Source organism: Ammodytes marinus (genome assembly GCF_949987685.1).
Source record: "Ammodytes marinus genome assembly, chromosome: 24".
In the NCBI taxonomy this organism is placed as follows: domain Eukaryota; kingdom Metazoa; phylum Chordata; class Actinopteri; order Uranoscopiformes; family Ammodytidae; genus Ammodytes; species Ammodytes marinus.
Window position 1 is genome coordinate 8,145,721 of NC_137228.1, and position 72,089 is coordinate 8,217,809.

Below are 72,089 nucleotides of genomic sequence, written 5' to 3' on the forward strand. Positions count from 1 at the left end.
TGGATCCTAATAGTCTTTTTACAGCCGCCGGGCTAATGTTGCCGTGGGGGAATGTAACGGGGGGCATAACGAGACAATCCCATCCCATATGCAGAAGACAAGAGGGGGAATCTGTCTGCTTCAGCGGTGACAGGAGCAATCTGTACTGTGGGGCAGTTTCCAATGAAGAGGCCATCGGAGGAAAAGAAAGAAGAAAAAAAAAACTTCAGTGTATTCAGGATTATGGTTTAGGAGCCCATTGAAAATCTAATGGACTAGTCACATCAAATAGACTTGGTTGGAGAGCATGCTCAAATGAATGCATGTATGCCACCACGCGCACAAGAAGCCATTACCACCAGGGGTTGGGCCATTACTCTCTGTCCAGTGTGTGTGTGTGTGTGTGTGTGTGTGTGTGTCTGAGGAGTGGCCATGATGTTCCCAGTCCCGGAGGAGTCTCAATACAGTACGGCCCCTCCTTAATAATTACCACAGGCCTCTTTATATACGAACAGGGAAAGGCAGTAAAGAGACTTGCGATATTGCATTGTGTATTCTATACGCTGGCATAAAGAGTGTTAACAGCAACGCTTGCAAATACGTCGGCTGGAAATGTTCATATAGGCCTGCAATGAAAACAGCACTTTCAGTTGAGTGTTGCTAGTACCACGTTATCGTATGCTAAGTCTTGTCTTTTGGATGAAAATCTTTAGGCTCTTTGAAAGCAAAAGATGCTCTCATGTTTACGTTATTACTCCAAAGAGAGAGGGGTGTTTGGCCATTCAGGCTTTAAGATAAGGTAAGATAGACCTTTATTTATCCCCCGATAGGGAAGGTTGGTTGTTGCAGAAGCACAAGGGAAGAATCAAGTACAGATAAAGAAAAAGAATGTTAAAGAAGATCAACATTAAAGGGAGAAGTATTGCTTTGTTCAAAGTCTCAAGTCCATCTCTTTAGAGCAGTGGTTTCCAACCTGGGTATTTCTCGAGAGTCCAAGAAAAGATGAAGGCAAGACGTAACCTTAAAGTCCAAAACACATCTTAATTAGATGTTCTTAATTTTCCAAGCTCTATCAAGAAATCGTCAGCCACTAAAACTTCAGATTCATACCATCTCACTTTCTTGGAGAACTGCCCAGCTGCCAATACCAGATGTTCACACACCCACCTCATTTGCAAACAAATATATATCTGGGTGGAAACGTGACTTTTTTTTCTCCATTTAACAGGTGTGCTACATTAGGGGAGGATTACAACCATGCTGCTGAAGCATTGCACATATTTCCAACCAACATTGATGATTCAATTTTAAGATATTGTCCTCACGTATTTACTTCTAGCCAGGTAAAAGAAAAGTTTTTCAGACTCTCAGTTGAGCAGTGGGTGGATGTTATTTGGGAGCACATGTCCTAAAACATTCTTGGAGTTGGTTTGAACACATTTATCACTGCCAAATCCCCGGGTGGCGCTTTGGGGGAGGAGAGAGAGAGATCCGTGCCTGCCCATGTGGTGTGGCACTTGGGCTGCTGTCTGTTGCAACTGATCCCCCCCCCTCCCACCACCACCACCAGTCATAATCTGCGTAAGTCATCCTTGATTAACCCCTTCTGAATGACTCTAATTAGAGCCAATTTGCCCGGGCAGAGCGAGACACTCTCCATGCAGATGAACGCCATTGGAGAGGTGGAGGGAGGATGGAGGGATGGGTGATGGATGGAGGGATGGATGGAGGGTGGAAGCGGAGGTGTGGAGAGCTAGCAGGGGATGATTGAGGAACAGAGGTGCCCGGGGCGTGGAGAAGCAGGAGGGTTGAGAGAGAAATAATGAGGGGGGATGAAATAGAAGATGGCTGGTCCAATCTAAAGAAGCCAGGGCCCTGTTTGGAGGGCTATCACACCCGTACAGCTATACTCAGGAATAGGCAATTGGAGGGGGCTGATTTAACACGGTTGAAGTGTTTCTTTTTGGTTGCATATGAAACATTAGTTAACCACATTCCAAACATGAATGGTAGAGCTATGCGGGAAAACAAAATATGTTTTGCTGTTTTAACATAAAACTGGCACAATGTTTTGTGTTCTTTGCCAAAGTTTTATTTTCTATAACATCATTCAGTAGAAACTAGTCAAAGCTACCTTACATATCAGAGTTGAGTTCTACTCACCTTTTCCCTATTATTTAATGAATGTTTTTTCTTTCGTTTTTCTCTGTACTCTTTAACCTCCATGTGTATCCATGCAGTATGCCAGCCAGCCAGCCGGGCTCTCATAGACCTATACCTACTACATCCCGCGTGCCATGCCTCCCCCGGTCCTCCCCTGCTATCAACCAGCAGCAGGGGTGGAGAGGCCAGACTGAAGAGCCCACTCAGCCTGCCCAGTGATTGCCTCAGTCTATCATCAGCCACAAGATTTCTATTATTGCGGATGGATGATTGGTCTGGCTAGCTGCCGGCCTGGCAAAGCAAGCTCATTTCGGGGAAGTTTTTTTGAAGTGCGAGCCCTCGCTGTACTGAGGCAAACGGGAAGGGGGCCGGGGTGGTGGTGGTGGTGGGGGGGAGGGCGGACAAATCTGGAGAAGAAAAGGGGTTTGGATTTAGTGATTTGGTGTTGAAATAATGGAGCCGGAATGGCCGTAATGACAAGGCACGCTGGCGCCCGGGAGCATTATGCACAGAGGACGAGGTTGTTAATGTGGACTGCCTCTATTTCCGACAGCAATTTCCAACGCTAATGGGGAGAGCGCTTTCCTGCTAAACAAATAGACGCCCCGCTCTTTAGAACAAGGGGTTTGTTTACTGTTTGTACGCCCGATGCTGGATCAAACCCGAAATGGAAAAAAAGACCCATGACGAATCCATGGCCTCCGTGTGTGAGCGTGATGCCTTCCTCGTTATTCCAGTGAGACATCAAAACAGTTTGCTCACAGGACGACAGGTGCTGAAATTAATCATGCGGTCGCTGGAATGGGCCCCAAGCAAGAAGACAAACACACACTTTGGGCCCTTTGTGTCCATCCTGTTTGAGAAAAACATCCTTTTCCCCCACCAAAACACCCAAAATGCATCATTCACCCCCCTCCCCCGCTCTTAGCTACATCGCACAAAAGAGACATAGTATTCACCGCCTGCAAAACAGCCAAAGGGTTATAATTCCAACGCACCCTCGCCATCATATGACTATCATATGGCCTCTCCGCTCTCCCCTCTCTTACTTGTTGTTGTTCTGCCCCGCAAATCAAATCAACCACCATTACATTTCCACCATGAATAGGACTATTTAAAGCACTTCACGCTCCAACTCAGAGGCATTGGCTTTACCTCTTTTTTTTCTTCTTTTTTTTACCGCCCTTACCCGAGATCAGTGTGTGCTCTGTTTGCCAAAACGCCGGACTCTGCGACCTGCAGCCCCCCGAATCGATTGACTTAAAGGGAATTTAAAGTATCCGGCTACACGGCCTCTGCACTCGGGGAGATACGAGAAGCACAGAGGAAATGCAACCTTACATGCAGCCTCTTTTTTTAAATATACAGTATTGATGTCTCTATCCAGAGCTTTAAGATACAGTGTTGCAACATAGCAGTAAATGGGTGATGCTCCTTTATAAGCGCTCCTCTGAAGCTGGAAAGGCTTTGACATATACAGTATAGGCACAATTTCAAACATTGTGTGAATGTAAAATTCCAAAGAATCCTAAAAATCCTCTCCGAGCAAACTTTTACTTTGCTCTTTGCTTCCCCCCACCCCTCCCCCATCTCCCATCTCCCTGACTTTCTACCGTCTCATCTGTTTACATAGCTAAGACGCTTTGAACCTGCAGTGCATGGCTGTCACCTGCTAATGTCAGCAGTAACGATGTCAGGCAGTTTTCTTTCCCTTCTTTCTTTCTCCTTGGATAAGGCCTTGCAGGGGCCAAGGACTCAATCATTTCATTTAAGCAACAAAAAAAAGCAAGTGCCACAGCGACAACCATGAAACCAGTCAGGGAAGCGGCTGCTTTTTAAAAAAAAATGTCATCTTCGAATCGTTCTCACTAACACCTTTTGAAGTGATGACACGCCTCTGGAAAATGCACCCAAGACGCTCTCCCCGGTTCGGTTCGCCGCATGAAAGAGGAGTCGGCTTCTCCTCAACTTTTGACCTCCGTACGGGAGAGATCAGGTGGGGTTTGAGCCAGCTGCTGTTCCAGACGCTGCTGTGCTGTTTGATAAACGCCACTGAGAGTTATCCTTTTCCTTTTACCCTATTGAATTGAGTTCAACTGCAAAAGTAAACTGAGTTCAAATAAACTTAAAGCCCCTGTAAAATCCACAAAATGATAATGTCATTTGGGGCGTTAGTTGCATGATAGTAAAGCATATGAAAACAGTAAGGCATATGTATCAATCCAAATGAAATAGATTGTCTTGTAAGTTTGATTAACTTCACAGAAGGTAAGGTCGGTTCTTATGACACAATGAGTATTTTTGAACCAATCAATGACTGCAGTGCTCTGCAAGAACGCTCTGTAAAAACAATGACTGTTGTTGGCATGGAGACAGTTTGATACAGCCATGCCCACACTGTCCTTTCAGGTGGTATGAACATTTATGAACATTTATTCACAATCATATTTTTGTTAAAGCTTATAGAGACACCAAACTTTGATATAATATATTGATTTTTACTATTTTAAACCAGCTTTCCAGGGAATTAAAACATTTACTGAATAGAAATCAAACTCAGAGAGAAGTGAATCACACAGGGACAAAAGCCCATTCATCAGGGGAATACCTTCTACATCTCTCCTGGGTCACAGGTGTTAGCAATCGGGGAAAAGGGTTTGTCTTGCTCAAGGACACTTCAGCAAAGAGGATTAAGGCTACAAGAAGCCAGCTAAGGACAGTTGACCCTGTGTGTTTATCCTTGAAGTGACCTCACACTGGTTAACCCCTCACAGCTGTCCACAGTGGCCAGTGCGGACTGCGGCTCAACTGAACTCTATTGAAGTGCAGGGGTCAAGACGTGACAGAGCGCTAAGCTGAAAATCTATGACGAACGTTATCAACCCACAAGCATATCCACTATTCTCACTTTTAAAAAAAAGTGGGAATTGGTCTAGTAAAGGCCAGGACGGAATTAAATTTTTTTTTTTTTTTTTTTAAACGCTGCCATAGCACCGAGCGCACAGACAGGTAGCGGATCATGACATGAAGAGATAACTGTATCCATGAATTTTGACAAATAAAATGATTTGACAACAAGCACACTCCAGAATCGCTGACTCCATTCATAATGTTTTTAAGATTTCTTCTGGCAAAGTAAATTTAATTTGTAGCATGTCAGAGGAGAAGTCAAACACCTGGCTGCAGACCATGCTCTCTCTCTCTCTCTCTCTCTCTCTCTCTCTCTCTCTCTCTCTCTCTCTCTCTCTCTCTCTCTCTCACACACACACACCTCAAGCTACATGCACCCATACACTCCTGGCATCACTGTTATTATTGGTTCCACGCTTTTATCGATTTTTTTACCACAGTCTGAGTTTGGCCGTATACAACCTTTTAACGGTTACGTTTGTGCGAGCTTCCCATTTTGTTGGAAGAGGGAATATTAAAGCATTAGATAACTCATAAATCTAGAATTGTAGAATGTGTCAGGCCAACTGTGGCTGACTATCGCCATGCACTATCGCCATGTTCTGGTGCAGAAGAACCATGTTAAAGCCAGTGTTAAGGCTCATACGTGGCTTGCGAAATCAAGAATCTTTAAATGGATTTTGGCTTATTCTCCATAACCCACTTGTGCCAGTGTCGACACCTGGACTGATTCTGGGTCTGTTTTGCATCAATAGAATCGAGCAGATGTGTGTGTACGTCCACAAAACCAAGTGGGACAGTTGCTGGGAACTTAAACTAAATCAATGAGAATTCAATAGAAAAGTGCCCACACTGCAATCACATCTCCTTTTAGCTTTTATAGGCAAACAACACACAGGTGTTTAGTGGCTATTGTCCTTACCTTTTAAATGTAATATACATTGAAAATACTAGGCATTTAGATCTACTGCCATGCAAACTGAGTCCTATTATTAAAAGCAGTTGGACATTGACTCCACTATGGCAACACCACCCAGCGTTAAATCACAACTCTTGACACACTAAGAGCAACATTTAGCATTTGCATAGATTGCCCGTGAGGATTGTTTCTCCAACACGCCAATGTCCCTCCCCTCCTCATTGAATTCGGCTTGGAAAACCTGTGAATCTGGTGTGCACTAAGCCCTAACACTGATCGCTGATGCGGTGGGCGTGCTGTCAATATTGGCCCATTCACTGTGAGTGAGCAAATCTCCCCTTGACATGACCAGCCATGCGAGTAATAGCTAGGATTAAGATAGGAAGGTACACACATGAATATACAAAACCACAGTATGGCGCAGGGTGGGGTGGGCAGCCGGGGGAGAATTACTGAGGCATCAGATGTGAGGCGTGCATTGAAAACCAGATTGACTGGGACCACGGACATGAAAAGACTCATTTATTTTTCGGTGATCAGAAGTGGCGCCTTTTACATTGGAAGCCGTTGTGAATCTATCAGGGTAATTCTGGAGTGTTGTAGTACAGCTTCATATGAACAAAGTATTGAGAATCATGGTGCCTAATTAATGTGCTTCCATGACACAGGGTGACGTGAATTCTAATAATGTAAATGTCTCCCAAGAGAGTGTGGAAGTGCCGACCGAAAACACTGACCCCCGTGGGAGCTTTATACATGCAGACACTGACAGATAGCAGCACACAAAAAAAACATGCACACATTTTATTCACACACACACACACACACACACACACACACACACACACACACACACACACACACACACACACACACACACACACACACACACACACACACACACACACACACACACACACACACACACACACACACACACACACACACACGAACAGACACACACACTGTAGAAGACTGGATTTGATGCTTGTCCTTTCAAAAGCTAATTTATGACTGGACAAAAAAAAAAGCTCCCATAACCAAAGTGGCTCCATTTGCCCTCATTCTACCTTATAATTTTTCTGTGTCACGGACCAAATACGTGAGAGAATTTGGCTCACTAATTGGACGCCTGACAAGGGGCATTGTCCTTTGGCACAATGTGACAAGCTCTTACAAAACGTCGCTTTCAGTGGCCTTCAGAAGAGGTCGGGACGGGGCCACACGGAGACAGCGAATCATAAAGCGGCATTTTCAGCCGACACTGATGTGACGTTTACCCAGCATGCAGTGGGAAGGGAGGGTTGGAGATAGAAGGACATAATTAGACAGAGGTGTTAAGGGGACCTGGAAACCATATGTGAGTACGAGTAGAGATACCTACCAGAAGAATTACTCTGTTACAAGTTACAAGTCACCAATTACAATACCACTAAAAGCTCAAAAGTATCTAATGTTTAAAGGGTTTAAGTAACCTATGTTACTAATTTAAGTACAATCAGGAAAATGTACAGTTTGGCATACAGTATGTACATTCAAAATGACTCATCAATGTAGTCAATAGTCAATCAATCTTTGTTGGGTAAATAGCCTACAATATTGTAAACTCTTGATACGTTTGGTGTGCAAACATCTCAATTGGTCAAGTAACTAGTAACTTAAGCTATCAGATAACTGAGTGGAGTAAAGTATTTTCCATTGAATAGTAGTGGACTAAAAGTATAATGTAGCATGGATAGAAACGACTCGAGCAAAGTACAAGTGCCTCAAACGTGTACTTAAGTACACACTACTTGAGTAAATGTAGTTACGTCACACCTCTGGAAGTAGAGTGACTCCCGTAAAAGAAAGTGACAGGGATTATAGGGCCCTATTTGTTTCACTCTTTGGGTTATATACGCCTGCACCGAGTCTGTGTTGAGCAAAATGGGTATTTCCGTCTTCCCACTCATCACCGCCTTAATTGGCACTTAACAGCTGCCCCTCATGGCCTGCTTAGCTGGCTGTGTTTCCGCTATAGTCTTTTTTTCCTAGCGTATAGGAAGCGGTTAGCGGCGTCGCTTCAAAACACTAACCCGCTGATAGGGCACTTTCCCCTGCACCCTTTCACTCCCATGCCAACCCTCCCCTGCTTTCAGCTATCTCATGCGGGGAAAAGCAGTTTGTGAACCCCAGACAGCCCCGAGCGCTCATTATCGCTTCTCTCGGTCTGAGGCCTGTCGCTCTGAAATCCAACCCCCCCCCCCCATCTCCTCCTCCTCTACTACTTCCATATTCTTCCCATCGGCTCTTCCCCTAAGGAAAGGGTTTGCATGATCAAGACGTCAGGAAATCAGGATATTGGAAGATATTCTGCAATCCAGGCTCCCAGCCAGAAAGGGGGAAAGGGCATACGCAATAGGGGCAGTTATATGGCCATGTTTTTTTCAAAGTCTTATCTTTATTTAACCAGTGGCCCCATCAATCATGAGTAAATTTACCTTTTCTGTGCCAAGAACCAGGGCCTTAAAAAGCATAATCACAAGGGGGTGAGCTCGAATAGTCGACTATTCAACGATTCGATTATGAAGGAGCCCGAATCGACTGACAATCTCACAGTCGGATGGTCGCAAAATATATGAAACAAAGATTATTCTATTCTGGCTATATGGGGGTGCTGAATGTCTGATTGTACATGGAATTGCTTGGTTTCTCCCAATTTATCATGAGACATCACCTATTGTGGTATAAATATCTATGTACTATGACTATGTACATCCTTAGTCGGGGCCTTACAGCCACAAGGCAGATGTTCAAGCAATATTTGTACATTCTAATTTTCTTTAAGCCTAAAAGTTATCGTAATAGCAATTAAAACTCTTAGCAAAGGAGCCATGTTTGTGGAAATGATATGTTCAAACACATCGGGGCATGTGGATGTCATATTACACCGAACAAGGCAAAATGTAGCAAAGCAAATCATCCTCAAGGTCTCTGGGTTGCAGTGAACTAATGGGCAGGGAGGCGAGCTTGGCCGTTACATCCGGCGCTATACTTTCAATGCAAATCGACTTGTTTTTGGCCACTCAGTTCTACTACGTTAGTGTAGAAATGTCTCGTCGAAAACGGGTGAAAATATTCCCATTTTTACAAAGACTCAAAAAGCTTTTAAATCTCAGCGTTAAGTGACTATTTTCTGGTTCTTGCAGCTGTTCAAATCGGGGGGGGGGGGGGGGGGGGGGGGGGGCGGGGGGATTGCTGATAAAGTCCCAGAGTGCTCGACAGAAGTTCCAAGGAAAAATAGGAAAGTTTCAGCAAAGTGAATAGTACAATAAAAAAAATGCAGCTTCCAAGTTTTAACCCTGCCAATGTCAGCTAACCATATTAGCATTCCCACATGGGGGAAAGGCTGTGAGTCGGAATAGAAATGGGCTGGTTCAGTGAGCAGAGGAGGGGGGGAGACGAGGTCCCCATTCGTCTTGTCCTGTTTAAATACACTGGTTAACTCCTGCCAACAGGGAAGCCATTCAGCAAAAGGCCAAGGGCATCTGTCATGTGTTCAGCACATTGATATTGTCCCCTTTCCAACCCACCCCTCTTTCTCACTCTCTTTTCCTCTCTCTTTGTTTATCTCGTCTCCGGGCCGACCCACTCTCGCGCTCTTTCCCTCCGTCTCTCTCTCTCTCTCTCTCCTCCTCTTCTGATGAAAGGAGTGAATATGCAGGGAACTGACATGATTAGCAGCCTCATATCCCAGTGATGGATGGCGCCTGCTCCATTATTAATATAGTAAAAGCACCAACTGCCAGGTAAGAGCAATGTCAGCATCCACAATATAACGCTGTGTGCCCACGGATAATGGCGAGCACTTATTTTTATCTATGATATGCACGAGCTTTGGGCCGAAGCAGAGGAGGAAGCGGATGTGGTGTAGGGGGGAAATAGGTACAAAGCTGAGACTGGGCACTAAAATGAGCCTTTAATTTGAGCTAAGTCGCCCATGATGACGTCGTCGTGGGAAAACAAATCAAAAAATAAACAATTCAAAGAGTGAAAACAAAGTGTGTAACAACTGCTTTTCTTCCACTGCAGATACGGATGCCAGCTTTAAAGCAAAAGTGCGTAACTTCTTTTGCCCCCATGAGGAATTCTTAGTCATTACAACATCACTGTTGGCACATCTACAGTAAGCTTTCAGTGATCACGCATGACTTTCATACCTTCCACCTACCTTTTTAAAAGTTAGGCACTATAGCTTTAAGGCACACAATTGAAATAAAAGCGTCCACGAAACAGCAACATAGGAACATAAATAGTGTCATAAACCTCAGGAATAAAGTTCCTTGCGACCTTAATAGTATTAAGTGCTGTATAGTCACATTTTATAGTTGCTATCTCTTGAACAGTATTCCTTTTAATTAGACGGTGTATGATTTATATGGTTCTGCTGTGACATTTGCAAGCTCCCACCAACATATAAATAATAATTATGTTTCATGATGCAGATAATAGAGATTTATATGTGGGGAAACGCAGGGATGTTTAAGACTGTAACGTTTCATTTTCTGTATGGTGGACTGAAAAAAAAGAGAGAAAATATACTCGACATTATTGATCTTTACTCACCCACGATTTGGCTCTGGGAGGTGAATGCAGAGCCACACAAACAATGCATTAATACAATTAACAAAACAGGATCTATCTGTTAAATAGTGTAACCTTCAGTCAGCCATGTTGTATAGATTGGCTAAACACAACACAGCCATGCTGATTCGTCGGTGTGTCTTCTTGTTCCAAAACGCACGTGACAACCATTGACGTTTGCATTTGTGTCTCCGTCATGTGATTAGTATACTGTGAGGCTGCCCATCCACTCCTGCCTGGAACATGAAATAGTGAAATACAGAGCATGGAAGAGAGGAAGAGTTTCAGAGAGAGAGGGAGAGAGGGAGGATGAAGCAAGGAAAAGGAAAGAGAGACAGAGTGAGTCGTGTCAAAAGGATAAATGTCAGCGGGAGCTCCATCGTTCGTCTGAGCTGAGCTCTTCTTCCCAAAATGCCGTGTGTAAATCGCGTAGCCGGGGCCCTCTCAAGAAGCCATCCTTCCCCTAGCACTGTAATGAGATTACAGACCTCTACAACACTCTGTGTGTGTGTGTGTTTGTGAGACAGAGAGAGAGAGAGAGAGAGAGGGGGTACTGTCGAGCCTGCGTGGAAGTGTACAATTTCGATGGCTTACATGGGGGCAAGTGTATAAGAGGCATTACTCACACCACGAAACAAGACGTATTAAGGATGATTTATTTATCGTTCACACACACACACACACACACACACACACACACACACACACACACACACACACACACACACACACACACACACACACACACACACACACACACACACACACACACACTGTGGACTTTTTTGCACCCCTCTTTTCTAACAGCACATGGGCTGCCTAGACGTTCATTGGGGTTATTTTTTTTATCATTTTTTATAAGTCTCTTTTTGCCCTTTAAATACCCCCATATGCCCAACTACAACAGGTCCTAATTTTCAGTGTGGAAATCAGCATGCTTTTTTAGGCGATTCTGACCCACAATCCACTGCAGCTGAAGTTACAGTACATTGACTGAGCCTCCAAGTAAAAACAAGCAGCATATATACTGTATAAGCATGAGGCAAGTTCAAGGTGCAATGTTATGACGTTATAAAAAAGTAAAATAATGCCTACTGCATGCAAACTAAGTACTTTTATCATCAGCTATGGTATAGTATAGTATAGTAAAAAAAAAAGACAGAGTAAGCAATTTGGAGCGCAGGGTCTCTGTGACAGTAAAAATATATAATAAAGACACTATATCTTCATTACGGATATGATATTTAATAACACAGTCTCCACAGGAACACTGCAGCAGCATTATGGTGATATTGCAGGAGATAAAAATGTCATTAAGTATGATAACTTCCCTATAAACTTATTATTAAAACATAGTACGAGTCCCCATACAGGGATATATGCTTCCTTACACGCTCTAATGCCTCATCCTGCATCTCATTATAATTAAATATTGACACAGTGGAACAATACAGCAGCCTATTAACACCTGATTCCAGCAGCTCCTAAGTTTTGTCAAGCACATGATGTTTACACCACGGCTTCTCAGCACAGACTGGCCTGTTAGACCTTCTTCCTAAATCTAATATACCCATCCATAAATAGCTCACCTATCGAGCCCATATGCGGGAGTGAGTGGCGTGGCAAAATAGCCAGTCACCGTCAGAACCAAATCTGCCCAACCCCGCCTCCCATACAAACTAACACACACACACACACACACACACACATACACACACACACACACACACGCACATACACACACACACACATGCACACACACACACACACACACACACACACACACACACACACACACACACACACACACACACACACACACACACACACACACACACCACCGCCCCCCACTCGCCATACATGGAGGAGGAGGAGGGGGGGGGGGCTGATTGTCAAAACCCAGCGACGCCCCTTCATTTACCAAGCCACTCCCCCCTTTCCTTGGCTCCCGTATCAGTGTGTTTGGTTTGGCAACACGGATACGCATGGAGCCTCCATCACCTCCTCCGCCAGTCTCTTTTACGCACGGACTCGTCCGATAATGCGAGAGCAGGTACAGGGACCTAAAAACCTACACACATTTTTCTAGACGGACACACCAAACCCAGTTAATATCCTCATGGACTAATATGAAAGAAGTGGATGTAGAGGTCTGACACGGGCAGCCCAAGAACGGAGGCATATATTTCTCGTGGATCGTTCTAGTTCTTGGTTTTTTCCGGATTTTTTTTTGTTTTGTTTTTTTTTCCATCAAACGCGAGCGTCAGCAGCAGCATGGATGTCTTGGCGAACCACAGTATCTTTCAGGAACTTCAGCTCGTCCACGACACCGGCTACTTCTCCGCCTTGCCTTCGCTGGAGGAGAACTGGCAGCAGGTAAACGTCTCTCAAGTTTCGATTGCAAGCCGGCGTGCATCCTTCTTCACTACGGAGCTGGTGTACCCCCCTCCCCCGTACACACACTCACACACACACACACACACACACACACTTACGCACAGTCTGTCCGCACGCGCTCGAGATGCAGGCGTCAACTTTTCCCCCCTTCCGAAGCGTGGTTGTGTGTAGTAGCTACAGAGGATGAAATGCTCTCCATCACTCAAATACCACTCAGCCGAGGGCAGGGTTTCATACTGTGTATGGAATGTAAAGCCCACTGAGGCAAATGTCTATTTGTGATATTCGGCTATACAAATACAACTGATTTGATACGATTTGATTTGATTTGATACGTCTTACAATCTTTCCGAAGAGAAGGCAAAGTGAATACGATGCGAGGATACGCCACCGCCGGCCACGTAATAAAGCTGTCAAATGCGATTTGGGGGAAGATGAAGACCCCGGATCCCCGTAATAGGGACCGAAATTGGTCGTGAATAATACAGCTGCATGCCTCTCATCATTATTGAGTTGTGTGAACCCCCCCCCCCTCCCCTCCATAATTTTTGCATGGAGCGAAGTCCCCTCTCTTATCCATAATAGATAGCCTAACATGTCTGGCTTTGTACCATCTTTTTAAAATGCAGTGGTGAAGGAGATGTGCACAGGGGGAGAGAGAAAGAGTGAGAGAGAGAGAGAGAGAGAGAGAGAGAAAGAGAGAGAGAGAGAGAGAGAGACATTTGTTATCTGCATGTTTCGCGTGCACCGAGCCACACACGCACACACACACACACACACACACACACACACACACACACACACACACACACACACACACACACACACACATCATCATCACACACGCTTCACAAGTTCAGTGGATGAATATGGAGAGATGAGCGCCACATGGTGATGGATGCGTGCGTGTGGGGGAGACGCGCTGGCCACTTAACCCGGCCATTACTGCTCTTATATACCTCACACATCCCCCCCCACCTCTATACTCGCAAAAATTCCACAGTTGGAAGTGGATTCTTGTGCATGTGAATGCGTTAAAGTGCTGTAACTAAATGCCACAGATACTTCCAGAAAGATGTACGGTAAATGTGCTGCTGCTTTTTTCTCTCAATGTAGTTGCACCCTGCTGTCATGCACACGAGTACCGTTATTTGCTTTTCACTGTGTACAAGCCCAAATAAAAGGGCCATGTAGCCAACCACCTTCACCGTGTGTAGACGTGTGTATTTCTCCATGCTGCACTTGACTGACTGACCAAAAAAATCATTGCATGGACATTTGATGCCGGTATTGTTCATGCAATAGGATCTCCAGCTTTTTACCCCACTTCTCTGCTCCCCATGCGTAAGAGGGGAAAGGAGGAAGGGACGAGAGAGAGAGAGAGAGAGAGAGAGAGAGAGAGAGAGAGAGAGAGAGAGAGAGAGAGAGAGAGAGAGAGAGAGAGAGAGAGAGACCGGTGCGTGACCGCGGATCCATTCGTTGTGGCCATAGCAGCCTAATTGGCATCCTACTGTTAGCCACCGACGCATCTTTTCATAAGAAGTCTCCCAACTCCCTGCCTCCTCCACTCTACTGTCAGTGGATTTTTAAATTGCCTGGGCCTACGCGTACCATATGCAGTGCATGTCTCTCTCCGTGTATAGCCTATGTCTCTCACCCCGCAGCCCCCTGCACATCAAAATCGATACCTAATGCAAATGGAAGGGGGAGAGAGAGGGAGGGATAGAGGGAGAGAGAGAGAGTGTGTGTGTGTGTGTGTGTGTGTGTGTGTGTGTGTAAAGTGCAGGCACAAGGCATGGGAAGGCTCTTAGCTGTGGAGACTGGAAATGTCAGTTTTCCTTTGACTGTCTGCGGCTTATTCCACCCATTCGCTGTCTCTTAAAACGTTGAGGGTTTACTGTCATTTCAGCTCTCATTTAGCAGCTGCAGAGTGTGTGTTATTCTCAATGAGGGAAAAAAAATGTCTTATTTTTTTGTGGGATATCTGACTCTTTCCATGGGACCTGGCATCTGTGTGTGGTGATAAACCACGTCGACCTTCCTTTCCAGAAATGAAATGTCACAGGTTTTCCTTTCCTCGATATAATCTGTATAGACCTTATACATCCCCGGAGATGTAATCTGACACTTTTGCTATTTCAAAAATGTTCTGGATTTCAATTTTTTCTTATTCTTCATCACCACAATCCTGATTGAAAATATGGAGTAGTGTCTCCATATGAATCATTGAAATGAATCTTAAAAATAAGTTTAATTTGGAAAGCAACCCCTCATTTACTAGAAGATTGTGAGGACAAGTGTTGTGACCCACACTTCAATCTCTCCCCCCCCCCCACCCCACCCCCACCCCACACACACAGTGATGTTGTTGGCACTGCAAAAACCTTGTGTTCATTGTAGCAGACATGAAGATGCCACCGAGCCCTTCTCCTGAATGCATGAATTATGAGTTGTGGCTCCCCTTTTAAAAAGCTCTGTCTTCAGCCCGATAAACCCGCTCTCCTGTTTTGAAGCAATCCCCCCTCTGTATTCCGGGCACAATTTAGAATCTGATGCTTTTATGGTGGGTCTGATGGTGAGATAGGAGGCCGTTGTAAGTCGCCCCCCACCCCCCTAAATGGTTCCCTGAGATGCGATGGCAAGAGTGATGACTGTGTCCCCTGTTGGCGTCTGTAAGGCATGATTCAGGCAGTTTATAGTGGTGCGGGGAGTAGAGAAAAAGAGAGGGAAAGTGTATCGGTTGTCTTACATTTTGAGGCAGCTATTTGTTCCACTATTGAATTAAATGGTGCCAAGCTGAACTGTCACGTTTCCAAAAAAATCTCCCCCCCCACCTCCCCAAGTACAGTCGCTTGTTCAGAGTTGGAACAAACATTATAGGGCTGAGCTTTTTGGATTTTGAACAAGCAGGGCTGGTCATTATGTGTAGAACCCAGTCCCCCCCCCCCCCCCCCCCCCCCCCGCTCAAAACACCTGCTCTATTCTAACCCAACACACACAGCAAAAATAGCTTTTTATACTGCTGCAATTTTAATAGTGCTTGTTATGCCCATTTTGATAAAACCTAATTTGGCTTTGCTTTTTGAATTTATTTTAAACTTTTTAATTCAGCAAGAAGAGACGTAACCGTGTAAACAAGACGAGGCAGAAGACAGAGGGCAACACACGGGGAGATACAATAGGGAATGGCATCAGACGTGAGAGTATACAAAAGAAACAACAATAAAATATTACATATTATCATTTTGGCTTTGCTGTCAAACATTTCTCAGCATCCTTCGAGTGTTCTACTGCTAAAATATAGAAGACCAAACATCTGGGTTAGGTTTCAGGCTTATCTGAGGCCTTCAAGTTCCTCTTTGATGACTAGCCCCCCCCCCCACCCTCCCATCCACAGCACTTGACCCTGATGGGTAGGACGTAACAGGACACCGCAAATGGCTGTCTGCCATTGACCTCAGGACACACTCCATACCCTCCCCAACACATATATTATCTGTTATGGGGTTCGACACACACACACACACACACACACACACACACACACACACACACACACACACACACACACACACACACACACACACACACACACAGACGCATGTAGACTTGAGTGCCTGATGCCTACCCAAGCGAAATGTCTGCATGTTGTTGCCTCACGGTGCATTACGGGCCCAGCGTTCTATATATGTAGGACGTGGACAGATTGCACATGGCTTCTATGTTTCTAAATGTGGAAGGAGCAAGGGGAGGGGGCTTTTGGCGCGACCTCCGTATGTAGTATGGATGCTAGCAGCCCCCCCCCCCCACATGCTCACAGATGCATTCACTTACACTTACCCACACCGACTCCATAACACGCTCAGTCTCCACAGTCTGGCTGAAGTTGCAGAGCATTGCACTTTTCTCCCCGCCGCAAGGTTTCGCATTTCACAGTCCGGTGGGCTCCAACCCCTCCCCCCCCCCCACACACACACCCCCATGAGGGACAAACACATGCTAAAAGACGGTCAGAGAAAGTCTGTTATTCTCTGATTTTATTTAGTATCCCCGTTAGTTATTAGTGTAGTAACATCTATTCTTCCTAAGGTCCATACAAAAGATAAAAACAAAACATTCAAAATGACCAAAATACTTCCACATTGTCAATCAAACAAAGCAATAGGTTATATATCATTCATCTTACCACTGTAGTGTTCACATTTCCTTCCAAGCAAACATTTGAGACAAGCGAATAAGGGACAGCTTGTAGTGTACATCAATGTCCCTACTTTGGTAAACACCACCAATGAAATCCATACTCACATACTGACTGTCATATGCAGCTATTTTGATTATGATTTTTTTTTTACCTGATGTCACTTGTAATCTATGGTAAATGCAGTGGTAGTATAGTATGTTCCAATTTGACATTGCCCTAGATATTACAGTGATCTATATGGCATTCATTTTATGTAAAGGTTGTGCGAAGCGTCCCATAAAAATGCATGTCTACTAGTGCTGTAATAGTGCCTATTATGTGTGTGTGTGTGTGTGTGTGTATGTGTGTGTGTGTGTGTGTGTGTGTGTGTGTGTGTGTGTGTGTGTGTGTGTGTGTGTGTGTGTGTGTGTGTGTGTGTGTGTGTGTGTGTGTGTGTGTGTGTGTGTGTGTGTGTGTGTGTGTGTGTGTGTGTGTTAGCTTTGAGTATAAATCCGTAGGGATGATAAATGCAGCTACGTTGTATTTTTGCTGAGGGGCAGAAGTTGACCCCATATCAACCTATAGAGAGACCATGTTGAGAATAGAAAGAAAGAAAGAAAGAAAGATAGAAAGAAAGAAAGAAAGAAAGAAAGAAAGAAAGAAAGAAAGAAAGAAAGAAAGAAAGAAAGAAAGAAAGAAAGAAAGAAAGAGTAAAAAAGAATGAGAGAAAGTAAGTAAGAGAACCTGCAGCCGAACCGTGATCGCCCATATGAATCCATAAGCTGCCGTGTGTGTGTGTGTGTGTTTGTGTGTGCATAGCATACGTACGTGCACGCCCGCCGCGTATGTGTCTCAGTATGTTATGTAATCCTCAGCGGGCCACAGCTGCTTTCTCACACACAGCAGGCACGCTGGGGAACGCAGCCAACCGGCCCCCTCCTTCCTGTCTATCCTCCATTCCCTCTATCTCTCTCTCTCTCTCTCTCTCTGTCTGTCTGTCTGTCTCTCTCTCTCTTTCTCTCCCCCACCTTTGCTTTCCTCTTATAGAATTAACACTGTATGGATTGTTGATCTCTGCAGCGCTGTTGTGTAAGCGTATGTGTGTTTTTCAACCACGCTCAGTTTTGTGTGTGCAAATTTGATGACAGGTGACCATGTGTGTGTGTGTGTGTGTGTGTGTGTGTGTGTCCAAGTCAATGTTATTTCCTTTTCTTTGCATAGTTTAGATGTCTGTATAGGCCTATAGTGCATTTTCTGACCAAATAATCAAAATGAAACCGAACCAATTGGGAAAAACACTCACCTCCCATCTTCTCCGTGACCTTTTCCTTTTCGCTGCCATTTCATGTAATTTTATGCAAATTTAAATGAAATCAATCCTGTAAACAGTGCAGTATTCTGCGAGCAGCGGGGAGGAAGGACAAACCAGGGACTTAATCTTATTTGTCTCCAACGAGCTCCCGCTAGTGTTTTGGTTCCGCGCCTGTGGCTTTATTAAAATGTCACATCATCTGGCAAGTATGAGACGTGCAATTTCTTCCAAATCAACTTTGGACCCTTTCCAAAAAGACAACCATTGGCTAATTCTCTTTTTTAGTTTAACTGACGTTTGGGTCCCTCCTCTTCGTTCCGTTGCATTTCGGAATAGTTCATTGTATGTGTATAATAGTCAAGTCCTTTGTAGATGCACTTCATTTTTCAAAACCAGCCTGTGATTTCCGCAATATGAAATTGATTTTTCTCGCAGCGTTTGTTTCGCTCACCCTTACTAACACCGATAGCAGTCAGAAGATGCTGAAGATGGATGCCAAGTGGAATCCATTTGACACGGACCCCGGAACCGTGACGCGCCCAGGCATGAAAGGAAGCCATTGTACGCCCACTGCACAAGGCACCATCTCTGCTGGTTTCTCATCCACATGGTTATTACTTAATGCATCCATTCTTAGTATATGTCTGTTTACACTGTCCATCTTAACCAAGTATATTGGTGTAATACCTGGTCTAAATATCCTATGACACTGAATATAAGACACAATCAACTAACAAGCAACATTGCAGGAAGATATAGGGACTTGTAAATTCAATACGCTTGAATTGAAAAGTAGGATTACAAGAAGGCTTGCTTAGTATGACACACAAGCTTCTTCCTACTGTAACAGTAATAGGAACTCCTAATGCAAGTCAAATATTCCTCAACTAAGTGTTCCCAGCTCATTTCATGATCTTACCATGGTGCATTGAAAAACAGGTGCACAGGTGTGTGTGTGTGTGTGTGTGTGTGTGTGTGTGTGTGTGTGTGTGTGTGTGTTGTGCATTGGGATGTGCAGTGGCGACCCCCTGACCCAGTAACATCCATTCTGCCATAAGGAACGCTCAGTGAACTCTTGCCACCGCCTGTCTCATCACTCTTTGCAGCCGGCGAGGTGATTGCCATCGAAAGGTGCCTGCTACTGCTGCATGGGCGTTGATGAAAAGGTTGGGGAAGCGCTGATGAAAGAGCGCGCGCGGATGGAGGTATTCATTTGTCTGACGCGCGGCTGACTGGGCCCTGTCAGAGATAGAGAGAGAGAGAGAGAGAGGGGGGGATGAGACGCAGAGCAGGAGATAGGGGAAGAAGAAGAAGAAGAGTAAAAAAAATGGGGGAGGGAAAGAGGGAGAGGTAACATGTAGAACAAGCACATCTTTATGTATGGCTTCCGTCTTCCAAAAAAAAAAAAAAAAAAAACACCGGTTCTGTCTGCCACCCCGGAGTTTGATTAACAGTGGGAAGAGTGAATTTTTTTCTTTCTTTCTCGCCTCACACCAGCGCACATGGCTTGGCAATGACTCTCACTTCATTTGAGGCAAAATCGGGAAGCCGTTACAGCACCTTACAGTGATCCGACATGCTCCGCCACTGCCATCCGGCTTGGCAACTGGCAGGGGAGCGTTGGAGGAAAAGGGAAGAGAAGTCTTATAGGCACTCGTTTTACGCCTCGGAATCTCCCACCAACTCTCTCTCTCTCTCTCTCTCTCTCTCACTCTCTCTCTCTTTCTGTCATTATCTCATGACTCTCTCTCTTTCTCTCAAATTCAGAGAAGACAGAGTCAAAAGCCGCTCCGCTTGATTTACCCTTCTCTACCCCCCACCCCCTCTCACCCCATTTAAAGTCAGTCTCTCTGCGAAAAGATGAACTCGGGAGACTTATGCAATCAAAATCCGCCACAATGCTGAACAAAGTCTTGTTTTTTTTGTATATGCAAAGCAAAGACACAAGTGAACGCTCAGAGGCCTCTGGTGCACGCATTGCATCCAAAAATATTTTCACTTTTACCACAACATTCTCCTTTAGCTTTTTCAAGAGACATTCTAATAGCAGCTGTGTCTACTGTATGTCATGTGCCGGCGGACAGGAGGGAGTCAGAGGGATATGCATGGATGAATCTAGTCTGCAGTCATAGAAATCCACACGGACTCAAAGTGTGGCAGAACAAAAGTTAGTTTGACACTTGCAGAGAGTTAGATGAGAGGACCGATACCATTCACTCATATGTCCATTAAAGGGGTCACGGGTAGCTTAGCTTAGCATAAACAGGGGAAAACAGTTCAAAAGGTAAACATATCCACGTTTAATAACCCCTACATTGCACTAGTTTGTTTAATTGACGCAACATATAATGGAAAGGGGCTTGTGTATGGGACTATCCTTGGTGCAGTGATTTCCTGAGTTCTCTTTTCCTGAAGGCTTCAAGCGATAGTCGGCTCCCTTAGTTCCCCCCCCCCCCCTCATAACTTCCTCAATTGATCACAGTCTGTTAAATCTTCCAGCCTGCTGCTCACATATTAGGAAATCCATTGGCTTCCATAATGGCCATCACACATTCAAACTATGTCCAGGCATTTTGTATATAGCCACCACTGGCTTTGACATAATGGAGCGTGAACATCTCCCAGGCGAATGCCTACCTGTTGCTAGGCAGCCTTGGCAAGCGAGGTATAGAGCGGCTCTGGCCCTATTTGTTTGTTTAGCTGTCAGTCTGTGGAGGCTAATCCTGCCCCGAGGGACTCCTATAGCCATCCACTAAAACCAGAGATCCAGCCATGTGGGCCATCTCTATCTCCCTCTCTCTCTCTCTCTCTCTCTCCCTCTCTCTCTCTCTCCAAAGATTGAGCCCTGAGAGAGAGACAGGAAGGTGGAGAGAGACAAGGGCAATTTGCCCTGAGTAAACACCGCTGCTTGTTGTTGTCATCAGTAGCCAGTCATCAATCACGGCCCCCTAAGCTTTAGGTGGTGACAGCCGCAAGGACGCGGCGTGCTCCGACACACCCGCTTGGATAGTTTGTAAAGCAAAGAGAGTCATCGGGCGAAGATCACAGCTATGAGTCGCCAAGAGCTGACCTCGCTGAAGTTTAAGGAGTGTGTGTGCTTTCGTGAAGGTCTTTCTAAGGATGTTATCTTGGATAGAGGTTGCATTCATGTCCGGTCCAATGTGTGTGTGTGTGTCCTTGTGAGTGTCTATGCAGTTACAAGTGTGTGTGTGTGTGTGTGTGTGTGTGTGCTTTGCATGCCGGACTCAAGCCGTGGCCGCAGTTGCCCCGACATGCAAAGCAACTGGTGTTTTTCCACCTGCCATAGCCTCACTACTCCAAAGCTCCCTGGTCTCCAAGTTAGGCCAGTATGTCTGTACATTTTTCATCCATCCATCTATCACTCCATACATCCATCCATCCATCCCTACATCCATCCATCCATCCATCCATCCATCCATCCATCCATCCATCCATCCATCCATCCATCCATCCCTACATCCATCCATCCATCCATCCATCCATTCATCCCTACATCCATCCATCCATCCATCCATCCATCCATCCATCCATCCATCCATCCATCCATCCATCCATCCATCCATCCATCCATCCATCCATCCATCCATCCATCCATCCAATCTCAAAGCTGCATCCCATTGTTAACTTGGAATATACAGTTGCGTTGTGTCGATTTTGGCGCCTCCAAACCAGGGTTGAAGGCTCACATGATTGGTCAGAAACAGACAAAAGATGTTTGTCGATGTCAGCGGGCTGATGCTAAAACTCACTGGTAGATTAAACTGCGTCCCATATTACCCATAAGACACTGCTGCTCTCTCCAGCTGACAGGGCACGTCATGCAGTTTCAGTCAATCCAAGCCCCCGCAGGGATAAGTTGTCTGAATACGATACGTCTCGTTACCCTCAAAAAATGAGACTGATTCAGCTTATATCGGGATTAGCCAAAATGTCAATGCCTGAAAGCACAATTCTTCAATGAGAAAGTATATTATTTTGACATGCAGCCTTGTGGAAATAAAAAGGCTGTATATAACTGTCACGATAGACAGACAGAGTGGCTTCGGAAGATGTTTGCCGACCTGCTTAACTCTCGCAACGGCCCGGGAAGTGCCCCCTTCTGCCATTTAATGAGAGCAGTGGGAAGAGGCATTTATCAACGTGACAGCGTACCTCTGTTTCCCCCATTGTTCTGCTCTGGTATGTGAGAGCAGCACTGTGTGTTTTAGCCTTAATGATTGGGCTGGCAACCCTTTGATTAGATGAATCTCCTGCTGCTAGTTAAGATCTGAGGCTGGCTGCCCAAAGACATCTGTGTTTATGCCTCCCTCCCTCTCTCTTCCCCCTGTATGTACAGTATTTGCAGTTGTGTGTGTGTGTGTGTGTGTGTGTGTGTGTGTGTGTGTGTGTGTGTGCGTGTGTGAAAGCAGGTCAAAACTAGTTTTGGTACTATCGTGTTAGGCGTACGTTGCTAGGACATGGGCAAAGATAGTGAGCCAATTTCAAAACGACGCTGGATTCAGAAAAATCCCTGTTTTTTTTTCTTGAAAAGGGAATTTTGTACAGTTAGTGTTACAGTGTTGTATAGTCAATAGATGATAAGCATTAAATCTACCAGTGAACTCTACATATTTTACTCTTTTTCCCAGAGAAATCAACCGCAATTAGCTTCAAAGTGGAGGTCCCTGTGGTGTTTTTATAAAAGAAATAAGGCACAGAATAAGCGGTCGTTTTATTTGCTAAAAGCTTAGCACAGCAGGGGAATATACATGTTTCCATTGGTTTTGTATGTTATCAAGTGCCAGGAATTCTATTATTCAACGCTATACATCAATACAAGGAACTATCCAGTGGGGAAAATAAGAGGCAAAATACCAGCTTGTGACTTCAAAATATTGAAAAAAAAAATTCCCCCACTATCTTTTAACTAAACTGATGTTGTCACATGAATGTCTCACCAGCCAATTCCCCCTTGACTGTTTTCAGGGAAAAGCATCGGATAACTTATGCTAAAGAAAAAAGCAAAAAAAAGAAGGCATCCCCGTCCCTACCCACAACCCCTCTCTTCCTCAGTTTACTGCCACGCGTTCTTCACTCTCTTTTTTTGCCCCAGATATTATTTCACTGTAAAATGACGGCAATTAGTAAAGCCAGTCGCCGGTGGCACATGTGGTCTGGCTCCTTTTTTCGCCGACGTTCCGGCGGGGAAAGTTATTTGGGTCGGCAGCTATTTTCAGCCTGTGATGTTGCCAGGAATACGTTGGGGAGCAGCCACTGTTTTATAAGAGAGCACATCAATAATTTTCATTGGTGTGTATGTGTGTGTGAAAGATGCAAGGAAGAACGAGAGAGAGAGACAGAGAGAGAGAGAGAGAGACAGAGAGAGCTTCACAGACAGAGTTTATTGGGTTTATCTGTCTGTGAGTGTTTTTTACCTGTTTGTGTGTGCATCAAGAAGAAAAGTGTTTGTTTTTCTCGAATATTTAGCTGAGCAGCTGGTGTGTGTGTGTGTGTGTGTGTGTGTGTGTGTGTGTGTGTGTGTGTGTGTGTGCCTTTAAACTATAACTGCAAACTTTACCCTTTGCCCTTTGCAATCACCCGCTTCTTCCAACAAATTGCTCTACTTGTGGGGACGGCATCTCAACACACACACACACACACACACACACACACACACACCCACACACACACACACACACACACACACACACACACACACACACACACACACACACACACAGCTAAAAGCCATAGCCACCGAGTTCCCCGACACCCTTTCTTAGCGCATCCGACCACTGAACCTTTGTCCGCCGAGCAGCCGTATATTGTCAGGATGAAATTGGGGTGAAAAGTCCTCGCACTCCGCTTATGCTCCCCGCTGGAAAGCCATCCACTCTGCACAGGGAGGGGTGAACGGGTTCAGCATGCACCTATCCTCATCCAACCTAAACTCACATACCCCCCTCCCCCACACACACACACACACACACACACACACACACACACTATCTCTCTCGCTCTCTCTACACTATCTCTTGGATGAGAGCCCACAGCAGCAGCAGCATCAGCGGTGGCAGTGGTGAGGAGAGGAGACGTCTTTCAATATTTTAAGCGGCTTGGGGCCTAATCTTTGTTGCTCAGGTTTGTTTTGAAAGCATTGCGCTGGGAATAAAAAGACGGAGCGACATGCGGCGCCCCATGCACATAAAGTGGCCGACACGCTCTTCTTGCGTAACCCGGCACAGCTTCCCCTGCAAGACAAATACACAATGAAAGAAGCAATATGCTCCAACACGTCTGCGACCCTCAAGCTAATCCACCTTGGCCTTGCCAGACTGTGCCACTGACCTGCTTTGGCTGCTAGAACTCATTTTCTTGCCACTTGCACATGCACTTGATCTTACACACACGCACACGCACACAATCTTTGCTTCACAGCTTTACCCGAGGTTTGGTTGTTGTGACGAGTGAAGAGTGTTACACGACACCTGCAAGGCAAAGCACAGGGCTTAACACAGGCAAGGCAATTGGCTAAAGACAAGAGGTGACTTCTTATTTCTCACTCAGCCCGCTGAGACCGCGTGTAAGAATGAACCATTTTGGCTCTTATCGGGTTTGGGGCACGGTGCCGCGGTCGCACTTGACGGGTTTTGCGGACGTGATTGGGGTTCCGAAAAGGCCCCCTCTCTCTCTTGACTGGCACTGTATGAGGTGGAAGCAGAGTTTTTCCGCTTCACTGTTCCCTTTATCTCTACTCTCTCTCTCTCTCTCTCTCTCTCTCTCTCTCTCTCTCTGTCTCTCTCTCTGTCTCTCTTTTCGCTGCTCTTTTGTTTTTCTCTGTGCCTTTTTCCAGCCAAGGCCCCATTCTCTTGCCCCAGTATTGTGTGCGGTAATGAAGATTAGCCAGGCTGCCGCACACAATGGGGGTCCCCCCCCCACATCCGGGGAGCACAGACCCCCCCCCCCCCCCCCCACGCGCCCCCAAATCCTGACACAAGCTGCTAACCCCAGTGTAAAAACCACTGTTGTCGCCGACCTCACACCCACCCACACACACACACACACACAGCAACAAGCATCATATTCATCCTCTTCTCTCATCCATAACAAGCACACATGCACGCCGACATGTCCAATATGCACTTTGCACTCCGAAAAGCAAAACGGCTGAAATGCCTTCTGATTAGATTAGGATGGTTTTGACAGCCCAGAGCGACTTTGTGCGCCCGATAAACAGCGGCTCACCCAAATCCAGTTAAAGAAAGACAGAGTTCTCCTCCCCGGCGAGCCCAACACTGCTCCAGTGCTTGGGATTATCCCTCCACGTGCCCCCCCACCCATGCCATTCTCTCCTCTTCCCTGCAATCTCTCCATCCTCTCCATCATTCATCTCTCTCTCTCTCTCTCTCAGTCTCAAGATGCTCCCTCTTTTCTCGATCCTATTTCACCGTCACCTCTCACCCAGCTCCCCAGACTTAATGCCAGAACAAAGGGCGTTCTCCACACTTTGTCACGAGCTATTTCAGATGGCGCGGCAGACGTCTTTATACACTTGTTGTATGCCGAGCCCTCACTAAGACCTCTTAATAACGTGCTGGATCACTCTCTCAAGGTCGGGGGCGCTGTGTTTACTTGTGAGAGCCACTTCCAGCATTTAGACAGATCCATGTTTTGCTATTGTCAGTGCAGGGAGATGGATTATCCCAATGTGCAAACAGCATTTTTTTTCTTTTGTGAAGCTGAAAACAGCGGGGCGAATGTGTGCACTATTGGGAACACACATTGTGGTACCGTATTTCAACTTGCCACATACTGTGCACATTTTTTGGAGGATGTAAACTCTTAACTACTCAATTCCTCATTGGGGCCACAGCGGTTATGCACTATAGCTTTAAAATGAGTTGGAATAGTTCAAGCATGAATATATCGACACATTTCCATTGTTTTGGACCTTGGGATGATTGTCTCCATATATCCCTACATACCAATTTGTTTGCTAATCACCTGAGCTCCAACATTGTCTTAAACCTTATTTGCACAGGAGTTCCTTACCTTGTCATCCGCACAGTGTAATGTATGTGGGGGAGACAGAGAAGGGGAGGTCCCTGGTATTGGGAATGCTTTGTATAGATGTGTGTTCTCTGTTGTGTCTGCTCCGGGGGAGAAAGCAATGGGAAATGTCTTTCTGCTCCATTAGGCAGAGGTCACCAGGTTTTTTTTGTGCTCTTGAGTGCTCCATCATTGTTGCTTTCCCGCTAGATGAAAGGTGCTTTGAAGATCCCCCCCCCCCATTTCACACACACACACACACACACACACACACAAACACACATCCACGAGTCGCGTCAACTTCCAGCAACCGATGAGGTTTAGCGGGGACATGCTCCTAAGAAAAAAAGTACAGGTTCAGTTCTAATGTCCTTTGAGCAATGCACTCAAAACTGCAAACAGTGACTTAAAATGACTGGTGGCAATGACGTAAATCTAAGCATTAGGTCCAACAAAACTAAATTGACTTTGATGCTTGAACCGTCGGCTGTAAGAGGCATACAAATGTAAGAATCTGGTAAGTCGACTGTTAGATGAATTATTTTGTGTTAAGGAGTGTCAGGTTTTATAACCAAATGTGCATTATTCCCTCAAACCTCCCGTCAGCAAATCGTGGATTTAACAACTGGCGGTGTCTGTTATCAGCTTGAAGCCTGCACTGTGTTAAAAAAAAAAGAAAAAAAAAACTGCGTTGCCAGGCTTTAGACAGAGGGGCTGACGCCGGGGCCCTGATTGTTACTGTGAGGCTAATGTCGTCTGATAAGGGCGTGTGCGTGTGTGTGTAATTAAGCTGTTTCCGTGGCGCGTTATCTGGAGCTGTATAGGTGAGGCACCGGCTGCTTGGAGAGATGGAGCTGTTAGTCAATGAGGAAGAGGAGGAGGAGGAAGAAAAGGAGGAGGCTGTCTGCTGTCTAGGGCTTTTTTTCAACCTTCACATTTCTCTTTCTTTTCTTCCTCAAAGTATTATTTTCTTTTATTTGCTTTCTTTAGGTCAGCACACCCTGGCACTGTGAGTTTTCAAACTCTTAACATGTACTATAGTGGTCTAGTCAAAATAAATCACGACACTTAATAAAAGAAACATGGCTACACTTCAGTGATACACAGGGACTTGTAAGTTCTTGAATTGAAAATACGGATTACAAAGCTGTGGCCTATTACTAATAGCAAATGCTCAAAATGAGTATTTTCTCCAGTGTCAGCCTCATCCTTATTCAGCTTGTTAAGAGGTCTGTTTCTTCATCTGTCACCTGTCTGGAAGGCAGGTCAATTAGCTTTGTCTCTCACCATCTATCTCTGGGTTCTATCTCCCAGCCCTCCAGCTCCTCTTCTCTTTGTGTCTCCACTGCCTCCGTCTCTGCTTTGCTTATGTCGGGGGCCTCCGGAGGGTCCCAATAAGAAGCACCCCACATCCCTTCTGGCCAAACGCATCACCCCCCCCCCTCTCCCTCCCCCCCCCCCCCCCCTCCCCCCCCACACACACACACATGCCAGCCATCCCCGTTGAGAATACACCAGGGCCAAAGCCAGGGCGCTCTGCTATTTACATGTCTCTATAGGACAAAAAATCAAGTGCCACCTCCCCACCCTTTCTGCTTCCTCCTTGGCCCTGTAGGCATAGCAGTTTCCCCTCTCTCTCAACTCTCTACTCTCCAAGGAGTCTGAAATCTGCGGTCCAGAGTTATTAGAGTTATTATCCAGTAAAGGGAAGGATTTGAAACCCTAAAGGGCAGACACTGCAGGGTGATATTTTTTTCTATATAGAGATCCTCGTGAAGCTTTGCCAGTTGATGTCTCACATTCAAACCATTAAGTTTTGTATTACATTTTGTTTACGGAAATGTTTGAATACATATGCAAATGTCGCAATGTCTCATTAATTTTCCGTACATTTGCATATGTTTAATATACAAAAAATCTAGAGGTTGGATAATAAATGGTTTCATGAATCAGACAGTGAACAAATCCTTCTGTAATGACCTTCGGATTAGTGCTAAGAACGAAAGAACGTTTAGTCGATGTAAGTGCTAGGAGTTGAGATTGTTTTGGTTAAGAGTATTGAAAAAAACTAATGCTGACACAATGGCCGTTAAAGATGGTTGTATAGGAGATAGGCACTAACAAGACAAGGTTTAGTGAAATGAACACCCACATTTGCATTTCGGAACTTTTTCATTTAAAGTAGTATGAAAGCTGACATGTTATTGAAGGAAAGAAGACAAACATCTCAGAATTGACCAGTGCTTTCATACACTAAAAATGTTTGCCTGCTGTGTCTCAACTAAATAGGGGAGTGAGTGCTTTTTCAGAGATTTTGTGAGTGTGTGTGTGTGTGTGTGTGTGTGTGTGGTGTAAGTATTGCTCAGTGAAGCTATAGATTACCGTCTCTGTCAGCTGCGACGGCCACCGCTGATGAGCTCCTGCGCCGGGTATCATTTGGTATCGATTAGGCAGCGCCAACGCAAACACACAAAGGGCTGTCGGGCTAAGATGGGCCACTGCCTAGGGCTACTGGTCATTTAGCTGTCACCTCAAAGTGATGGCTTGGCCCGACTCACCGAATCAATGGGAGACACAGGCCCCAGCACGCAACGGCAGGGGAGAAGACATGTGCATAGACACACTCACATACACACACACAGTCACTTGCACACCGTGTGAAAGAGTACCCCTCTGGATTAAGTGCCATGCCCAAACTTTTTCCCTTCGATTAAAAACTATCAAGTGTGTTGCGGAATTACAAATGGCAATGAACAAGGATTGGCCGTAAACACAGACAGTAAAGTAAAACAGTGAATCATAAAAATTAGATGAAAAAAGGGAAAGTCAATTTAGTTTCCCGCGGTTCATCGCAGGCAAGATATTTCCAATAGATGTGAGGACTAAGGTGACTGTTGTGCAGGCTTACCATGGTTAAAACTATGATTACATTTTAAATTATATGAAAATATGTTTTGTAAACTAACTAACCAACAGGCTCTGCAAATGTTAACAAATACCCCTCCCCTGAAATTGCTTAGTGTACCTTTAAATAAAAGCAAGCGACAAAGCAATAAACGGGCTGTCAGTCCATTGTGAAGCAACACAAGGCAGGCGCCTGTGTTTATTCATCTATGACATGAATGTTACTCACTTTATAGAATGAGCAAACAAACCTTCCCTGCCAGATGTACAAATAAATAAATAAATAAATAAAATGTCCGAAATCATCAACATGTCATGTCGGTGACGGAGAGGAATCTTTTTCCAATTTGCCGAGGATGACGGTGTCAATCACAACGCGCATTCCGTGCAAACGCTGTTGAAATCAGAAGAAGTCGACACCACGCATATACAGCAATAACATACAATATGAGGAAGCTACAAGTATAAGAACAACAATCCTGCTGCAGCATACTGATTGGAACATATGGCCAGAGTAGTCCAGGCCAGGCTAGGTATTTCCAGTCTCTGAGCTAAGCTAACTGTATGCGGACTCTCGCCATACAAGCTATTAAAATAAGATAAAACACAATGTCATAGTCTTGATTTTATCCATCCCTAATATAGACATTCACAGTGTGTCTCACGTTGAATATCTAAATATATAAAAATATATAATTATACATTATCCTGAATGACACAATCCTGCAAGCAAGGTGCTGCAGGGAATCATCGGTCATCTTTGCAAAGATGTGACGGCCCCCCACCTTTGCCTCTGTACATTTAACAATAGTGCAGCCGCCCTTACCCCCTCCAGCTCAGGACCCCCTCATAGTCCTGCCCTTTTCAACCCTGCTAGCATCAGCCCTGAATATTATTCATAGCGCCTTGTCTTCCATCACGGCATCTCCCGAAAAAAACAAAAAAACTAAACACGGTTATCCTGAAATTAATGAGGCGTATCCACCCCATTACATTTATCTGTTTAGTGGTGTTTTGGGCCTTCCTTAAGGGCATTATGCAATGTTCTTCTCTTCATATTTATAACCCAGGCTTTTTATTAGCGACATAGCGGGGTGCTAACAGTCGGGAGGCAGCAAAAGAGTGAAGGGGAGAGGATCAGCTGCCAGGCCACGGGTGAAGCGAGAGAGACTTTCTTTACCTTAAAGCGATAGTGCGTAACTTTTTCATATGAATGAATGTCGGTTACATTCAAGCCAAATGAGTCGACACAAAGTTGATGAAGCTTGTCAGCTCCACAAAACTCTCGCTCTGTATTTCTCAGTATGGCAGCTTTTACAAACTGGTGTCACCCCCCCCCCCCCCACCCCCCACCCCCTCTGACACTGGCGCAGGAGCCCAAGAAGCGCCCAATACTGCTAAGAAAAAACCTGGACGTACAGCAGTACAGCAGACGTAGCAAATCCACATCCATGCGAAGGCTTATGTCGATGATTTGACAGTGTTGTTGTAATAACTCAAAATTCCTCATTAAAGCTTTAAAGTCAGGGAATATGAAGTAGAAGAGATTGAATTAGGGGGCTTGTTTTGTGAGATGTGTGCCTTGTTATTTGTCCCACATGCTGCGTTTAAAGCCTCACTAACCCGAGTGTGTTGTTCTGCATGTTCCATTCAGTGGTTGTGTGTGTGTCTGTGTGTGTGTGTATGAGCTTATCTTTTCTTTTTATTTAGGGAAAGCAAAGTTATAGAGTGAAGAGGCCAAGACCCTTATACTATATAAAACTTTCAAAAAGTCAACCGACAAAGGCGCTCAAAAAGCCTGTATTTTTTCACGTTCTTGAAGGCTGACAGGGACCAAAGCCACATTTGGAAATTGTTGAGTTAATTAAGCGTGCAATTAAGTGTTGCCATGCTTAAGCGCTAAACAAGGGCTGATGAGTTGACGATATTGGGTTTGACAAGAAACATTAATGCACGTACAATAAAAATGGAAAGGAATTGACCCTTTTCGTCTGGTCTTTGACTGCATTCATATAGTGATGCTACATTGTGTTTCAATGCATGCTGCCTAGCTGACACTCTGTCAAGGCTTACTGTGTATAGCTTGAATAGAAAATAAGAAATTTTAAATGTAATTTGCATCCTTATAAGGACATGTGCTTTCGACACTAGGATGAATCACAATGCTTGGTGTGACATAGGCTCATCGATTCTTGATCACCACTGCACTGTGCTCTGTTCCTTCTTCATTGTTTAAAATGGGATTGTGGTGGATAAACAAGTAAAATGGCACAATTGTGGAATGACTGATGCTTGCCAATACTGAAGCTTGAATGTAGGTTGAGGGACTGGGTCACCCCATCACCCCCGTGCCACAGAAAGTGATTTGGAGGTGGAGGTGGGGCCACTGGAACATTGGATTGCCTCGGCTTATCCTGGCTCGCATGAAGGAATCATCCCCAAAGCCTTTTAGGAAATGGATGCTGGCTTTATGTAGAGCCAACACAGAGGCTGGCTCTCCCGATCGGCGATTGTCCAAATCAAGCCGTAGCGGGGGCCCTTTATCTTGGCTATTGTGTGGCGCCTTTGGCTCTTGATTCCTTTGCATGCACACACACACATACACACACACATGTGCAGATGCAAGTTGAACATACATCTCAGGCCTAGAGACCAGCACATAGACAGACTCGTGTGCATGCATAAAGGTGTTTGCACAAACACACACACACACACACACACACACACACACACACACAAGAAGCGCATAATTACACACCAGAGATGCATAATTACGGTCCAAACACACACGCACCATGCAAACTTGCATAATTACACACAGCCACATACAGTACATACACCCACACACCACATCACATCCCTCCGCACAACACGCGCTGATCAACCGCATGACCTTCTCTTTTACAATGTTAATGTCACCACCTGGGGAAGGAGTGTTTGTGTGTGTGTGTGTGTGTGTGTGTGTATGTATGTGTATGTGTGCTGGGGGGTTGGAATGGTCCTTGAGGGAGTGATGGGAGAAAAGAAGGTGAAAGACGCATGGAAAGAGCGATGCTATAAGCCTGTCATACCTGCCACCCCCTCACCCTCATTCATCCTTATACCATGTCGAAACATCCCACATTCCGTATGCGCGACCATGCACACACACTTGTAAATACAGTATGCATGTACATGTATATACATTCGGCCTTCCAATGTACGCTGTTATGCATTTGAGTACATCCTTGCACATTGCATGGGTCGTAACCTCACATTTACTGTGCATGAATCCTGTGTGTGCGTGTGTGTGTGTGTGTGTGTATTTGTGTGTGAGGCATGCACACACACTTGTAAGTACAGTATACATGTATACACTCCGCCCATCCGAGCCCATCATTACAAATTGCCTTGGGTCGTAGCCTAACATTTACCGTGTGCATGAACCCTTTTTGTGTGTGTGTGTGTGTGTGTGTGTGTGTGTGTGTGTGTGAGGCCCCGTGGCTTGCCCGCTTACAGGATCCTGTTACGCCAAATGTCACACTTCCAAAAAGGATTCACCCCCCACGGAGAAAATGAAGTCGACACCATCCTTTCGCACTCTCTCTCTCTCTCTCTCCAGCCTCCTTCACCTTGTCCCTCCATCACTCTCCTCCTCCGCACTTATCCGTTTTCTATCCTCTTTTACTCTCCCTTGAACTATCTCTACCTAGCGTGCACACACACAAAAACACACACACACACACACACACACACACACACACACACACACACACACACACACACACACACACACACACACACACACACACACACAGGGGCTCACCTCGGTTTGCAGTCCTAAGCATTTTGCTGAATAAAGCCCACCTTTAACTGGCTGGTTCTCAGTGAGTAATTAGTCCTCACCTTGGGAGATGGAGGAAACGACATGACATGAAAAAGAATACGGGAATGGTGTTTGGGAAAAGGTGATGTTATGGGGCGATCAATAGGGGTGAGAATGTATGAGTGAGAGAGAGAGGACGAGAGACATGTTGGGGGTGCAGGGGTGAAGGCCTTGGAACCACTACACCCTTTATCATGTCTCCAAGACCTCAATATTGAATTGTGCTCAGTATGGGCCTCTCGCGCAGCACTTGAAAGAAGTTGTTTTTCAAAAAATAATAAAAGGAGACGTGGGCGCACAGTGTAAGGAGGGGGAGGAGGTAGGAGCATTATCTTCATCTCTCTGTACTGTAGATGTGTGCTTTGAGCAAGAGCAGCCTTTTTTTAATGACGTTGCGATGAAAATACAGTCAAAAAAACAACTCCAAACCCCCCCCGCCCCCTCCCCGCCCTGCCCCCTTCTGTCCCTAGAAGAATACACCTTACAGGAGAAATTACACTCCCCTTAGCAACAGACAACCCCCCCTCCAAAAAAAAAGGAAGTGTGGTTTTATTTTTAGAAGGTGCAAACAAGGAAAAGAGGGAGGGAGGGAGGGAAGGGGTGTAAGGGGTTGTGTAAGATTGTAAATGTGCCTGATGTGCTCAGTCTGTGCAACCTTATTCCTGATAATGGAAGCAGCTACTCTGTCTGTCAGTGCCTATTTACACACAAATGAAGTGGCGAGGTGGGAGCGCGCCCAGTGGAGCTGCTAGCCCCCATCTCGGCTGTCAGAACGCGTTAGCGGCTACAGGTCTGGAAACACCGCGATCCTCGGGATCAAACTGGTTGCCGTTCATTCAAACATAATAGCTCCATCCTTGGACATGAGGCGTCTCTCTCTCTCTCTCTCTCTCTCTCTCTCTCTCTCTCTCTCTCTCTCTCTCTCTCTCTCTCTCTCTCTCTCTCTCTCTCTCTCCCTCTGTGCGTCTCCTTTTAGGACCTTGCCAGCTTGTTGTAAAGTAATAGACTTCTCAGGATGCCAGTTCACACAAAGCGGGGGGGGGAGGAGGTGGGGGGTGGATGTAGCCTTTTATTTGCCTTCCACAGGGAGAGCTGTTTGGAGTAATAGGGATGAGGCAGACCATAACTACAGCTGAATAAATCTTCCTATCTTGGCTGAGTGTGAAGCCGGTTGCACACATGGCTTGTCAAAGCTCTATAAAATGTTGTTTGATAGGAGTTCTGTACAGTTTAGGACTTCTCCTCCTGCTGCTGCTATCCACTCCACTGACGTTTTTCTTTTTCTTTCCGTTCCGCGCTACAGCGGTCGCAATCAATCAGTGTGTAATCAGCCGTCTTGCCGGAGCTGCCAGGTAATCCTGGGCTTGTCTTGGTGGCTACCCGTGCGTGTGTGTGTGTGTGTGTGTGCGTGTGACAGCTGGCAGAGCTCGCTAAGTTGCCTGTCTGGGTGAGCGCATGGCACCATGCAGATTTTCTCTCTCTCGCAGCAGCAGTGTACAAGGCACATTGGATCATCTGATGGCTGGTGAAATTGTCAAGTGGGATTTGAGGGGATCTTTCAGTGCAGATGCCAACATGTGTGAACTTCCCTGAATTGAGTCCAAGGCCATGTCCACACAGACACATTTTTCCACCCTACGTTTGCAGAGAAATTCCTGTACACACATGCCAGGGTTTTTGACTGTGTCTCTGTACACACGGCTACGCAAAAATAAAATTAAAAATAAAAACACTGATACATTATGCCAGGTCAGATGTGTCAAGGCAAACACCATAGAAGAACACTGTGAGCATGCGCATTGAGCGTGATTTTGACGAGGGTGGCACATGCTCAGTTGATGTAAACTATAAGTGCCATGCTCACCATTGAGGTCATGACGCCAGCGTTCCTCAAAAACCTTCAGTTTCCCCTGTCCCCGAACACTGAAATACAGAGTTATCCAAAATCTCCTCTTTGGCGAATGTGTGACCTTCCATGAATTGAATCTAAAATGAAGTCTTTTCTCCCACTTTTCCTCTCTCTCGCAGACCTGCCTAGAACTGGAGCGATATCTCCAGACGGAGCCCAAGCGTCTTTCGGAGCTGTTTGACGGAGACCTTGAAGGCCTGCTGACTCCTGCCTACCTGAAGGAGGAGGACATGTGTGAGGAGGAGCTCACCAGAGACGCCTTGCTCTGCCCTAGCCTGCCTGGCCTCTCAAGACCACCCAGCCCGCCTACGGTCGCCCTCTGCCCTACCACCACCACACGCAAGAACACTTTCCCCTCAAACGGTGCCACGAGGAGGGACGTCAAGCACAAGGCGCACGGGGGGCTGGATAACATTGAAGCCATGGAAGGGGTCCACCAGGCCCAGTTGAGCGCCGTCACTTCCCTGACGCCGCCTTCGTCGCCGGAGCTGGGCCGACACCTGGTCAAAACACCCAGCCAGACGCTGACGGCCTCGGCAGACGGCACGCTAACCCTGAAGCTAGTGGCCAGGAAGGTGGGGCTGAGCGCGGACAGGCTGGTGGCGTCTTCACACACGATGGCCGTCAGTACAAAGGACGAGGAGGAGGGAGGGGCGTGCGTGGTAGGCGTAGGGGGAGATTTGCTCCCCGAGAACAAGAAGAGAATCCACCGCTGTCAGTTCAACGGCTGCAGGAAGGTGTACACCAAGAGCTCCCACCTCAAGGCCCACCAGAGAACGCACACAGGTGAGAGTTAGTACACAAACCCCCTGGTGTTGAGTTTGTGGATTTTAGTAGTTAAATCTAGATGGTAAATTGTTCAGCTCATTTTTTTAATTATTTGTAAGCAGCAAATTTCATCCATTTTCATTCCTTTTTCTGCAAGACCTTTCCAGTGTTTCTAAGGTGGAGTCAGCTTGTTGTCCAAATCCCTTTTTTTTTTGGCAAAACAACAACAAAGGGGACACACCATAGCGAGCAACATTTACAGAGCCTGGGCTGTGAATTAACACTGGCTTTATTTGTCAGCGCATACACAAGTGTTTCGGCTACACGCATTCTCCAGAATGGCGGACTCCACTTTTTCGAATAGTGATTAAGCATCAGGTTTCAATAGTTAGGAGTTGCCCACACAGCTCGCATTAAAGGTGCAGTGTGTAAAACGCTCATTCTAAGCTTGTGAAAGAAACACCAGCTTTTATTTTAAGCCGTTATGCACTAATTTAAACCTACTTGTGTAAATGATATTCCATTTAGACCCAGTCTGTTCTGAAAAACACCACCTCCCTTTATCACAATGAGCTTTTAAAATACATTCATTTATGTAAATATGGATGTTATGGACAAGGTTACACAATCTGTAGTGATGTGTGTGAATATGAGTAGATGGTGTACTTTTCAGATATAACATCAATCAGCAAGCCTATGGGCACCTCTAAGGACATCTCTCCACTTGACACTGCTGCTTGTAATAAAACTGATTGACACTCATTGTTGGCGACAGGCTGAAAAGACTCAATCCGGAAACCAAATATTAGACTGTTCTTCTTGGAGGAAGACGGAATGCTCAGTGCAAAACACAGAAACTGAAAGGATTGAATCGCAAAAAAGCTTTCTATAAATTGGTCTTTTCCGTTTAAAGTCTCTGCCACCCATATGAGACATATATTCGATATGCAACACTTTGCTTCAAGGCTATTTCTTTTGGCTTGGATAAACCATTAGCATTTTTCTAAAAGAGAAGTATACAAATGTGGGCCTATGTGAGCACTATCCCTTTAATTCATCCATCCTTTCAGCTTCCTAGTCGGCTAATCCTGACTTTGGATAATTGAGAAAAAACCCTACCTGCTTCACACTCTGTTAAAGTACAACATGCACATAGAGTGACAAGAAAATATTAAGAAAAAAAACATCCCCATAAAACATCCCCATAATCATGGAACAGGTTTAGAGCCGGGCTCCCTTGGCGCCACATGGAAATATCAGCATGTAAGGTACATTCTGATGATTTAAGAGAGCCCCGCTTCCCTTCTACCGCTCTTTCTAGCTAAGTACTTCTCTGTGCCCGAAAAAAAAAAAAAAAAAAAAAAAAAAACTCCGACAGGTCCCCTCCTTGTCAAGGTTTCTCCTCAAGAAGAAGGGAAGGGGGGAGGGGATGGAGCTATAACTCTGGCGCTCTTCCATCTCAATCCCAAACCACTCAGACCCCTGTCGGGAAGCTGTCCTCCATCTGAGTAACTGCGCGCTGATGGATGGATTGACCTGGATAGGCCACCATTTCCCCCAGTTTATTTCCGGCTCTCCCCGTCCCTCTGTTCTCTTCTGTAAGTCTAGGTCAGTGGTTCTCAATCCGGGATCGGAGACATGTCGATTGTAGGGTCATTTTAAAACCAGGGAAATAGGTTTTTATAAAGCAATCTATGATCATCTTAGACAGTGGAGCCATTGCTTGCCGTCTGTTTTTTGACGTTATTAGGAACTCTTTGTTGCCAAGCAAACACATTATGAGGCGTTTGTGGGTACTCCCAGGTACTATTGTTACCTATTTTTGGGTTTTGAAGGTGAGAACCATGTGTTTTGAATTCTGGTACAATTATTTGGGCTGCGATGGCTGAAAAATGAAGGCCTCCACCACCACAGTCTAGTACTATAATGAGATGAGTTGGACATCTGATAGAGGTATAGCCATTGCTCGTGGCTTGGAAGGGCTTAGCATAACAAATGAAATGCACGGTGGATTGCAGTCTGGATTCGGGGCTAATATATCGCTGTTTCCTGCCGTGTTTCAACCTGTGGAGCTACAGCAAAGAGCGTCCATCATGCTTAACAAAGTTACAGGGGGGACTCAAATTAGATTTTAGTCTAAATCCCGAAACGTAATGGTTGACAAATCACCGAAGCTATGCAATTTTAGAAAGCTACACATGACAGCGGTGTTGACTAGCTTTGGCTTACCATTTATTTCTTAAATCAACTTGTCAACTGCTGTATGTTAAAAATCCCCAAAAAATAGTCCTTAGTCGAATTGTCACCTTCTAAAAATGGCTGTAGTTAGAAGTTGCAGTGTGTGATGTGAAATTACGTTTTTCATAACAGACTTGATACAAAATGTGATATAATAAGTATGTTTTTATTAGTATGCAATGCTTGAAAATAAAAGTTAAATTTGTATCACATTAGACTAAGCCTTTCGTATCTACATAGGAGCAGGGCACGCCGCCATATTGCAACACCATGTTTCTACAGTAGAACAGAACAGACAAACTTAACTGCTTTATGCGTTTTTATAAATGGTTGTGTCTGCCGGAAGTGCACCTTTAGAAGGTAAATAATAAGTAATATAGAATAAATTGCTTAACAAATCTTCCCCTGGTCACGTGATATTGTGAAAATACTTTACTAATGGTGGATGATGCCATCTTAAGGCTAGCTTCTTGTCCTTGAAGGCCTCCTTAGCTTTTATAAATTCTACCAAAAAGCAAAGGGGTTACCAATGCACTGTTATGATATAGAAGTTTCCCCACTAGATAACGCCAAAATACTCCCAATATTACACACTGTGCCTTTAATGTGTCATCCTCTCGTTCTCTATACACTCACTATGATAAGAATTTAATGACATGTAGCACCGCAGAGGGAGCTCAGTTTCTCAAAGGAACCCTCCCCCCCCCCCCCCCGCGCGCGATAAGGTGCTCTGGATAAAAGCATCCACCCGAAAAACATCTGTCACTGTTATTCAAACTCAGGGAGGTAGAATGATAAAAGGCAAAGGGATGTCGACACACGAGATGACAAAAGGGGGAAACACAAAAAGCTATACGGAGAGCGACGTGCAGTGAAACAAAAGAGTCAGATGAAGACACAAGACAGGACTGGGATGGGAGAAGAGAAGAGAAGAGAAGGGGGGAGGGGAGGAGGGGGCTACAGTATAGACCGACCCCTCTTCAGAACAAGACAGCAGTGCCACAGGCGTCCTCCATTCACGCAGCCATTATCCTGACAAGTTTAAAGATGTCATTACTCAAATCCCTCTTTTTCTTAGTTGTTATTTCCATAAATTACCGACAGGGAGAAAAGGCCACGATTTAATCTGGAATTAGACGGGGCTGAGTTGAAAATGACAGTGCCCCGTAGGAGCTTTTTTTGTGAATAGGCTTATACGGCAGATAAGGGAAATGGTACAATTAGATTTTGGGGAAGGGTGAAGGAAACGGGGTAAAACGCTGTTACGACTGTTATTCTGCCTTTCAAACTCTCTCTCACTCTCTCTCTCTCTTTCTCTCTGTTCTTCATCTGCCTTGCTCCCTCGCTTTGTCTCTTATATCTTTCCTCATTTCATTCCATGTCAGTCCATTCATAACACGTCTGTTTCTCTCATTATTTTATCGCTCTGCTCTCTCTCTCTCACTCTCTCTCTGAGCTGAGGCTTGAGAAAAGTTACTCCCTGTACTGACCAATATTGTACTTGTTTCTTAAATTAAGCTCCAGGCCTGTATTTGTGGTCTTCGTAGTATCATTTAAAAAAAAATCAAAAAAATCATATATGTGCCAAAAAGTAGAATAAGTTTGATGCTCATACTCATAAATCGCATAGGTAGACCTGCAATTTGCATGTTTCCATGACAAATGCAGATAGAAATAATTGGGTGTCCATTGTTGCAGAATTACAAAGGCAAGCTTTATTCTCGCAAGTTGAAAGTTGCACTAACTCCCCTATAGTTGTCCATCATCCTCCATGCCGACAACACAATCCCTGCATGCTCTCTATCTCCGTCAGCTCCCACATCTTTTCATCTCAACTCCCTAAGCCTGTGGTGCAGGAGCCTATAAAAACCTTCTCCGAGAGGCTCTTCTAACCACCTCCGAGACCCGCATGCCCACTGCTTCGGCTCCAGCTAATGGAGGGAATGCAATTAACTTTCAACACTGGCACCTGAGAGGCTGGAGTGTGTGTGTGTGTGTGTGTGTGTGTGTGTGTGTGTGTGTGTGTGTGTGTGTGTGTGTGTGTGTGTGTGTGTGTGTGTGTGTGTGTGCGTGCGTGCGTGTGTGTGTGTGTGTGTGTGTGTGTGTGTGTGTGTGTGTGTGTGTGTGTGTGTGTGTGTGTGTTTGTGTGTGTGTTTGCGTGTGTTAGCATCCGGAAGTCATAGATTACACATAATGGGATTAGAGTGACTCTGGGAAACACCCAGCTATCAGATTACGAATGAGAAATAAGTGATTTGTTTATTTGATAACTCCCCCCCCCCCCCCCCCGCAAAAAAAACAACAAAAGCATATATTTTGCCAAGTAAACGAAAGTCATCTATCCTATGAAATAATGCAGAATACATAAGAGTCTTTACCAACAGCACTGTCCACCATCCTGCTTCTTTAAACCAGAATTAATCCACTTAGTTTCATAATCTACATTATATGTTTAACAGGCAAAGTAATCCAAAAGTAACAGAGCATAATCAGATTATGCTGCTGTGTTTGGGGCTAATCCAAGTGGATTAGGTGACTGATGGCCATTTCAAACTGCCAATCAGTCTGTAAAGGGACGGTTTTTTTCGTACAGTATAAAAGTGCATTTTTCCTCGTCCCGGGTTTAGCTTGCAAATGTGTGTTGTTTTTGAGCTGGCGAGTCTTGCACCTGCTCTGCTACTTGCCTGTTCTGTAGGAGGGCATCTTGAGGAGAGAGGGGGAGGATGGAGGGGGCACTGTTGCTAGGCGACGGGGGGCAGTGTATCGTTGGAGGAGTCTGTAGCTGAGTGGTTATGTACTGCTGCAGGCTGCGCTCTCTTCCACCATTATACTACTACCAGCAACCCACCACTATACTACCAGCACCAACCCTCCCCTCCCCCCCACCACTATACTACCAGCACCACCCCCTCCCCCACCACTATACTACCAGCACCACCCCCTCCCCCACCACTATACTACCAGCACCAACCCTCCCCTCCCCCCCACCACTATACTACCAGCACCACCCCCCCCCCCCCCACCACTATACTACCAGCATCAACCCTCCCCTCCCCCCCACCACTATACTACCAGCACCACCCCCCCCCCCCCACCACTATACTACCAGCATCAACCTGTCCCCCATCATACTACCAGTACCAACCCTCCCCCCCACACCACTTTACTACCAGCACCAACCCTCCCCTCCCCCCACTACTATACTACCAGCACCCCCCCCCCCCACCACTATACTACCAGCACCAATCCCCCCCACCACTATACTACCAGCACCAACCCCCCCCCCACCACTATACTACCAGTACCATTCCCCCCCCCCCACCACTATACTACCAGCATCAACCATCCCCTACCCCCCACCACTATACTACCAGCACCAACCCCCCCCCACCACTATACTACCAGCACCAACCCCCCCCCACCACTATACTACCAGTACCAATCCCCCCCCCACCACTATACTACCAGCATCAACCATCCCCTACCCCCCACCACTATACTACCAGCACCAACCCCCCCCCCACCACTATACTACCAGTACCAATCCCCCCCCCCACCACTATACTACCAGCATCAACCATCCCCTACCCCCCACCACTATACTACCAGCACCAACCCCCCCCACCACTATACTACCAGTACCAATCCCCCCCCCCCACCACTATACTACCAGCATCAACCATCCCCTCCCCCCCACCACTACACTATACTACCTGCATCAACCTGTCCCCCCCACCACTATACAACCTGCATCAAAACCTGTCCCCCCCACCACTATATTACCAGCACCAACCCTCCTCTCCACCCCCCCCCCCGCCCCCCTCTTCTTGTCCCGCACAGCTCTAAGGTAACCGTCGCTAGGCAACTGCCTCCGCAGCTCTGCCAGCGTGCTCGGTAATTGGCCGTTGGCATGGCGGCGTGCCTTTGCCAGATCTAGCCAGCTGCACTGACTACTGCCTCCTCATGTTTCAGCGCAGCCCCCTTCTCTCACTCACTCACACACACACACACACACACACACACACACACACACACACACACACACACACCCGCCACTCTGGTTGCTAGGCAACACATTCAGGCATCCCTGCCTCTCGGGAATTTCATTGGCCAGAGCGGGATGGCCCAGACCTGCTGCTCCGAGTGTGTCTGGGAAGTCAGGCAGTATGAAGGGGATATGTTTCCACAATTGGGCACATGCATGGATGGATGGATGGCTGAATGGATGGATAGATGGATGTGTGGATAGGAAGGGACGAGGCTAATTCCTAGGTGTATAAACCAAAAGCACTCAAACTCCTAAAAGCCCCTATCATTTCACAAGCAGAAAATTGTTTCCTAAACAGTGTTTACCCACCATGAATATGAATTTAGCTGAAATCAATTCAGTTCATAAATCAACGTTGTGGTTTTTAGCGATACTCAGAGGATGCAGTTAAAGAGGGAGAAGTCTGAATTAATCATAACTGATTAAGTGTTATCAATTTGCATTCATTAGAGGCATTTCGTTGGCATTTCATACTTGCCTACTGGTCTTTTGGCACTGGTTCACTTATCACCTTGTCATGGCTGCAAACTAATGCACCTCCGTTTCTCACCATCAAAGCCTATGTGATCCCTATTAATGGAGTGCTCTACAACATGGCTACACACTGAGCATGTTTGATAGAAAGTGCGCCCTCGTCTTGCATCAAAGAGATGGCGTCTCTTTTGCTTCAGTTTTTCCTACATCTTAGGACCACTTTGCCTAAAAAAAATGGCAGTTCTTGTCAATGGCATGGTGATTTTTTTTTACTCTATATACCTATAATTGGAACACAGAAGAACTGTTTACATTATTGATTTTTTTTTTTTTTTTTAAATCTCCTGCCCCCGTGACCAAGTCTGTGCAAAATCAGTGAATTTCCACAACAGCTGGTACAGATAATGACATCGAAAACACTGCTGTCTTTCTACAAGCACTCTTCTCTGTGTCTTGACTTGACCCATTGATTGTCCCCCCCCCCCATCCCATCCCCGACCCCCTTTTTCTTTGATAATCACATTCAACAAATGGAGCCACTCGAGCGGAGCTGGTCAGTATGTCAAGTGAGAGTGTGACTTGATTGTAGCAGCGCGGCGCCCAGATGGGACGTGACTGATGCAGGTGACAGTCTTCGGACCTAGGGCGCAGCTGGCAGATTGTGTGTTCCTTCTTGCCCATTGTGCCATGTGTGACTGGCCTAATTATCACTGCCCCCTCACACACACACACACACACACACACACACACACACACACACACACACACACACACACACACACACACACACAAACCCTCCCCTGCTGGCATATCTGCAGCCTCCTCTATGCCTTAATCCACTTCTGCAGCACTTCTCTGCTACTCCACTTTCTCATCTCACCTCCTCTTCTCACTCACTCTCTCTCATCCACCTCGCCTCTAATCCACCCCGGACACACTCACACACACACACACACACACACACACACACACACACACACACTCACACACACACACACACACACACACACACACACACACACACACACACACACACACACACACACACACACACACACACACACACACACACACACACACACACACACACAGCCTCTCTCAACCTCTCCTCTTCTTCTTCTTCTTCATCTATCGCACCACTTCTCTCTCCCCTCTGCTCCTCTAGTGTGTTCAGCAGGATTGGAGACTGGTGGGAGATTCCCCATCTCTGTGTGCAACATTGTCTTGCTATCTTTCCAGGCCCTTAAAAAACGGGAAAAAAAAGTCAAAGGAAGGCACTGGTATCCTTATGAGTGAAATAGCTGTGAACTCGGAAATGGAATTACAATCCTAGACTGTTATTATCTTGTATTTTTGACTTGTGTTATAAATGCTTCAGTTATAGTCTCCTATTGTGATGCTTGTGTGTGGATGCTAGGCACACACAAATCGCACAGAAAAAAGCTACGGTTACCAAAACACCTGTGTACCCCTGCAAATGGCCCGAGACTTATGGATGGAATCACAATCGACATAAAATATATAATGTTACAAAGAGAATCTTCAAATGTGCTGGATATATCTCGCAATACACCGTATATGTCCAAATATTTAGATCCCTCATTGACTCCACAGCAGCACTACAGAGGTCTTCTTTTTTTTTCTGCATGGCCACATACCGTTTACAGTGCAGACAAATAGGCGTGTGATTGGTGGAATGAGCAATGAAACAGGTGCTTATGCATGTGTGTGTGTGTGTGTGTGTGTGTGTGTGTGTGTGTGTGTGTGTGTGTGTGTGTGTGTGTGTGTGTGTGTGTTTTTTTGTCATCCTCCCAGGTGAGAAGCCGTACAAGTGCTCGTGGGAGGGCTGCGAGTGGCGATTCGCCCGGAGCGACGAACTGACGAGGCACTACCGCAAACACACCGGCGCCAAGCCTTTTAAGTGCAACCACTGTGACAGGTCTGTCAAAACACATCTCTACCTCCTCTCTCTCTTCCTCTCTCTCTCATATGTTTTTTTTTTTAAATTTTCCCAGGGCAGTATATTTCCACCATAACAGCATGCTATGGTTTATTTTGTTTTTTTCCATTATGCTTTGTACACACTTTGGTTTAGGAGAAGAAGAAGCGCTGTATACAAGATTGCTGGTAACACACACCCCCAAAAAGGTGTTTGGTGCTGACCCAGTTTAAAAAAAAAAAAAAGAAGTGTGCTGGCAGGATTACTAATAGGCAACACACGCAAGACCCAGCCTGCTCTGTCTTTTAGTGTGCCCACATTATGGCCCTGTGTGCAGCATATTAATAGTGCATCTCCTCACTTGGTGTTACATGGCCTTGATTTGGAGGCTAGCTTTCACACTGGGACAGACCGGAGGTGTGAAATGGTTGCAGAAACCATTAGCACGATCACACTGATGTCGTCGGGGTAGAATATTAATTTCGAAGTGAAGAATTTTCCGGCACCACATTGTATTCAACCATATTCACATCTGGTAACCATTAAAAAGGTACAGTGTGTAATATAAGAGTGAATGGCATCTTCTAGTGGTGAGATTCTAGATGCCAACCTCTCCCTTTGTGCTAGTTCAGAGAAGGTGGTCTTCAATGACGAGAAGCTAGCTAGTAAATTATTCACCACTGCCTTAAGTCTTGCCACGATATCAAGTTAACCTAAAAGGTGTATTTACACCGGATCTATTTTTTCAGTGCATGGACAGGTAGTTGGTGAGGAGATATTCACAGATTTTGACAAAGTGATTTTAGTCAACAAGCGTTCTCCAGAATCACTGACTCCACCTTTATATCAGAGGTGGTGCCTGGCTTTGTCACCATGAAGAGTGGATCGGATGTGATTGGACTCTGCTGCTTAATTAGTGGCCCATGCAGCCTCCTGTTTAATTACCAACCGGGGCAAAACGTCGATTGGCGGGGGCTCCTTGATGTGTGGCTCCAGTAACAAAATCATCAAACATTCAGGAGCCATTATTAGCGACAAAAAAAAAAAGATCAGCTCGACTCGGGACACAAAAATCTTTACTCCCGTTTTAATTACAACCCCCCTCTGCCTGTGCCACCTTCCCCTGACACCTCTGGGGATCCCGGAGCAATATCGTCGACACATTGTTTAAAGGCAAAGGGACCCCGAGGTGAAAATGTGGTTGTAAATGTTTTTGGAAGGTATTGCACTGCAGAATGATAGCATGTTTAACATTGTGTGTCCCCCACTGCCCTGTCTGCTTTCAATAAAAACACAACATATCATTAGGATTACATAGTATTTGTGCAAACACCATAGACAAAATAACTATTGTGACATATTGCCCCCTAACCAAACAGAAAAAACAATAACATTTTGGTTTTATTGGTAGCTTTTGCGATTACATACCTTCTACATAAAAAAGTCCAATCTATGCATGTGTTTTAGTCTATTTAAAAAAAATGGCTGCCTCTTTGACAGTATGAGAATAGGTCACAGACAATACAACAAGTTATTGAGTATGTGACCTTTTGAATCATGCACGCAAAGGTTCATCATGAGAGGACACAAATAAATCCCCCTTCACCTGGGGTACTTTGCCTTAATGTGTATGAAAGAGGGTCTGTGTGTGTGTGTGTGTGTGTGTGTGTGTGTGTGTGTGTGTGTGTGTGTGTGTGTGTGTGTGTGTGTGTGTGTGTGTGTGTGTGTGTGTGTGTGTGTGTGGGAGCAGAGGGGCTGGCAGTGTCAACTTAATCAGGCCTCAGCTGGACAGACAGTAAATACAGTAACCCCTCCCACCTCCCTCCACCACCAAAATCGCCCCCCCCACCCACCCCCACACTGCTCCCTGCAGACACAACCCTAATTCAGGCCTACCTCTGTCATGTGTCACAAGGCGCCCAACCCCTGCAGCCCCAACACACACACACACACACACACACACACACACACACACACACACACACACACACATGCACACACACACACATGCACCCCGCTGAGATGAAGGGAGAGGGGAAACGGGGGAGACAGAGAAGGCAGACCCACGGTGTGCCAGCTGGTGTCGTGCCCCCGAGTCGTGACTCATACTTTACCATCTGTCTCACTGAGCGCACACACACACACATGCACACACTCGCAGCGACACACACACACACACACACACACACACACACACACGGAAACAGCCACACAAGTCTCCCCAAGCAGTTCATTCATCTCATATATATACACACACACATGCACACACACACACACAATGCAGGTGTGACAGCAAGACAGATGACTGGTGGCTCATCACTGTGTAGCCCCCCCTCTTGGCCAAACACTGATTCATATGGACAACTTAGACGGGGTTAGTGGAGAGAGCCAACATGACACACACACACACACACACACACACACACACACACACACACACACACACACACACACACACACACACACACACACACACCATACACTCCTGTATTACCAACATTGGACCATTGGTTTACATTGACCAAGTGAGGACCTCTACAGTATTTCTTGTCATATTAAAAATACAGAAACACAATAGAACATTTACTTTTCCATCCTTTTGTCATAATATTAGTACAAGAAAATATCCATTTGAGAAAGAAGTCAGTTGAATGCATTTGCAAATCTATTCTTTTGGACCACATTACATGTTGTCATTGGACAAGAAACATTGCTTGTAGTGGTTATTCATTTCAATGCCAACAGCCTGTATGCAGTCCCAACCTAATTCTTAGCCTTCTATTTGAAAAACCGCATACAGAACAATGCAGTAATTTGAAGCCCTTTTGTAACATCTTGTCTCCTTGTGTAATAGAAGCACGTTTAGCTAAACTCAAACACAAATCTCATATATTTCTTTGCACACTAATCACCACGACATGCAGCTCCCAATTACCCGAAAAAGTAAAAGAAAGCAATGTTTTGCCTCCTGAAAAGCATGTCTCCTGGGTACGGAGCTGTAGTATTAGCTCAGCAAAGCGCACAGCAGACAGCACACTGTTGATCCAAACAGCAGACTGTGGGATGCTGAGAAATGTAGGTCTCTTCTGTAATGGCTGCATCCTTATGTAAGCAATGCAATGGCTAAAAGCGTACATTATGTCAATGTGTGCCAATCAGGTGGAAACAATCAAAATGAAGAACAAAAAGGAATCAAAATAGGCCAATGCACTTCCACAGCAATTCCACTCTGTGTGCTGTGCAGCTATAAGCCATAGTAATTCAGCAGGCCTGATTTTAAATGAGAGGCTTTCATTCATCTTATTTAGCTATCGTTTTACAGCACATGTTTTGCCCCCCCGCCCTCCCCCACCCCCCCCCTCTCTCTCTCTCTCCCTCGACACTGTTTCAACAGATCCATCTGCAGGGCTCTCTAGTTATGCATGGCACAGCTGAAGCCATTAGGAAGCGCTGCTGAAAATGCTGATTATGAATTAGTTACACATACACTAATTGCGTGTGCATTAGTGCGCTCGGCACTCACTAGCTAACAGCAACATTTGACTCCCATCGACAAAACAAACTTCCTTTTCCACCCTGCCATTGGTTGTGAGCTAACAAGCTTTTCTCTCTCTATCTCTCTCTCTCTCTCTCTCTCTCTCTCTCTCTCTCTCTCTCTTTTTTTTTTCTACTGCAGGTGTTTCTCGCGGTCGGATCACTTGGCGCTACACATGAAGAGGCACATCTGAGGGATTTGAGAGAGAGAGGGAGAGAGAGATGGAGAGAGAGAGAGGTCAGCGGGAGTGGAAGAGGAGAGGGGAGCATCATCTGCAGAAACCTAACACCGTGGATGTGAGAAATGGACTCAAACTATACACCAGATTTGGCCCGTTGGACCCCAGAGGGAGAAAGCACCACACAAGGATGCCGACTATAGACTGAAACAAGGCAGGCAGGCAGGCAGGCAGACAAAACCCAAGTGGCTCTGTCAATCTGTACTCTACTCAGTTGGTCCATGATTTCTACAGTGACGCTCCTTGGGTGAACCGCTTCCAAAATATCCGCCCCTTGTTCATGCTACTGGTCTCAAGCGATCTCACCGACGCCAAAACTGGACCAGTTGTACAGTTGTTTCTGCAGGACTGCTGTTTGTACATTTGAGATTTTTATCTCCGCTTACAAACATACCTTGAACTAAGGAGATCAGCTCTCAACCGACAGCATCCTCTCACAGGGTTAGGCGAGTGGGACAGCTGGCTTCCACTCCCTCCAACTTGCCACAGCGGCCCTCGCAATCCACCAACGGGTTTATCATGTTGTACAGGACAGATACTAATTTGACAATTTTTTTTTTCCATCTGACCTCTGTCACTTCTGACTACTGGATCCATTTATAAATCTGTGTTGGTTGGTCTACGTCGGAGCACTTGTTTTGAACGGAGGGCGTTAACATTGGATTTCCCAAAGACTTGGAGGAAGGGAGTGTTTTGCACTAATGTGCCCGGGGAGAATGATTGAGGTCGCCTAGAGGACTGAATGGCTTTATGAACATCATCCATTGAGGAGTCACCACCAGATGAGGCTAACTAATCTACTCTAGGGACAGCTGGAACTGACAGCCCCTTAGAGTTTGAATCCTCTCCGGGATATTGGACAATTGCACAATTGACTCTTTGCAAACTGTTTTTGTAAAAAAAAAAAAAAAAATCCCACGTGGTCTTGAACTGGGAGACCATTCGGGCGCTCACAAAAAACGCCGGCTTTTCACAAATGCCGTCGTATGCGTGGACACAGCCACATGCACAAAGTCAAAGCAGCTAGCTGACTGCGATAGCACACACCGTTGCGCAAACTATGATCACTATGTATGATAGAGGCTATATTGTTTCTAAGAAAAAAAGAGGCTCCTATTTGTTCAAAACAGACAATTGAAAAAAAAGACAATTTTGAAGAACACATTGGGAATGGATGCAGCCAAAAAAAAAATAAAAAAAATAACAAAATAAACACGTGTCTACTGTAGATGCCTGAAATGATCTCTTTGGCCTTTGAGAGTGATTGGCACCGAACTAGCCACTGTGTTGATGAGGGGGGGGGGATGTTCTGTTCACTGGGTCCATGCAGAGCTCTTCCGGTTCAACAGCTCCACAAACTTCATTTCAGAGGAAAAGCAGGATTCAAAACCTCTCCTAATCCGGCCCTATGCATATCCAAGAACATTCCTGATGACTTCCTTGACCACACGTGTATGTCTGATTGCAGATTTCTGCCCTGCTGGAAAGGACTTGTAGGAGGGGGAAGACACATGACACAAAATTCAATCAATTGGGCGGCTCTTCTCCGAGCAAATCAATGTGAATGTATCTGTGGTTAGTCTGTACATGTTGCTGGGTGCCTGTGATAAACACTCGGGTAAGATCATACCCAGACACCATTTGTGTCTACACAGTAGCTCTTCTTTTTTTTCCACATTAGAAATGAATGGTTGAACTTGGAATAACATAGCCAGTCACGGCTGGTGGCTTTTGACATATTCACTAGTCGAACTGGAACCGGAGGGGAGGGCACGAGTGCAGATTTCTAGTGGGTGGCTGGAATGGGTACGGGGAGGAACAAATCTGCTCAGTCAGCACTGATAACTGCCTCATCAGCTCATGAAACTGCAGTGGAGTGAAACCCACACACAGACGCACACACACAGACGCACACACACACACACACACACGATACACATACGTTTAGTCCTAGAAAACTGGAATTAACATTTGTCCTTGGTGATCTGACTCTTGTCCGACAGAACAAAAGACATATAAAAATGCATTTGCTGCTCTTTGCCGCATTACACTTGAGTGTTGTTGAGTCGTTAAAGGTGCACTATGCAGTTTCAGGGTAGGGGAATTTGTATACATTTGCAGAGCCCGCAGTTATATAACAAAACATATTTTTCTCTTCATGCAATTCTTAGTATTGAATAATTCTATCATCATTTAATCAAAACACAATTATTTTGAGGCACCTGGAACCAAACGTAAGACTAGAATATGTTTGTTAACAAAACTGTTGGCCCAGCTGCTGGAAAACAACAACAGGTGAAGAAGTAACTTTTCAGGTGGCTTTCTTAGTTTCTCCGTTATGAGAACAGTAATTAGAAAAGGTTCGATTCTCTGACACACCCAATGTTACATAGTGCGCCTTTAATCCGCTAGCAGAAATGCATTTTGAAAGAAGGCCAACTCAACTCAAGCGCGCACAAATCACAGAAAAGTCAGCTCGGATAATAGTAGGTTTGTCAGGATTCTTTGCAAAGTCGATTGGGGAACAACCGTGTCAAGGTGTATTCTTTATTGTACAAGGCTTTTTTGAACACTTTGAGGCAAAAGCGAGGCACGCAGCAGTCCGCCTTTTTTTCCGGCAAGGGACACAGTAAATTGATTTGACTGTGTACCAGCGGCGCATTTCAATTTGGGAGTATGAATGCAGCCCAGCTCAATCATTTCGAGACATGATCTGTCTGCAGCTCTGGAAGCAGAAGCTGTGTCACCATCTGCATAAAAATATCCAACTCTTTTTTTTCTGTGTGAAACGTGCAAACAAGCCAGACTCCCTTTTATGACGGACATGTAAGTGACAGGCCTTCACTTGCAGAAAAGACCTCAATAGAAACCAACTGATACACATTTTCCCCCCGGGGCAGTCCGCCTCGCAGTTACCACACTACCAATGCTACCAGTCATTATTTGAGTTTGGTAATAAAAAGTCATAGACACTGACAAACATGTCCAGTCCAGATGTAAATGTGAGAGCAGGGTTAGCTGGGGATATGCACTTCTTGCGTCAGCCCCCACTACCCAATGTAGAAGATAATATGAAGAAAAAAAGCAGTTTTAACCCAGGGGTTAATATTATATAATCAATGGCAGCTCTACTTGTGTTTTTCAGTATTTCAATGGGGGGGAGGGGGGAGGCACTCTCCTGTTTTTGAAATGGTGGCGAATGTGTGGGAATGTGCATCTCGGGAGTGTAGTGTTATTGTTTATTTGTTTTTTTAATTTATGTTCTGTATCAATCATAGAGAATGATGGCCTAAAAAAAACACTGGATGTGTTGTTTTTTTTATGTGCGTTTAAACTTGAGCCAAGACATTGGAAATGTTCAAACTACAGCACAGCTTGAAATCTGGACTAAAAGACAAATTTCCGGGACATTTTTCTAATGTGAATGTTTTTTCTTATTTCTTTTTTTTACGTTGTCTCCCGAGGTTGCGGTTTTCGATTCTGTGTCATTTGAAATGAATGATTGTCAATTCTGCTGTGCCTGTGTGTTCTTTTTTCGTCCGTCTGTATTTGCACTCTGAATTTGTTTGGGGAAAGGGGGAAAAAAATCACTTGCATATCTGATTTTTTGTTTCTCTGTCCGCTTGTACACTACTAACACTTCGCACGGCCACTTCTGGTTGGGGGAACGGGGGGGGGGGGGGGGGGGGGTGATTAACACTGATCACAAAGTCTGTATAGTAGCTGGGGTTTTTTTTAAGCACAAAAGCATTCACATGTCATTGCAGACACGCAAACAAAACCACATGCAAGCAGACACTCCATAAACTCACATTTTGCAGCAAACATACACACACACACACACACACACACACACACACACGCACATGCACAAGAACATACTGAGTCTAGCAACAAAAGTACAACCACACATACTCTCTCTCTCTCTATGTTATCCTTGTGTGTTTTTCCCCTTTTTTCACTAAATTCTCGAGATCCAGAGGGGTGGGTGAGTGTATTGGGACTCGCATTACTATGTGTGCCACCACCTCTTGTTTCCACCAGGTCTGAATTTCAAAATCAAACGCACCCCCTTTTTCTAGCAGCATTTCCCTCACCGCCATCTCTCCCCCCCTCCTCCACACACACACACACACACACACCCCACTCTCCTCTTTCTCAGATATGATCCCTTTCATCTCCTCTCCCTCTTTTCCTCCGTTGTCTTTCTCCTATTCTTTCGCTGTACAAAGTGTTTTCAAATGTATCATTTGTATATTATGATGTATGGGTACGATAACGTTCTTTATTATGGGGAAAAATGAGAAAGATTTATTTTTGTTACCGGTTTGTTTCATAATTCCTTTTTTAAATTGGTATTGTAATATCTCTATGCAAGGAACTGTTCGGTGAATCGTTTTTATTTAAGAATGTAATTATGTGTAATAAATGGTAGAAGCAGTTTTGGCGTGGTGGTGTATTCATGGCCCCTCCGTTAATGGCAGTTTCAGCCGGTGACAATATGCACCTAATCACCCATCTCTTTCTCATTGAATATGTTCAGAATTCTTATCCGGTCTCAATCATGCCGCCATTCAATGTGCCGACAATGAGCCCTGCACACAGTACATTCACATAACCCTTTTTTTCATTGACCAGACAACTTTAAGGACTGGCTGGTTAAGGTTTGCTGCATTTTCAAATTTAAAGGCGCACTGTGCAACTTTTGGTGTGACAGAGAAGTGAACATCTTTAAAGGTATATTGATATAACTGAATGAAAACAAATGTTCCTTTCAGGACAAATTGGATCCATGGAACACTGTTTGAAGTTAGAAAGCCACCTGAACATGTATTGTTTCATTGTTGTTCACAGCAGCAGGGCCCACAGTTTGGTTAACACACATATTTTAGTCTTACGTTTGGTTCCATGTGTCTCAAATATTTTTTTATGATTTATGATGATATAATTATTTAATACAAAGCAATTTCATAGAAAATATTGTTTTGTAGACTACAAAACTGTAACTGCAAGCTCTTCAAGTGTAAACAAACACACCTCCCTTGAAACTGCATAGTGCACCTTCCAACATGCAAACCAACATGGGTTGAAGTAGGCAGGGAAATTAATTTTACACCCTCCTTCTTTTAATCCTATTTGTAGCAAACCACCCCTGGATGGATAGCAAGAAAGCCCCTGATTTATAGTTTCTTTTGATCAAACACGGGAAATGGGCCAGAATAGCTTCACGTTGCCTGAATGCACTCTCTCTCTCTCTCATCACTCTCTCCCTCTCTCATCTTCTCCCTCTGAGGGAGCTATAGCGCATGTTAATTACATCTGTTACCAAGCAAGGTGATGACTTATCCGCTATTCCTGCCTTTTGACCATGACTAGCTGATAAAAGGCTAATCGAATAACTAATGGCTAATTAGGGAGTGATTACTGCCTGGTAAATGGCCCTATGCAGTGTATTAATTCTCCTTGGGTCTGGCAGTGAGAAACTCCCAAAAGGTTTTTTTTCTTTTTTTTTTGTTTCATTTAATGCTGCCTAATTGAAATGGGCACCCTCATCAAGAAGCTTACACGTATCTGTCGAACTTAATGTACTTTTATCTGTAATTAGGGGAGGCGCCGCATTATCTGAGTTAACTGCACCTTAGCGCCGTCAATCCCACAGACGCGTTATGAAATTAGAAACGATGGAGTCGTTTTTCAATAAAGGTCGCGCGTCCCATGAGCGCTTTTCGATCGTCATTTCCCCATTCCCCGTGATGGAAATGAGGTTGTGTGTGAGTTCACAACCGAGCTAAATGGTCTTAATGTGTCTCCGCAGAGAGAGAGAGAGGGGGCTGCGTTCACATCAGTGTGTGTTCATAAAGGTTAACACACACATTCACGGGTGTGGCATCTTGATGTGTAATGCAGTAGGCCAGCTGCAGGCCCATTAAGACCATGGGTCATATGAGCAGCTTTAAAGCCTCTGGAATCCTGGTCTAAAATAGTAAAACTCTCTATGGCAACAGTCATTGTTTTTATAGAACGTTCGGGCAGAAAAGTGCTGTGATTGGTTCAAAATGCATATTGTGTAATAAGACCCGGAGCATATGCACCACCCCACATTAACCAATTTTCCGTAAAGTGTATGAAACTTAAATGACAATATCTTTCATTTGGATTGATGAACATGTAAGTAACTCCCCAATAAACATAGTCGGGCGAACGTGAAGAAATTCAAACAGGAATTTTTAAGTAACATATCTCTGAAGCAAGTCGGACCCACACTTGCCCGACAGATTTGAAAACTAGGAAATCAAACACGCGCACGTTCGACACATTTCTCCTGTTTCCTAATAGCACTTGACAGCTGGCGAATCAATGTGCAGACACACTGTTGGAAGAGGTGGATTTGTCATCTGGCTTAATTACACTGGGGGACCCCGAGCAGAATAATCTGAATAATAGAAAAGCCCAGTTGATAAACACGGCTGTTGAATGCTTGCTTACATGCATTCACTCACCGTATCCGCTCTGTTGTTTCCCTTCATCTGCATGGAACGATAGCATCTATTTCAATCTTGTAGGACAATGGGATTAAGGCATCCCATGATAGTATCTCCTATTATGTTATTTGCACATGCACATCTTTCAGATTTAGGCTATTGTTCCATGAATTTAAAATGTGTACGCATAGTATTTAGTCCATGCATGGCCGATAGCAATGTGCTTTACTGCACAGATGCTCCAATTTTGTTTATGTCTGTAGGTATTGTAGAGCTAAATTGAAAATTATTTCACAACCTTGGATTCAATTCAAAGCTATAGTGCGTAACTTGTGTCACCCCTATGAGACCTTCTGGGTAATTACAACAATACTGTCAACACATCTACATGGGGTAAGCCTTCAGTGATCGCACATGGATGTTATACCTTCTGCCGTACGTCCAGGTTTTTTTAGCGGTAGAATCAATCTTGGGTGAATACTGAGAAAAACCGAGAGTTGTGCTGAGTTGAACGGCTTAACTTTGTGTTTGCTGATTTTGGAATGGCTTGAATGTAACCAACATTTATATGAAGAAGTTACGCCGTCTATAGCTTTAAAATCATACAATTAAAGTTCCTAAAAGCTGCCTGACATCTGAAATTAAAATTAATCTTTTAAAAAGCAAAATAGAACATTTTATGCCAACAAAAATCACGACCACAATAGATTACTGTTTCTTCCAGACTTAAAAAAAAAAAAAATGCAATCATGATTGTTCGGTATCCGGCGGGCTTATCTGCTTGCCCTTGACCTGTCTATACCTCTCTCTGCATTCGCTATCCACCGCCGACACACCTGAGCACTTTAGAACAACTCCTCTTTGTTTTCCACACAATGATTACGCCCTATAGCTCACTCCATTGAGGGGAGGAGGGTAAACGGTGTGACGGCGCTGTATTGAAGCGACTGTAATGGGGAGGAAGACACCATTCTCCAGGCAAAGGCATGTGATTCACTTAACCCGCGAAACATAAGGCTTTTATTTTTCCCTTTTTTCCCCTTTTTGCTTGTGCAACATAAGATTTCACCAAGCTGGAGCTGCCAAATGCCTGTGGGTATCTCGTAGGCGTTTTGGCAGCCATATAGGGGGATGTTATTGTCACATCTGGCAACGTGGAGGAGACAGGGACTTACTGGGAAGCAGTAGGCACAAGTTAAAAAGCCTTCCTCACACTCATTCGCCTGCTATCTTATTCCATGATAATAAGAACTCCTTACTAAGATGACAAAAAACTACTTAACTAGATAACTAATCTGCATAAAAGACAAGCGTCCATCTTTGAAAATCTCCTGTCGCGAGGCCTACGCAGAGTTCATTTTTTATCTTGTCCCGCGAAAAGGATATTTGTGAGCGCTTTGGTTTCTGTGGTTTTTTATGCCATGAGCAGCCAAGTGCTTAGGTATTTCCAATTATAGGGAATATGTCCAGGGCGGCCCTCTGTAATTAAAGCCTAATCATGCCCACAGATTCACAGAAGCATCCTCATCAAGCTTTCATTAGTCGCACTCCTCGTGTTGCCCGGCAGCAAACCAGGCCTCCCGTTGCAAGGAATGCCGCAGGTAACCAATTCCCTAACCAAATCCAGCCTGTAATTTTCTAGAAGTCGCTTTCCAAATTCTAACTCTATTGTGTATATCCATAACAGCGAGAAAAAAGAAAAGCAACAATTACTGTATGTGTGTATTGTGAGCCCTAAAAGCAAAGAGTGTTTCGTGACAGAAGAAGACTGAATTATGTATTTGGTCTCTTTAAAGTAAGAGTATTGAGGACTCAACAATAGGCACAATTGAACTGATGAACCGACTTTTACGGGGAGAATTTATTTAGTTTTTTTATAAAAGAAGAAAAGAGTAGCACACTGTGTATACTCTACATTGTGTTTGCCTCTCTTAAAAGAAGGAACCTTTTCCAAACCAAATTTGGATCCAAATTGTGGTAGCATTGTCTCCGAAGATTTCCCCTGTCTCGGAAACGAGAACTCATGAATAAAGTTGCCAGTTTAAGCCCTCATCCCCCCCACACCCCCCTACAAAAACACAATGATGCACGACCCTTGGAACAATAGTCAGGATGTGTCCTAGATCTAGCCAGACTTTCCCGTTTCCAACTGGGGCAAAGTATATATAACGTATGCAGTATACTGTTAACTTGTTTCCACCTCTACCTCTGCACCTCCCAAACCCCTTCCAACTACTTCAGACAATGGTGTGAAATGAAGCCACAACGGCCATGGATAAGCTGGTCTTGTGCACCTGACTTGAGATCAACCTTAGTGCCGTGTGAGAGCAACCATGGGCTGCCTCTTTGACAGACACCTGTGAAGGGAGCACAGTGTAACAAAAAAAAAGGCCACTGCTGCTCTACGGGGCCATGCATTATGCAGAAAGCTCTATCGCTCTTTCTCTCCCTCTCTCACCCCCTCTCTCCCTCTGCCCCCTGCTCTGCGGTAAAAATAGATCACCAGACCTTAGCGTTCAGCGTTTTTTTAAAAACATTTTTATGCTTCTCAGTTTCACTTGGATCTCACCAGGTGCAGCCAGGCTTGCTTGGCTCCTGCCTAGCGTTTTCTTTGCCCGCGAGTGTTTCTGTGTCTCAGCGTGTGTGAGCTTAAACACGCATCTGTTTGCACACACTTTTTAGGAGTGTGTGTGTGTGTGTGTGTGTGTGTGTGTGTGTGTGTGTGTGTGTGTGTGTGCGTGTCAACCAGGGTTACACTGCCTGTTATCAGTTTGCCACACCACACTCAGATTTTTAATAAAAGTTGGATATTAGTCTTGCACACGGTGTTCCCTGCTGATATGGTGGGAGATAGGACATGATTTGTTCAGACGGAGGTCAATGGTGGAATGAAGTTTGTAAAAGCTGCAGTAAAACCTTACGATATGAGGCCAAAAAGTAATTGGACACACCATCCTTGTGTTCCTCCAGGGGTCCCTTGGTTGAAATGAAGGGGGAAATGCTTAATGCTACAGCATACAGTTGTATTGAAGAGCACAACTGAGCTTCCCACTTTGGCGCAAGGAATTCATTCATATTCAAGGAAGAACCTGTCCTGTTTCAACATGACAATGTCCAGGAAAAAGTCAGGTGCTTAAAATTATCTTTTTTTCTTTGTTGCAGTTTGGTTTGGGATATTTGGACCAGCCTGCCGAGGGGCCCGACCTTACAGTTTTATGATGAACTGGAACACCAGGCATTTTCACAGCGACTATATTTTATATTATGTGTGTCATTTTTTGGCATCGACATACGTTTTTTTATAGGAAAATAAACATGGTGGCTTCTGGCTACTTCATATTTGTATTGATGTCTGTATGTGTATCGGCCCATTGTTAAATATCCACAAGAAAGTCGGACAAATGCAAAATTCTTTGGGCCAAAGTTAAAAGAAGTGAATTCTTCAATAGTGTTTAATTGCATGCAAGTGTATGTATGCATCAGCATACTGCGTGCACATGGCCTATGTGTAAAGGTCCCCTGTTTCTAAGTGCAAGGGCTCCCTGGAGACTATTGATCCGTGTCCATGGCCACAGAGGTCTGCGACTCCTCCCTGATTGCCATTCGGCGCGCTAATTAAACAGTCCTGCTTAACGAGTTCACGTTGATAACAAGGTTGGAGGGAAAGGTCAGCCCCATCACGCTGCCTTCAAGTGGACACCGTCAATAACCATCCCGCCTAGGGGGACAGGTACGCAAACACACACGCACACACACTCACACACACACACACACACACACACACACACACACACACACACACACACACACACACACACACACGCGCATAATCTTCCAAAAGTTAAAGACGGACTCAAAGCATAGGCCTTTGAATTGAGAAAAACGCATGAACACCGGAATGTGCCGGTACACAATTTACTTACTTTGTGCTTTCAGAATTTTATATTGTTTGAAAAGCCACTCATAGGGGAGAGGGAGAGCAAAAGTTCTTCAATAATAATTAAATAAGGGGCCATTTACGCCTAATATCGAGAACGATTGCACACACACCACATATTCTAGCACATACACATAAAAAGTATTCACATATACCACTTTCACCTCGAACACACACTACTTTTCTCTAACAAATAGAAGTGAGTGTGCGCGCGTGTGTGTGTGTGTGTGTGTGTGTGTGTGTGTATGTGTGTGTGTGCGTGTGAGTATGTGTGTGTGCGCGCGTGTGCGTGCGTGAGGAGAAAGTGATGAATGTGAATGCTTTCTATGTATGAGTACTAGAAAAAGTATTGTGTTTCTTCGATGACCTTAAAATGCCAATTTTACATAGGACCATGTTACACCGCCATGTTACTAAAGTAGCACAGAACGACCTTTTTTATATATAGTGGGCGTCCTGGGGAAATGCACCTGTTGGAAGACAAAGAAGAAGTACTGTAGAATAAATAACCAAACACATCTTCTCCTCATCACTTGATATTGTGGTAAGACTTGTGGTGGATGATGCCATCTTTTGTTACTTGCTTCTTGTCCTTGAAGGCCACCGTAGCTTCTGTTCATTCTCCATAAGGGAAAGGGAGCATTTCATTCTCAAGCGTTCACAATTATATGACGCAATAATACTAATATATTACAGAGTACACCTTTTAAAGTCACCTATAAGATGGAATTGTAGAATTATCCCAGCAACAAACTTGGCTCCTGTCCTGTCCTGTCTTGGGGATATTCATGAGTGCCATTGTCCTTGGGCAGTGTAGTAATTGTTCCTTCTCCATACGCACCTGAACACAACACCAAATGGGCTGTAATCAGCTATTTAATAACAAACAGAGACAGAAAGTGTTCTGTTTTTTGGCAGACAAAAAATTGGAACAGTGCCGACATAAATAATAGAGGCACACAAACATTAACAGGATAGTATGAAATTTTGCTTGAATATCCCTGAAGTTGCTCACGCTCACGACCTTGTATTGTCCATACGAGGAAAGTGCTTCTTCTGTATTTCTCGAGCGAGCCTGTAAATGTCCACATGACACACACACACAAACCCCGAGCCACACACACACACACACACACACACACACACACACACACACACACACAGACACACAATACACGACCCATATATACTATCTGGCCTTCTCATCATTTATCTTACAGCGGCAGAATCAGGATAGATTGGTTCAATTAGACTGGCCTTTAATGTAATCTGTTTAATCCATTTCTATCATCAAAGCCAATACCTAGCTCTCTCCTCTGAGAGTAGGATTAGTCCTCCGAGTGGATTTCAGAAACGAGCTTCTCGGCTGTAAAAAAAATAAAAAATAAAAAATTAACGCGGCCTCGGAGTCACTCACATCTCTTCGATATTTGCTATTTTACAACTGTCTGTGGAGACGGAAAAAAAAAATTGAGAGCCTCCAGTGAAACTTCAACGCGCTAAAGATTTAAGATCTTCATATCCTTCTCGGAGATTGCAAACACTCTTTGGCACAATGCACAATAAAATCCACAATAAAAAATGGCTTTCCCTTTCTCTTCAAAGATTGCTTGTGTTCATTTCATCTTTGTAACAGAAAAAAGCAGCGGGATTGGGTTTCACCAGATCATCTGTATCCTTCCATCTACTTACTTCTGTGTCTGCAGTACTAAACGCATTTTGGAGATTGCATTTCTAACCATCGTGTCCAATTTCCACTCATGTTTTGCTCGGTTTTTGGTCCCTACCAACTCCTCGGGGAAATATCTGGCTTTATGAGCTGCTAAATGCTCCACTATGTTCACCAGCTAGCAACTAACTGTGTCTGTCTGCTGTTTGCTGCTGTTTTTCTAGATTGACACACACAATGAGAGAGGTGTAGACCAAACAGTAAAGATGAGAGTTACTTTAAAGGACTAATGTGTAAAATTCAGAAACTTCTTTTCAATAGCCCCTCCACATGTTTCAGGCAACGGGTAAAGTCGAGCAAAGTCTCATTTTACATTGCTACCCATTCAACCATATGCAATATACCGTATAATATAAATTCATTTGTAAATGTTACACAGTGGACCTTTAAAGCTCGGTTAAGCAGAGTGGGGCTGAAGACGCAGGTGATACGTCTCTATGGTTTCACATTGCTGCTGTCATAAAAACAAAAAATGACTATAGACGCTTGAAAGACGACCGGCCATTTTTTTTTAATTTAAAGGTTTTTTTTCGTGCTACCTTGTTGATAAAGTGTATGTAAGGACCCAGAGGCCCCATGGAACACATTCAAAAAGCCATGACAAGTTCCCCCCCCCTCCAAAGAAGGCCTGGCTGATAATGTGACACTGTTTACTAAAGTGGGATTTTATTCTCATTACCCATCTATCCATACCCTGCTCGTCTCTGTACTTATTCAGCCAGGAGTGTGAAAAACATGATGCACTGGTATATCTGTTTAAGGCTCAAAAAGCATTTTTAAAATTCATACCGTATCCGAAAATAACATGTTTTATCCCCTTTCCCCACTATTTCTGACTACACTTTCTTGAATCCGTTCAGAAACCTCAAACTGTTATCTAACGGGGTAAAAAATTGGTCATTTCTCCCTGCACCGCATGCCTTGATTTAAAACCCCCACTTTAAATATGCCTTGGGTATTTGGTAATATGTTTCTACTACTGGTGTGGATTACCTGTGTGATTGCCTTTCAGGTACAATTCCCAATGCGGCATTAGCAGCAGCGCTCGTCACACTGAATGGAAGCTCTCTCTCTCCCCATGGCTCTTTTGCACTGTGTCAGGAATATGCCGGCACATATTAGCGCAAATATACGTGAGGCTGCTTGTCTGAGACCACTGACTTTGTATATTTAATGGCTTGTATTCTGTGTGTGTGTGTGTGTGTGTGTGTGTGTGTGTCACAAGTTGTTCTTGAGTGTTGCTGTTGAAAGGACGTTCTCACAAACTCCTGACAAAACCATACAAACACACCTCCTTTACAACCTACAGTATCTGTGTGACACACTGTGTGCCTGGGTGTATTTGGACTCATGTGCCTTGTGTCACAAGGGGAAACCACACTGTTTCAAAAAAATGCACATAAACACAGCCGCGCCATTGTTATTCATCTTCCCCCAAAACACACACTTGTTCTCTCTCTCTCTCTCTCTCTCTCTCTCACACACACACACACACACACACACACACAGCTGCAGACAGTGGTGTGACTTGAGTGCAGCTGACAGTTTTGATCAAAGCGGATTGATTGGAGGAAACCAGGCTGAGCTGCACATAGCAACACGGTGCAGGGGTTAAGGGTTGGGGCTCGTGTGGCGTTTGAGGACCCCCCCCCCCCCCCACCCCCAACCCCTCCTCTTTGTTATCACAAGCCCAATTGCAAACCATATCTGACAATAGGTATCGATCAGGTGAACAGGAGGGATCAATGCTGGTTGATTAGGCAGAAAAAACAGGAGCCAAGATCGCCTGCACCATACTTGTGTATATAGCATTTTATCCACACATTCATTTTCTCCAGATACACATATGATAATTCAGCCCCATGGCTAATATATCAGTATGCCAAAGGAACCTTGCTCTGGGAGATTAAATAAGGACATTTATTGATGATATTAGCGCAACAAAAATCTATAGAGGGTGAGCAATTGCAACAGATACATTGTGAGTACTGAGCATTCCCACACTCAGCAGCTCCTTTTCAGCACCTCAGTATCAATATATATATATATGAACATTTACTGCCATCTGCTGCTATTTCAAAGCAAGTGCATGTGCTTTGTATGTGCTTTCTAATCTACTTCTAAGGTTAAAAAACTCAGGTGTAGATATGTAAATAAACATATGTTATTCTTGTTGTATGGTGAATCCGCAAAACCCAATTCAACCTTTGCAGTGGATGTGAGGCTGGGATTTGGTGTGTTAGGAATGATCATATTGGCTCTGTATTTCATCAAGCTCATTGGAACATTGGATATCAGCCACGCCCACTCAGACATGGAGATGACCAATCACAGCCCTCCAAATGTATCATACAGGTGATGTGGAGGGAAGGTTGCCAACAACAAGTGTAACAATCCAACCTTTTCAGGGCAAAGCAAACTGCAATTCCCTCAATCAAAAAGCAAAGCGATGAGTTATATTTGAATGTATTGTGTCCTCAGAGGTATGATTAGTAAAAGGAATACAACATGTTACTATTAAAGGTGCACTGTGTAACTTTGGGTGTGTCAGAGAAGTGAACATGTTCTAAGCTACATTCTCATAACTGATGAGCAAACTTTCCTCAAAGGAAAAGTGGATCCCTAGAACACTGTTTGAAGTTACTGTTTTACCGTAGTCGTTTACAGAAGCAGGGCCCACAGTTTGGTTTCCAAAGATATTCTAGTCTGACATTTGGTTTCAGGTGCCTCAAATTATATTAACCCTTTATAGGGCACTCATTGAAATACTTAGAAATTCTAAATTTCAACCATACAGTGCTATTGTAGGATACAACAAGACAATTTTGCATGTAAAACTTTTTGAAAAATATTAAATTTTTAGGTCGCAAATCAAGATCAATGAAGTTACCATATATGGTTCCTTGCCTGTTTAGGGTAAAAAAAAATAATCTCCCAAAATGTATATGAAAGACATGAAAATACACATGTGAAGTGAAAAGAACATTTATTTGATGGTAAAAACATATATTAAGTCAGAGGAACATTTATTTACTTGTAAAAAAACACAAATTTAAAGGAACATTTATTTACAGGTTAAAAAACGCATGTAAAGTGAACAGAACGTGTATTCACTGATAAAAACACGCACCAAAGGCACATTTTAGGCACATATTTACTGATTACATTACTATTAGTTCTATTATTACTTTTACTAACTGATTACTGATTTCTCAAACTCCAGTTAGGAGTTTAGGCAGCTGCTTCATGGTACTTGACAAAGCAGTTGCGGTCCGAATTGAGGCACAGGTGAACTTTGCAGACCCTGCAGATTACATTTGACCGCAAGATGTTCCCCACTCTGCTGCAGTGCTTGCAGGTCTGGCGGCTCGTGTACATGGGGGCATGGAACAAAGACAGGTCAAACCGGACAGCAACATCTGGGGTGTGGCTGCGGTGTCCCCGGACAGGCGTGGGGACAACTACAGCGGTGCTGAGGCTGCCAAAAGATGTGTGGCTCCTTCGGGGGCGAGACATTGCATTCATACTGCTGGCACTCCTGAAAACCTGGTTTCTAAAGTTCTTTAGTGACAGGCCATCCATTTCAAGGGCCTTGCAGTCCCGCCTATAGATGACCCAGGCATTTGTGATGCTGACATCGATCGCATACCCAAACAGCCGCATATACCACCTCTTAGATCTCAGGGGAGTACGGTACAGATGGACCAGCATGTCACTCTTGTCGATTCCCCCCATGTTTGAGTTGTAGCTCTTTATGACAGCAGGGCAGCTCACTTCCTCCTTCCTCTTGGTGTCGCTGCAGTACCGGGACACTGACGACTGTGGCTCCACCCCCATGTCTGTTGACAAAAGAGTGACCACTCTGTTGTCCTTCCACCTGTAAATTAGCACAAGTAAATTAGCCATAACTCAAATATAACTTCCGCTAAAACTTTTATTGTATTTTATTGCATTTTATTTTGAATTTGAGCACAGAAGTACAGTACATGTCACAAAAACATTTCACTGTGCATACTGTATGAGTATGTGACAAATAAAAACCTTTGAATCACCTGAGGGCCAGGATCCCGTCGTCACTGGTGACATAATCGTATGCCCCACGATGGACAGCCTTCTTCGCCATCTCTTTGATGTCCTTGAGTGGAGGCTTGCCTACCCTGTTGTCCCTCGCTGTCCCTGTGTATCTGCAGTTCTTCTTTTTCAGGTACCGCACAATCTCCAGGCTTGTAAAAAAGTTGTCTGCAAAGATGGCTGTTGTACCGAAGGAGGACATGGTGCTGGCCAGGACAGACACTATCTGGCTGGTGGCACCCATGGCCTCTTGTTCAGGCGTCAGGGGGACATCGTGGGCTTCCAGCGTAGTCTTCCCTTGGTAAAGCACCATGTCGTGGATGAAGCCATCCGCAGAAGCCCGGGCAAACAACTTAAACCCCCATTTGTCGGGCTTGCTTTTTATATACTGCCTCAGGCTGCCAGCTGTTTTGCCCTTGTAGCCCACCATTACCTCATCCACAGACTGCTTGGGGGTTTGTGGCTCGCTCCTGAAGGCTGTATTTAGGAAGCCAAATATTGGCCTGATCTTAAAAAAACGGTCGATGGTGCCAGGGATCAAAGTATTGTCATTAAAATGGATCAGCGTCTTCATCAGCCTGAACCTCTTAGATGACATGAGACATGCAACTTGAGGGACCCTGGTATCCATTGCCCAGTAGTCTTCCACAGCCGGCAGCTTCGCGATCCCCATATACATCAGTATGGCCACAAAGGTCAACACTTCCTCTTCAGTGGTTGTGAATGTAGTGTTGATGTCATTCTGTGTGGCATACAGGTTGGTCTGATATGTGATGTGTGTTATCACTTCTGGGCCGAAATATTTGCTAAAGTAGTGAAAGGGTGTTAAAATGAAATCCGGGGGAGAGTGGTGGTACTCAGGCAGGGCTGGGTTGTCCAGGTCAACTCTTTTCCAAGTAGTTGGCCTAGCTGCTGTCTTTTTACCCTTGGCAGGCCTCTTTGCCGTTTGTACTGGCAGGTCGATGTCATCGTCATAGTCATCCTCTTCGTCGTTGTGGTCATCTTCCTCCTCCTCCTCTTCAACCACCTCCACAGCAGGCCGCACACACCTCCTCTTGGCAGAGGGGCCCCTGTGACTCGGACCTGCCGACTCCAGTGGGACAAAGTCAGGGTCTGCCACGTCATCGTCTTCGTCCTCAGAGTCCTCATCGTCACTGATGGCGGGGTGGGCAGGGACAACAACAGTCTCCCTCCTTCCGTAAAATAGCTGAGCAGACAGCTGCTTAGGAAAACAAGAGTTTTTGAGTCAATATCAAGCACACTTGAGACTGATTTTTAAAGGAAAACAGTAACAGTAAGCTGATCTACTGAAAATAATGAATATTGACGTATAAATTATAAACATGTAATACAAAGTGAAATATTGCATTATAAGTAATGGTGGAACAACTTATTTTTTTTCTTATAACTAAATCAGACACAGAAAATAATTCACACATACTGAATTATTAATTAATATTAGCAGTAAAAAGGCTCACAGTAAAATTAATAAAAGACATATGCCATTTAAGTACAATAAATGTCAGAAAAATTACGAAAATCACAAATATTTATAATTTTTTAGCTGGAAAGGTACATTAAAGGGTTAAATTTCGCAACGCATCGCTGTATAATGTTAAACAATCCCATAGTAACATCTAATGCCCTATTGAGTACTATTGTCTCACATTATAATACATTATTTGTAAAAAAAATCCTAGGTATGGATTACTAGGCCCATCGGGCGTATGTCCATATTTGGACATACAGTCACGTGGCCTAGTCTTAGGTGAACTGGGCGTATGATCAAATATGGAGCCTCTATTTTTCATGACAATAGTTGACAAATTTTTACAAATCCCACGCACACAACACGTATGTCAACATTTAGCACAGCTATTCAACCATATAATATGTTTGTTTCATCAACTTACCATCGTTAGCTTAGATGCTAGCACAGTTAGCGTACGAGCTGGTATGGGCTTACGACCGTATTTCTCGAAGTTCGTAGCTAAAGAAAGTTCAAGATCATCTGAGGCGTTGCTGATTGGTTGGACGTTGTCATGTGACTAATGGAGATGTAGCCTGATCTTTGCTGATTGGCTCGGGGAAATATACGGGGTCTACCCCTTGACGCAGGGGCGCGCGGCGGCCATTTTTGAAGTCAAACGAAGTTACCAAATATGGTTCCTTGCCCTATAAAGGTAGAATTATTCGAAACAAAGCATATAACATGTAGAGTAAATGTGTGTTGTAAACTAACTGCAGGCTCGTGCAACTGTACACAAATACCCCTCCCCTGAAACTGCATAGTGCACCTTTAATGCAGGGTCAGATTCCATGGGGCAGCAAATTAGGAACATCTTTAACCCAATACTAGACATCACATGCTTAAAGGCCTACTTCACCGGTTTGAATATGAAGGTGTATAGAATTCTGAGATCCTATGTATTATAAATGTGCGAAAAAAATTGAAATCGGTTCATCCTAGCCTGAGAAAAGGCAGAAAGAGTGTTTTTTTAACCCTATATTTCTCTTTCTCGTGACATCACAGAAAGAGAAATATAGGGTTAAAAAAAAAACTTACTTTGTAAATATTACTGTGATGTCTTTTACTGTGACATCACAGTAATATTTACAAAGTACGTTTTTTTTAACCCTATATTTCTCTTTCTGTGTTGTCACGAGAAAGAGAAATATAGGGTTAAAAAAAAACACTCTTTCTGCCTTTTCTCAGGCTAGGATGAACCGATTTTAATTTTTTTTCCACATTTATACTACATAGGATCTCAGAATTCAATACACCTTCATATTCAAACCGGTGAAGTAGGCCTTTAAGATTCTGAAAACGTACGTTACTTTTTCTTTTCTTTTTTTCTTTCCTTTTTTGTTAGCTACACCATGGATGGAAATCGACCTAGAATGTGGAATCTCTTCCAACACACTCAATGACGTCTGTAAAGAGGTAATTCTAAGATCTGGAAAATTACAATTAATTATTTTGATCCCCCCTATATAGTTGGTAAGTAAGCCCCTAACACATGCAGTATGAGTGACATACTGGTCATTCTCACACCATATGTTAGGTTGTGTTAATGTCAATGTGTTTGTGTTACATTGATGTGAAACGTTTGTATGCTGCTTTTTTTCACCAGGGCTTCCTTTTAAAAAAAGAGATTTTAAATGTCATGGGAACACTCCTGTTTAGATAAAGGTTATAAAATAAAGGTGGAAGTAGGACATAATCAAATGATGCTGCAGCCATGTAAAGTAAGTAAGCAATAAAAACCAGACACCTTTATGTATAGGAGCATGAAGGCTATGAATACTTTCATATTAACAGCGCTGGCTTTATGGTGTAATACATCCTTTTACATCAATCACTCAAGATTACATTCAGGTATACAACTTTAGATCATATGTAGCTCATATGTATAGGATAACTTCATATACTTCTGTGTCTGGAAATGTATGGGTTTAAAGCATATAGCCAATGAATGTATTCATCCAGCTATACAAGGACAATTGAGAGAAAAGGACCCCACTGAGGCTGACGAATGACATGGGGAACAAGTGAGACATTAACCTCCAACCCAGACACAAGTCTAATCGTTGACTCCTGGCCCTGAACTCTTCTGCTTATCCTTCCTCCCCCCTCCCTCCCTCCCGTAAATTCATTTATCATTATCGAAAACTGCTGAAAATTCATCTTTGAACACTGTCACAGTCTCGGGCATTAATCAGAAAAGCCAAACATTGCCCGACTAAGCTCTAACCGTTGACGGCTTTTTTACTGCTTTGATAATATAGCCACCATTAATTCCCCCCTGCCACTGACAGGACAGAATGGCCCAGCAAGCAAAATATATGATGGGGAAACGCTGAGCCATAACTTTTACATGGATCCCAAAAAAAAATTGTGACATTGTATTTAATTACTATCACAGTTCGGAAAGATTTACACCCAGGACTGTATCGGGGGAAAAGAGTTGACCTGTGTTTTATCTTGTGTGGTCTCAATGAAGGATGGAGAGTTATTTGCTGAACATATTTTTTTTTTTCAGCTGTTTTGCAGATCATTTCAATTAGGTGCCTATGATCACACTGGGCTGCGACAAACGGCATATGGAAAGGGAGTTTCCGAAATGTCTCGAAAAGTTATACAGGGTTCCAAATTTCCTGGTGAATTTTGGGCTAAATTGTGACCCAAATTATGGAGGTAGTTCAAATGCCATTTGCAAATATGTCATAAGCACCAATCAGTGTGATTCCAAGTGAAAATTGTCGCTAATTCACATATTTACTCGCAATTTTGTGTCTCCAACTAGTCTCAGCCCAAAGAGATAGGGCCTTACATTTAAATCTTGATGCAGCCATTATCTATTCCATCCATTAATGTTGTCTCATCTAGTCAAACCCTTTTTATTTTGACAAAAATGGCTACCCTTGATCATTTTAACTGGTTGAATCTAATACACCCATATTTCCAGAACCTTATAGGGCACGTGACCTCTTGAAACAAACCAATGGGCGATCCTGAGTCATTGTCAACAGTTGCATTTCCATATTGCACACTAGATGGAGCCCTGTCATACAAAGATGTGTTCAATTGAAGTCCACATTGAGACTCATGTACAGGCCTTACATGACACACTTATGCATTACTTTGTCATGATAAGAACCAGATCAGCCCTCCATAAGAAGTTTCAAGACATATTTTTAGGGATAAAAACAGTGAGAGTCCATGTTTATACCATGGGTGAGTTGAATACTCCATTTGCAACTGGTTTCTTCAATACAAAGTGAATTGACTCTCGTACACTTTTCTGCCCTCGTTTTCCTCCCGTTCTCCACCCTCTATTCCAAATTTATAACGTATCATTTGTCCAAGTCATCGTGTGCCTCCCCCGAGCGTCTTCCTCCTCCTCGCCGCTTGTTATTTATGTGTGTCGCTGTTTGGGCGCCACAACAACAGATGGTAATTAACATGCATGGCCTCCAAATCCCCCCCCCCCCCCACCAAACTCAAACACTTTGTCACCTCCCCTGCTGCCAAACATTGACACTCTCTCATACTGTTGATGTTGTACACTAAAAAATGACTGCGAAGAAAAATTATGTGTTTTTTTTTAATATCAAACGGAGCATTTATTACATGTTTTCATCAGGCATGCAAATTGTTTCACTGCACCATCCATACACTCATACTCATATTAATTAATATGGGGCTAAACAATGTACAACACAACAGTTGATTCCTACTCCAGAGTATTTCAATTAAGGATATTTCACAAATTGAGTGTCACAAAAAAACAACTTGATATATAACAATGAAAAAGATTCTGTTGTTTATGTTTCTTTATGGATTATTATTCAAACATGGCTAAGGAAACCATGAAATATTATATCAGGGGTTCTGGATGAAAAATGTCCCCAGCTAATAAATGCAGTTATTTTGCATGGGAAAACAATTATAGTACAAGCTCATTCGAGAACTAATTGGAATTTACATATGTCATTTTTTTAATAAACTGCGAAGCCAATGTCTTTTGAAAAACATTTTTTTGCAGCAGCCCATTATAAAGTATCATAACACAATAGGAAATGTGAAAAAAATGATCTTGTGAAGAGTGGGACTATACTCTAACCGATCCATCCTATCTGTCATAATGTATACTGTATGTGTTGGCACTGTCAATCTACATATTATTTTTAATTTTTAATTACGTAAAGGATTCTATTAAATTAAATTTAGCTTTTTATTATTTTATTTATTTTATTTCACTTTATTTTCTGTCTCGTCATCTAATAGGGTTGTATGTGTTATGCGTATAATTTGCCTGTACTAATATCAATAGAAAAATACAAAAAAAAACTTATAATAACAATACAATTTCGACAACAACCTTACACATTATTAGGCAACAATTATGCTCATGTCTCAGGAGTCCATATGCAAAACCAAATCCACAATCCATCTTGTCTTATAAAACCCCCTCTGTGCGTTTACTCCTCCACACCACTAGGGCAGTCATGAGCAGGGTGACCAGCACTGGCACTGCGATGAATGGGGCCAGGATGCTGAGTGGCGGGTCATGGAGGAGCCGGCCGGTTAGAGCACACTCTGGAAAGTACGCTCTGTGGACCTCCATGAAGAAATGGTCCACCACCTGATTTGGCCAGAAGCAATCCATTCTCAAAGCCACTTGGAAGGTGCAGTTTGTCAGTCCCTCATAGAACCTGTAGAGGGCGACAACACACGCTCAGCACTGCTACTAAATGAGAAAACAGACAAAATACTTGATCCAACTCCCATGTGACAACAACACACACATCTACCGTGCATTCCAAATTGCGTACTCTTTTTGTTTTACTATACTACATACTTCATATTAAGAGGGTGTGGTTTGCATGCAGTATGTGTACAGTTGGGAACAAGTTATGATGTGCTAGTGGATTTTAACTTAAGAACCTAAAAAAAAGGCTCGCAACACTAGAAATTACAACACGATGTAGTAGGACATCTAAGGATTTTATTGGCAAAATGCATTTTACATGATGTATTCTACCATACTAAAAAGCAGGAATGGGTATTGGGACGCACCCCTATAGTGTCACAAACCCAGATTTCCTTGATAAACATAAAGTGATCATGTAAATACACCTGTCAGATTGAAACAGTTCCTCGTGATGTCTTTGAAACGTCCTTTCAGAGTGATACCAGAGTAGGAATGCCTGTTGGTAGGGGGGGGGGGAGGACAAGTCAACGGGGTGTCTAGAATTACCAGTGGGCTTTACGGAGCTAAATATAACGGCTAGGTGGTAGAGGGCAGGGGGAAATGGAGAAGCATACCAACAGTGTAGCGCCCCTCGGTGCAGTGCATGCCCCCATACCGGGGTAGAGATTCTGTTCCGGACGGGCCTCTGTTTTTAATTGCATAGCTGGAGGGCAAGTGGGAAAGTGGTCAGAAAGCCCCCCTTTAAAGGAAAGGTCCACCCAACTTTAAGGGTCATCACGAATGCCCTTTACTTTCTAATGGGTACAATATATCATGTAGGGTGTTTTATTTCCCTTTTTCAGAGCAAGTCAGACCAACACGAGGGTTTCCTTCCACCACCAAAATTCTCAAAGGACAGTAGCCTCAATCATCCAGAATGCATTGCTGCAACATGACGTGTAGTAGTACTTTAAAGTAGTCTACAGCACTGCATAGTAAAAGCAAGGCTGCAACAAGTGAACTGCGGGCCTGTGCTTAAATTTGATCGGGATTTAGCCCAAATCCTTTCATAACAAGATTGAAATATACCCATCCCTTTCTCCCTTTATACAGGGCTGCCAAGGGGGGGTTCACCATTCTGACTGTTTTGAGAATGAACTGCCACAAGGAACTGGGCTGGTATGAACAGTACTGTACCTTTAAGCAAAGCATTATGCTACTCA

At 44.3% G+C, this 72,089-nt stretch overlaps 2 protein-coding genes across 2 annotated transcripts in view; one reads left to right on the forward strand and one right to left on the reverse strand.

Annotated features, from left to right (window-relative positions):
- Positions 1–12,868: 12,868 nt before the first annotated feature.
- Positions 12,869–48,405, forward strand: klf7a (Kruppel like factor 7a; the record flags this gene model as incomplete). Its single annotated transcript, XM_080053153.1, has 4 exons — positions 12,869–12,970; positions 35,330–35,996; positions 44,554–44,677; positions 48,354–48,405. 4 exons carry the CDS (start codon positions 12,869–12,871, stop codon positions 48,403–48,405), a joined length of 945 nt encoding a protein of 314 aa, XP_079909279.1.
- Positions 48,406–69,855: 21,450 nt separating this feature from the next.
- LOC307270078 (receptor activity-modifying protein 1-like) overlaps positions 69,856–72,089 on the reverse strand; it is a 6,944-nt gene continuing 4,710 nt past the window's right edge. Inside the window, exon 3 of the mRNA XM_080053219.1 lies at positions 69,856–70,888. Within this exon, the coding sequence (XP_079909345.1) occupies positions 70,633–70,888 (256 nt within the window). The 3' untranslated portion in view covers positions 69,856–70,632. The remainder of the gene's footprint in view (positions 70,889–72,089) is intronic.